This window comes from Lupinus angustifolius, chromosome LG19 (genome assembly GCF_001865875.1).
Source record: "Lupinus angustifolius cultivar Tanjil chromosome LG19, LupAngTanjil_v1.0, whole genome shotgun sequence".
NCBI lineage: Eukaryota > Viridiplantae > Streptophyta > Magnoliopsida > Fabales > Fabaceae > Lupinus > Lupinus angustifolius.
The window spans coordinates 1,095,579-1,164,541 of record NC_032027.1 but is presented as its reverse complement, the minus strand read 5'-3'; the positions used below and the strand labels follow the sequence as shown (position 1 = coordinate 1,164,541).

Below are 68,963 nucleotides of genomic sequence, written 5' to 3'. Positions count from 1 at the left end.
AGAGTTCTAGCTCAATTCTTATTAATCATGTTCCTAATCAAAGTTTTAAGCAAATATTTAAGCACACGAGAAGAGCTCAACTCAAAAGATTAGTCTATTAAGTAAAAAATCATAACATAAATATCATATTGAATTTGTTATTCTACTATACGAGACAATTGGTTGTAATCTAGGAATGATGGCCCACTTTTATAGTAAATTTGTTTATGTACAACATAATTGATGAAGTTACTATCTTATCTGACATAAGGGCATAACATTATTGATACAAGTTCCAACACAAACCTCATTATGATCACTGTACAAGCAATGAGTTTTGTATAAGATAGTTTTTCATTTGTTTGACTAGCCTCTTCACCATAATAGGCACTTGGAAAACGATGTGGGAAATTTAGAACAATCACCAAACTTGCCATTCATAATATCTCTTTGCTTTTGCTGATTCAATCTATCAATGACACTTTGCACGGAGGCACATACACATAATTAGTCTTCACAAAATCATGCTACCTTTATTTAACTTTATTCTTTTTATCACACTTTGTGCCATTTCTTTATCATCAACTTGTGTACATTTAATATTAATATCAAAATTAATACGTTGCTTTTATGTAAAGAAAAATGGAAATAATATATAGGATCAGTAATATTGGAAAGGGTTAGAAAGAAACAAAAAGCTGCAAGTTATGAATATGAATGATCAATAATATCTATCTACCTTCAGAATAATATCTCACAGAGAGCCAAACAAAGATGTCATTTCAATAAAAATGTTGCATGATTTTGGAACCCTAATTTGATGGCATCGAGTACTCTTTCTATAGCCAACACAAACGTGGCCATGTGAGCTCCCAAATCTTCACTTCTCATTACCTATTGATAAAGACATTTAGTTTCACTACTTTGCCATCTAGTCCGAGAGTGTAATATACATGTACTGTTATTGTAAAGATTTATACATAGTCACTATATCATCTACCATTTATTTGAATTATTTTTTTTTGAAAAGTCGATGATAATTAAATATAAGTGTTGGATGATACAATAATAGAGTATAAAACCCATACAATATCAAGGGATTATGGGAACCTAATTTGCCTAACCAAAGAGTTTCTCGCCTATGACCTTCTTGGGTGAGTAATGAAAAGAGACTTTGTCATTACTATTTATAAGTAGAATGAGAATACATGTCATCTTGATCCTTATGTATGACTTCACCTATTTATACTCTAGGGTGAAGTATGGTTTGTACTCCAATGGGAGGTCTATCATCATTACGGATGACATGACATTCTCCTTTTCAGCCTACCAGGCTGATAGTGTTGTGGAGTTTGACTATCTCTGTCGTGTGGGCAACGTGAATCTGTCATCTGCTCAAGCGGCGCGCCCATGCCATTGACATGAAGGAAAGTATTCCTGCATAACAATGCTAACTTGAACATGTCTTATCTAGGGATGATAACAAGTGCGAGTGGGCACGGGTAGTGTTTTCATGTTCTCAAACCCACAATACTTACGGGTACTCAACGATTTTTTAATTTTAATTATATATTTATATACTTTTTAATGATCAATATATAAAAATAATTATGGCATGACCAATATGATATTTATATTGTAAATTTATGATCACAGTCAAACAAGTGTAATTTATTATGAAATAATAATAAAGTATGTGATATATAATCTTAAAATAATAATAAAAAACTATAATATATATATATATATAAATTTAATTAAAAACTACACTTATAAATTTATAATACCCACGAGGCGAGTATCAAAAAACTCGTTTTCACCCATAAGTTATTATTGCGGTTACCCATTGCAGATATTTTCATGTGTACCCATGGGTCGGATTTTTTGTTATACCTTTTCACTCTTATCGCTATCACTTTCCCGTAGCTAGCTAGGTCGACCCTTTGAACATGATCGATAATTGTATAGATTCAATCTTGTCTGTTCGGTCACTCACCTCACTCGTAGTGGCTAGGTCTTAGCCAATTTAATGGAAAAATGTTTAATATATTATTTTTAACATGTAAGTCATTGTCATGTGAAATTACGGGCACTTGCTATAGAAAGAGGATCATATTTTAAGGAAAATGTTTCCTTAACCTTCAATATAGCAAAACATTTACTTTCCTTCCCATTTCCCAAATGTAATAACAAAATTAGAGGTTTTTAATGAACACTAGATGTGATAAAATTTGAATTCAATGTGTAGTAATGAGGTGAAGATTGTTTTGTAAAGATGTTAGTGTCCTTGAGTTCAGGCCAATCTGAAAATAGCTTGTAGTCTCATAGTTATCTGTAATACTTTGAAATGATGAAGACATAAAATTCCATTTAAGGAAATGCCATCATAACCATTTGAAACCCAGACATTGTCGGGAACATGTAAATAATCAACTTTGAGGAAAAAAACATCCTTCTCTAGGCCCCACTAGGAAACATATTTATTTACTTATAGAAAAAATTGAAATGCCAAACCATGTTAATTCTCACATGAATTGATAGAGATTGCTTACGTTCTATCATCTCTATCCCATGTCACTTATTTTTTATATTTTAATTTCTCCTTTTCCCAAAATAATATAATATATCATGGGAAGACAAAACTTGGAAGATGTTATAGTAACCATATAAGATGATAACTGATAAGTAGTGGAATTAATGAATCAATTCTATGTGAAGAAGATTATATTGCTGCCTAAAAATCTAGGCTAATAGATGCATGATGCATCAGTGAAGACAATGAATCTGCATACTGCATGATATATACTTCTTACAACCGGGGCCATACTCTTTTGACAACAACCTACTAAAATGTAGGTAAAAGTATAGTAAGCTACCTTCATTTATTGTTTAAGAAATGTAAGGAATACTTCATGTAGGTGCAACAAAGTTTAACAATTTAAGTACTTCAGTAAATATAGTTAAAACATAGTGGGGTTGTGCCATCCCTTCATCTTAAATATGGGTTAGTTTATTTTTTTCCTTTAACTTTTTTGACACAAAAAACTAGAGCTTATAGTATATTCAAGATTAAGTTATCTTGTATAGTAAATGAACTTTAATAATTTAGAATTTATATTGAAAATGCTCTATTATCTTTTCTTTCATATATAAGATTTGATACTTGTAAAGATATGAAATGATATCCATTATTGTGTTGTTGGTGCGTTTCAGTGCAAGACCACTTTCACTGATTTCTTGTGTTTCACTTGTGAGAGTGCAGTAGTTAATGTCAACTATTTTCATGTCTATTTTTACATCATTGTGATGGGGCTTGTATCTATTGTCTTGGAGTTTGGCGTTTCCAAGATGATTACTGAAAGGGTCATCATGCAAATATATGTGGTAAATGATCTTCATAAAAATGGTCAACAATCTTATCTCATCCAAATTATGTTCTATTGCCAATAGTAATTGGTAGTTGCACCCTTCTTTCTCTATTAGTACCATAAGAAATAAGGAAATGAAAATAAACCTCTTGCCACATTTTACAACTTGTTCTCTGCCCATAGTTAATAATGTCTTTGGTTTGATTAGAATAAGGTTGTAGAACACACTAACATGTTCGTTAAAGTCAAACAATTGAAAGAGAATAACACAAGAAATTTGTTAACGACTTTTGATTAATTTGTACTTATGTCCTTGAAAGCATTGATAGACTACTACTAAAATATGAGTCATTTGCACAACAAAACATTTATTTTGAACTCTTCCACCATGGGTTTTGATTTCAAGTTTGCTTGAACATAACAATCTTCTTTTGGTTATCAACTGAAATGAATTAAAGACATGGCTAAAAAATTATTTTATTGTAGGTCATATTTGTTGACATCTTAACAATATATTAACTGTTTATATGTGGACTGTGAACATCTAATGATGAGGCCAACTACCATAACTGTATTTCATGAGGGCAATTTTCCATTTGCACATGTACTTACTATTTCAACTTGAGGGTCGGTTTGTGAGTTGTTTTTAGAGGGGAATAAAGAAAAAATGAAAACTTGAAAACTATCTACATATGTATTTTATGACTCATAAATCTTTCATTTCCCTCCATTATCCTTCAAAAATCAACTCGTAAACAAACCAGAAAAGTCGAAATACTTTTAATGTTGTGTGCATTACTATTTTTTTTTAAAGGCAAGGGTGAAACACACCCACGAATAGATTAAAAAAACGGATTACAAGGAGCCATTACAAATCCCTAAACCTATAGTTAGGAAGTAACAACCTATTTCTATGAAAATCAGGCAAAATAAAATTAGGTGGGCTAGTCCACCAGGAATCACGCCGAGAGGTGACACCATAATTGGCTAACTTGTTGGCACAAAGATTGCATTTCCTATAAATATGAGATATCTTGATTTGCATAGCCAACATGGTGTTCCTACACTTTAGCATAAGGTTACTTAGCTTCCAAGGAACCGCCATGCTACCCCTGAAGATCTCCACCACCCAAGAAGAGTCACACTCAAGCCACACAAGATGCCAACCTTTAGAGAAAGCAGTTTGGATAGCCAAGATTGCAGCAAGGACTTCAGCATAGAGAGAATCCTGAATATTGAAGTAGGAAGCAAAGCAACCTAAGCAACTACCAATGTTGTCTCTGAAGATAGCACCTCCTCCTGCGTGACCAGGGAAGCCCTTAGCAGCCCCATCAGAGTTAATTTTAACCCAACCAAGAGCAGGGAGGATCCAGATTACCTCCAAGATTGAAGGAGCCTTGTTGTAGTGGCAAGTCACATTGAAAGCCTTCAGGATTGAGAACTCGGTCATGGACGACCTAACACAAAGTTTGGAAACATAGGTAAAGTTGGCATAATGTTGAGAAATATAATTAACCACCACCAGCTATAAATAATAAATTAAACACATAGGGAAGAGAATCAAGAGATAATATTGAAACATAGGTAAAGTTGGCATAATGTCGAGAAATATAATTAACCACCACCAGCTATGCTAGTGCACATTTATTTTTCTCTTTACATTTTCATTTGATTTGAATTAACCGGATTGGTGAAAAATATTGTTAGTATATTCATTGAATTAATGTCACAAATTGCTAAAATATAAAATTCATATAAAAATGTAGTGTCTAACCATATTATTTCTTCCCCTAAACAGGTGCCATATATTGTGCTATAGTATATAAGTTTGTCACTGAGAAGCATACATAATATGGCTGAAGAGAAGGAACCAGAAGATGCAGCTAAGGCAGTGAGTGACAAATTTGATTAAGATATGAAATTCACACCACATCGGTTGTCTCACTCTTTTGTGTCATTCCACGTGTCAGGAGATATGATTAGCCAAAAAATTATTTAATAATTACAATTTTAACTTAAACAATAATACATAGAGTGAGACAAAAAATGAGACAGAAGATATGTTGCCGATCGGCATGGTGGCCCTCACATTTTGATGCTGTTATCAAACTCTTCCAAGAAGGCACAACCAATATGAGAGTTCAAAAGGCATGCAATTTTAATATACGTGTCTTGTTCACACTGTACTGCTTTTAAATTCAAATGGTCCTTGTTTTAGATACTGGGCTTATTTTGAAGGACCTTTCTAAGGCCATGCATTTGGGTGAAGATATGCATAATTTATGAATTGCAAATCCAATATTTTTTGTTGTATTGTTAATCCAACGTTAGAATATTTTGTTATGATTGAAATAAGAGAATAAAAATTAAAAATAACTTAATTAAGTAAGAGTTAGAATTCACTTACTTCACTCGTCATCCTAGCCATCAATTCTAAGGAAATCCAATTATTTAAATTAATAAGTATGTCTAAATCATTAGATTTCCTTAAAATTAATAGCTAATATGAAGTGTAAGTTTAAAAAACTTACTCTTCGATTAAGTGAATCCCTCCTCATAAAGTAACTTATAAAAATAGGTGGTGGAATCACTTATAAAAAGAGAATGACTTATAAAAATAACGTTTTCATAAACATAAGGAAAACCTTATATTAGAGTAGGAGTGAACCTTATATTAGAGTAGGAGTGAGCATGAGTTAGATTGGGCTATTAGGTAAGGTTTATCTCTTACTCAATCATAAATATTGTCGAGTTACCTGTTTGAACCTGATTCTAGATACGAGGCTAATCTGACCTCAAATGTCCATATGACCAACTTTTAAACTCGAACTTAGATTTGGTTAAATATAATGCATACGTTTTTTAGATGAAATTTTATCAATATTACTATGATATGTGATTTTTTGATATATAAAATAATAGATATGTAAATATTTTGTTGATCATTTACATATATGAATATATAATAGAAAAGTTAGAAATTAATGACATTTGGGTCAAAGAGATATCATTACTCTATAGTCTATACACGATTAAATATGTTCATACAAACATGACGAGTGAGTGACTCTGAATTAGGCTGAGTCATATTTGTCACTTATGTTACCCTAAATTTTGAACTCAAACTCAATCATAAATATAACGAAACTCAACTATATTCGAGACTAATCATGATCGAGTCAAACCAGGTAAATGGATAGGATCTAATCCTACTCTTCCCTATTATAAGTCTTTTGCTTCAAATAAGTTTCTTAAATTTCACAACATTCAACAAATAATTTTCTGTGTCACACGTTAAAAATTAAAAGAAAAACTTCATGTGTATCTTCATGTGGCATGCATGTGTGACACGTTAAAAAGATGGCCAATGTTGTTACTCCATGATTACCATCTTCCTATGTTAAATATGATAGGTTGTGTAGAAGCTGTAGCATAACATAACATGGCAAACAAAGACAAGTATAGATCATTCTTGCATGATGAACCAGATAACATTCAATGGAGACATGGTGGCCCTCCCACCTATGATGATGTTAACAAGCTTTATGAACAAGGAAGAACCAAGGTATGTGTAGCACTATATATATATATATATATATATATACTCTCTTATCCTTTATATCTAGATTAATTCTATATATTTATTTCTCACTTCAATTATATATTTTGCATATTTACAGGAATGGCCAGAAGGATCACTAGAAGAGACAGTGCAAAATGCTATCAAATCATGGGAGATGGAACTCTCACACAAGACCCGTTTGCAGGATTTCAAGACCATAAACCCTCATAAGTTCAAGTTCTTTGTTAATGGTAATTAATCAATGCTTAAATATATGTCACTTTTTTTTTCTAACCCTTCTTTTTCTAAGAACAATAATTAGAGGTTTGATATTAAAGCTATTTTTATTTTCTTGGACTATCTGATTGATATATGGTATTGACATAGTTAAGGATATGAATGAATCAAAATTTCAAATGTTTTATAGTATCTTGTAGCATATATTTCTTATCATAACCAAATTTGGCTTTTTTCACTGTTATTTAAGTTCATTGAGAACTTCGTTTAAGTGTCAATCAAAGAGAGAGAATCTTCATAAGACACCATCATATGTAACCCTTCAATAGTTAATTTCTTCTCATAAGTATTAATCATAGTTGAAAATACAGTTTCAATTAAATATAGTAAATAATTAAGTTGAGAAACCAAATTGTACATAAATTAAGTTGATGGACCAAAATAACAATTTTGCATAGAACATAATAATATCTTAACATCTTCTACAGGTAGGGAAGGATTATCTGCAGAAGAAACTCTAAGATTGGGAAGTTATAATGCTTTGTTAGGAAGTTCTCTTCCTGAAGAATTGAAGCCATACAAAGCAGATAAAGAAACCTTTGAATCATCTCATGAAACCTTTAAATCAGCTTTTCCTAGAGGATTTGCATGGGAAGTGATCAAAGTTTATACTGGACCACCTGAAATTGCTTTCAAATTCAGGCATTGGGGCTTCTTTGAAGGTCCTTTCAAGGGACATGTTCCTACTGGGAACATGGTCCAATTCTATGGCTTAGGAACTCTCAAGGTATTACTTTAGTTAACTATGTATGTTTTACATTATGTCAAATCAAATGTTTCAAATAAAATAGGCAACAAAAACATCCACCCAAACATTTAATATAAAAACTTAATAGTTTTCCAATGATTCAATTAGTAATATTCACCGTTTTATACTATGCTCCATAACAACAATTACGACCATAATATTACAGTTTTAAGAGTTTTCATAATCATAATTATAGTCGCATCGACTAAGTATTTTCATCAATTTTGTTGCGACCCAAGATGAGCATGATGGTAATTTAAAACCATGGTAATATGATTTTGTTGCTAGTGATGCCATTAATATTTTATTTGTGAGGCTTTATCACAGTCATGACCTTTAATTTCCCTTCAAAGGTTGATGACTCTTTGAAAGTTGAAGAGGTGGAGATATATTATGACCCAGCAGAGTTACTAGGAGGCCTTCTATCAGGAAAACATGCAAACTACCCCATAGAGGATGATAGCACCAAAGTTTCAGAAGATTCTCAATGTCCCTTCTCCAAATAATAACTATAAAGTTTCAGTAAATAATGTCCTATGATCTCTAATAAAGGTCATTGACTCATTGTTATTTCTGTGATAAGTGTGGTCCAGTTATTTGTATTTTTACTTTTTGTTTAAAAAATGACAAAATAACTTCCCTTTCATGGAACAAAATGGGAAATAATACATGTGTTATGTCTGTTTCATGCATGGTGTGTTATTGGAAAGCACTTTATGCATGTGCTTGTTTGGCTATGATGTTGGATATCATATAAGTGATTTATTTTGTCTATGGTGAAGCTTTCTGGTATGTTTCATAATCTTGTGGCTGCAAAATCCATTATATTGTTGAATAATAGCATTTCAAGCTTTTTTCTCAATACTCCTAACTCTCAAATCAATCATATTTGAGTGTGAACATTCAAATTATGGTTGGGCTAGTTCGTCAATAGTTAGTTTCTTCATTTGCAAGACTCAAACTCGGGTTTACTTAAGGAAAGGTAGTCTTATACTCATAGAAGAAGAATGAAATATTCATTAATAGTGAATTCTCTTTCTCTTTGAAAAGAATTGGAACAGAAGAAAGAAAAATAATTTCATATTTATTTCATAATTGATATCCATTCTTAAAAGGTGAAAGTATATAATTGAGTTTACATAGAAAAACAGAAAGCCTGAAAAGGAAAAGGTGGGAAGATGAGTTTCCCTAGAGATACTAGAAGCCACAAAAAATAAATAGAAGTGGTGGCACTTTGTGTTTAAATGTAATGAAAATTGCTTCACATCACATCACTAGACCCCATCAAGGCTCAAATCATTCTCTAAAAATCTTGATAAGCTTTTCCACTCAAAGATGCTTAGAATCCAACCTCCAAGATAACTTAGGAGGGAAGATATCCACTAGGGGACACCTAGTATGTCATGAGTAAGTATGTTTGATCGATTAGATATACGAGTGTTCTGGACCAATCAAAATGTTCAAGTAGAGTAAGGTAAGCTCATTCTAAACAATATAAATAAAGGTACTAAGTGAAGTATATTTGTTTCACAATTGGTCAATTTTCCACAAAGTTGTTGAATAATGATGAATAATGATCTATTGACATCAAAATTGATGATTATTCCTACAGATTGTTGGTCAATATCATTGCCTATTCAGATCATCAATTGAGTTTATGATTGATGAATCATATTATAGTATGACTGCACCAAATGCACAAAATAAGAACATTAACACAACCTCAAAGCATGGCTTTTCGACCTGAAAATTAATTTTATTAACTACAAGCATTAATCATTCCTTCTCCTAACTTATAACTCTAAAATTTTGCATAAAATAGAAGTGACACCATTACATTCAATTAATTCCAAGCTTGAACCTTTGTAAGTGAAAACATATAAAAAAACAATAGCAATAACACTACAATAAGATTAGGCCGCTTAACAATCAATTTGCATTCTCCAGCAGCTCCTATTGAAACATAAAACATGGTATTTAAAGTTACACAGCAAGTCTCTAACATGCTATGAAAAATTAAATTGTTCTTTTCGTCTAGTTCGGCCGAGTTTTTTCGTCTAGTTCGCATCTCTCTGGGAATATTACACGTACACCAGAACTAGGCGACCACTCGATGTTATGTTTTCTGATCTTAGCTTGAGCAGCAACCAACTCTCTTCAAGGCAGATACGTCGTTCTTAATATCTATTTTCTCTCCTTTGGCTGGCACGGACGCATTTCCATTCTCAGCCGCCTCTACTGCTTTCCTGCTAACGATGTGGTAGATTTGAGTCAGAACTTCCGCGAATGCATTTTCTACATTAGTTGACTCCAGGGCAGAGGTTTCCATGAAGTAAAGTGATTCTTTCTCAGCATAAGACTTGCCATCTTCAGTTGATACGGCCACAAGGTGGCGAAGATCTGATTTATTACCTACAAGCATCACAACAATGTTGGCATCTGTGTGGTTTCGTAATTCTTTCAACCATCTGTCAACATTCTCAAATGTTGCATGGCGAGTAACATCGTACACAAGAAGTGCACCTACTGCCCCACGATAGTAAGCACTGGTGATGGCTCGATACCTGCAAAGAGTACCAATGTAAATCAATACCATTAATTTAGAAGGAAGTTGATTTACTACTTTGGCTAGTTATCACAAACAATGGAATGTTAAGCAACATAGCAAAATTGTTTCAGCAAGGGAATCACATGGTAAAATAATAGAAATCGATAATAGGCATAGTTGGTTACACAACATGAATAAGACTAAATCTCGACAACATTATTTGGAAGTTTGATAACCACTTTAAACAAAGATTGGAGTCAACACGAAGTCATTGGAGCATAGCAAGCAAACTGAAAAGTGCATAACTTAGATTTCTCCTACTAATATTTGCACATCATAATTCAAACCAGTATCTCAATAAACAACTCCTGCACAAGCATAGCAGTTGGAATGTGGAAATAAAAGCAGTGTTCTTTTTCTTCTGTAATGTGTTGTAAAAGAGGAAGAGTGTAACCTAAACTTAGTCAGAAAATTACATAACTTCATCAATATACATTACATAGTATATATTCATAATTTAACTGATATGGGAAAATATTGGGATTTTACAGTCTCATTGGTAAGAATAATAACAACCAAATAGATTTACCCATACGTACACAGTAGTGTTAATATCTGCCAAACATGTTTACAGATACATGATTTTAGCCTTCCAAATTTAATTACAAGGTTTCCAGCAGAGACACTTCCGGCCAAATACAACCTCTCCAATGCTGCCTCTAGTCAAATTCAACAATTGTTTATTCTCACCGGACACAATTTCCCCGAGGATACATGCAACTTGTTTCATTCTATAAGGTGCATGAAGTTTAACTCAATCCATGTAGAATACAATGAAGTCACAAGGAGTAAGACATTCTGATTAGGTGGCCAAAGAGACAGGTTCCCCCCCACCCAAAAAACAGAGGTAGTTCGTAATAGATGTTCTATCGGCATATACTTAACGAAGGCTGATGCTTCACTTTTTTTGCAATTGGCAGTCCTAAATGCGTTACTTAGTACTTACACTATCGTTCAACTGAGATTTCAAATGATCAAAGCCAGAGACACTAATATCAATATGCTAATCCTTCCAAGGCTACAAGTGAGAGAAGCAAAACCTAACGTTCGACATAAGGCTCTTCCTAGGACTTAAGCTCATAAACCACCAAGTAATTTATGTAATTAACCCAAAGGTAACTTTATTAAGAAAATAATATTACAGTGAATAAACTAAATGAAAATCAAGCCTAATGCCAACTGAGAGATTCATTTACAGATACCTACATTATAAGGAGTAAATAATTTTCATTAAAGACACAACAAACTAGTAATTAACGCATGTTAGATGCAACCAATGAGATATTCAACCAAATTGCAAAAGGGGAAATTTCTAATTGAGAATAATAAAGCGAAAGCTTCCTCTTTACCAAACTTTTGCAGACTCTTTAAGTTTATCATTTTCTAAAGAAGGAAAGTCAGTGCAAAGAAGCATGCCTCATAAATGCATCACGATAAACAGGCAAATGTAGGACAAACTAGTCCAATATTGATTAGGGATGGGCCAAGTTCAACTGTGCAAGGTTTTACTTTTTGCTTCTTAAAATACAATGATTGAATTTGTTGTCCGACCTATTCAAGATCGCATCTCTAACACTACAAATATTGATTATGATCCACCAAGATGCCAAAATTAGTGTTGTACTACTTCCTATATTTGTAAGAACTCAGACCCTCAAGGTTACATTCAAATAAAAAACAAAATAATTTAAGCAAATATACTTTTTTTGGTAAGAAATAACATAAGACAAGAATATCAGACTCCAATAATGTTCCCAATTCCACTTCTCATCTCTATAACTCAAACACTTAACTGATTTCAAGTCAATAAATTGAAACTAAGTTAACTACAAGAGGTAACACATCAAACTAGGTAACCGTAACAATACAGAAAAAAAATCTGAAACATTTACTGATTCACAGTTGTTTAAACTGGACATGATTCAACCTTGATGAAAAAAATGCACATAATTCATTTTTTTTTCATGTATAACTTTTACACAAGATCATGATCCACCCCATAATAAGAGAAAAACAAGTAACCCAACAAAAATCAAGTCAAGTATAATCAGTAACTTGATATCACAGAAACAAAGTTAGATCCACTCAATTAAAAAAAACCCTTTTTTTCCATTTTTCTTGAAACTTTACTTAACTTCTAAAATTAACCAAACAAGAATACCCATGATCAAAGTTGAAAACTTGAAAGCAAAAAAGAGAGACCCAGATGAGAAAAAACCTTTCTTGGCCAGCAGTGTCCCAGATCTGAGCCTTGATGACTTTAGAATCAACGTTCAAAGTGCGAGTTGCGAACTCAACGCCAATGGTGGACTTGGACTCAAGGTTGAACTCGTTCTTGGTGAACCTAGAGAGAAGGTTCGATTTTCCAACACCTGAATCACCGATTAGAACCACCTTGAAGAGGTAGTCATAGTCATCTTCGGCTCTGTAACCCGCCATTGTTGTGAATTTTGTGTTCTAGAGAGAGAAACAAGAGAGAGAGATAAGGAAGGAAAGAAAGAAAGTTGAATAGGAGAATCGAGAAAACGCTTGAAAAGCACCACGAGTCAAAATCAAATGGAGAAAAAATTGGAGTTTTTCAAACTTTTAAATTTGTTTTTATTAAATTGTGTTACTTCCAAGGGTTAGGTTAAAATAAATTATTACTAAATCAATACTATATATAAAGTCAAAACTTAAAATAACTTCCCTCATGGTGTAATTTTCATTTCCTATATTGCCCTTAACATTATTTAATTTTTACAAAAAAAAACTATATAATCCTAAGTAACTACCACATATACATTAATTAACCACATATCTCACCTTAAATTAAACATTATCATAAACAAAAAAGTATAATATATAAAAATTGAATATGTAGTATCACAAAATATTCGTCGGCAGGCACGAAGTGCCTGTACACACTAGTGTTAATAAAAGGTTAGTGGTTAATGAAATAACAATCTTCCAAAAAAATGATGACATTATCATATTTAAAAAAGTTACAATTATATATATGAATGGAGTATCTCCTGGTGTAAGGAGATAAGTTATCTCCTCCTGCCAGTGAAATCATGACATGTGTCATGTTTCATCATTTTCTATAAAAATATTTTTAAAAATAAACAAAATAGCACACCTGTCACATTTTTACTGGTTAGAGGAGATAAGTTATCTCCTGATATAAGGAGATACATTATTCTCTATATATTTGGGAGAAATCTACTAACATCTTTAATATCTTAGAATTGAGGGTTAAGATATATATATATATACTTTTTAGTATGACCAATGGTATTATATAGAATTAATTTTATTTGACGTATATAACGATTTCTCCCAACAAATATCACTTTTAGGACTCGAATTCTTGACATTTTATTATATTGGGATTCTAGTGAGATATTAGATTACTACAAACTTGTTGGTATATGTATAATATAATTTGAAATTTAGTTTGAAAAGCTTGAGGCTTTACTCCTTAGATATGGTCAAAAGCTATGAAAACTAGTCACCGGCTGAAAAGCCAAGGATTGCACTCATAGTCATAGTTAATGAGATGATGTATTTGGTAAAATTAGTTATTGAACTAACTTAAAATGGTAAAATGGTGGGAGAAAATAAATATTGGGTTCAAACCAAAGAAATAATTTTAAACATTGAACGAGGATATCAAAATCAATACTATTTTATATAAGAATGCATTTGAACATTCATATTAAATAATTACCAAATAAAAAATCTTTATATTTTATCCCCTCCTAAATCAATTCCTACTTTTTAATTAATCTATTGGTACATATAAATTTACATTTCAATAGCACAATTCAATTCATTTCTAGGATAGTAATCACATGCCTCTTCCCCTTTTGATTGAGTGATCAATTAAAAAATGATTTGATTTCTATTTAATTATACTTTTTTTTCTTTTATTTTGGTAATTACCTCCTTTAATTGCTTTCATTATTTTTTTCATTTTAGTTTGGTATCCCCATCTATGAATTTGGAACTAATCTCCTTTTAAGTACATGTTTGTTATTCTTAACAAGTCTTTATTCCTAATAATCAAGCATTTGATATTTATTCTAATACAATATTTCAAGATTCAATAAGACCCTATAGCACAAATATCTAGTTGGTTTTTAATTTTAGGGAGTGATTATGAATGAAGAAAATAATGGAAGTTTGTATGGTATGAATAAGAATGAGGATAAATCTCATTTGTCAAACATATGGGAAGCCCATGATTCAATTGATAGACCATAAAAGGCATTAACATGAGTGGTAATAGGTAAGATCTCAAACATAAAGTCCATGCTTTTCACACCAACTATTTTATATGGAAGCATATCTATTATTTCAAAATGTGTGTTACTTCATGTGATTAGCTGAAAATATATATTTAAATTAACAATATAGTAATTAAATTATTTTTTGACCAAGCATAAGGAAGCGGTACATGGAGTGATACATTTTGTGTGACAGAAGATGTGGTCCCATGTTAAATTAAATCATACCTTCGTCATATATATATAGAAGGACCCTAATAGTAAGTTTTTTAAACTTACTCCTCATCGTAGGCATCAATTATAGAAAAATTCAATGGTTTGAATTAATTAGTAAATATAAACTATTAGATATTCCTAGGCTATGATGATGAGTAAGTTTAGAGTAAGTAGATCTCCACTCATATATATATATATATATATATATATATATATATATATTGATACACTTGTCTACAAAAAAAAGTTAAATTAGTGAAATAGGGGAATGTTAAAAGCAATCACCTCATCATTAATAAACTCTTCTCTTTCTTTCTTATAGTTTGGGAATGGTTGGATTCTAAGAATGGTGACTACTTTATATGACACGTGTTATTTTCTTTTCTTAATATAGGAGAATTTGTAATAAGATATATCATTTTCTTTATAAATATTGATATGTCATTGATGAGAAAAGCTTATAAGAAGATATGTACCTAAAGAATCATATCCTCCATTGTGGGACAATAAAGGTTTTGCAAAATATTGTCTTCACATGCCCCTTTCATCACCTACCTTATTCAATAAAGTTGGCATCATGTGGGACCCATCTACATTTTAATACACTCATAAACCCAATGTGCATATACCTCAATGCAATCCTATAATAAAATTAGGTAGGTCCATTAAATAATCTTCATCCACAAGGGCAAAATTGGCATTTACCAAAATATTATATTAAGGTTCAACGACAATGGGCACCATTCCATAAGAGGAAACAAGAATACTCTAATAGTACCTAACATAAATTTAGAGGCATCCAAGACAACTAAGATTATAAAAATTTATACACAGTCACTAATCATCAGTCAAGTCAAGAATAATTAAATGTAAATAATGGATAATATGATGATAATGTATAAAACTCATACAATGTCGATGTATAGAATTTTTCGCATAAAATTAATGTAGGTGGTCAAAAAGAGAGTAATAGGGGGCAGAACAAAGATTATAAAATAGAAGAAGAAAACATTATTATAGTATTCCCACCTATACATGATTATGTTACATATTAATATCATGCAATGTTTGGTATAGATGCATAACAGCTAGACAATTTCTGTCACTGGCCTAGTATGAACAAAATTTGAGGGCATGTTTTTGATAAATATGCATAAATAAACTAAAGAAAAGATTCTAAAGAAAAAGGGTTGTTCTCAATGCAACATTCCACGCGTTTTTCTTATCAAAAAGACCAAATTATAAATGGACAAAAGTACCTCATTGAACCAAACCATACATTAGTCCCCACCATAACACATTTAGCCATGCATACCAATGGTTATGTCCTTTCTCTCCAATCCAAAGTTGAATAAAGAAAAGAAAGATCCCTTGTGTTGTGGGGTCAGTGCCTAACTAGCTACAGCTACTAATATCGGATTTCGATTTAATGACTTTGAAAATATGACTTTAACAAATCCGAGTCGTTGAATGGAAATCGAACGGCTTGAATAATAAACTAGAAACAATATGCAATTTGGAATTTAAGCTATCGGGTCTTCATCCGATGGCTAAGATTTGCGTTGAAGTTACCAAAGTCGACATTTTTCGAAGTCATCGAATACAAATCTGGTACTACCTTAGCTTTGAGGAAGTGAACTTTTTTACCTTGGTTTGGTGTTGTGAGAGGTAAACTTGGCACTGTAAAACAGTTTTACCAATCCTAAAACCTGGAACCACAGTGAAAGCAACATGTGGTTCTAATTCTACTGTCTGGTCTGAGTTGAGGAACATTTCATCATTCACACTTTCCATGTAGACATCGGAGAATCTACACCCCTTCTCGACTTGAAAGATTGAAGCATGAGGGTCGAAAGAGAAGGCTAAGCAATGTAAGAGCCATACCCTCTTAGCCATCTCAGCAAATGATGTGAAGAAAGCGGTTTCCGGAAACCCTCCAGCATTCAAAAGGCTCCTTTGGCTCAGGTTTCCAAAGAATGATGACTCCATCTTGGGATGAACAAGTTTCAAGTACTTGACCCTGCAGAATTTCGCAAATGATGATCTCGGCTTCTCGGCAAGAAACTCCTTTGCTTTCATTGATTTCATCTCATTGAACCTCGCGAAGAACATTTGCTGTTGCTTGTTTTTATCCGGAATAGACTCATTTGGAAGAGAGAAATTAGGGAAATGGAAAGAATCAAACATTTCCTTGCAAACAAAGGATTCAATTGCATAACACTTGTGATCTTCAATCCAGTAAACCACGTCATTTTCTATAGCACCAACTGCAGCATCAATATCCCAACTAGAAGACCTCATCTCATCCACAACCAACCTCACAAAGTTTCGAACCGACCTAACGGCGTGACGAAGAACAGTAATAAAATGGCTAGGACTTAATCCTGTTATGTGAACATTATTAAGCATGGATAATTGCCCACTTTGATTCAATCTCTTCTCGATCAACTTGTTTTGCCTAATAGCTTCCTCTAACTTCTCTCTAAGAAACATAGTCTCCGATTCCTTGAGTCGCGCCTGCGACTCAAGCTTCTTCCCCATGATCTCATAGGTCTTTATAACACTTTGCAGCTCCTTTGATTCAGCTGCAAGAATCGCTGTCTCTGGTGAAGGATCAAATTGCTTCTTTAAGTAACATTGCTTTAGCTCAGACAAGTGCTTCAACTCCGAGACCACGACTTGATCAGCGGATTGAATTCCATCAGGGTCATATGGGGACTGAGCAAGTTGTAGCTGAGCATATGCAGCTTTCACAGTTGAAGTGCTAGCAAAAATCTTTGCAAGGAGAGCTTCCGTGGCAATTTTTTCCTGAAGCTCTTCATCTTCTGTGCTGAGAGTCCAATTCATTGTAGTCTTGTCCATGTTTCCATCATCCTTGAGATTTTCAGCATTCTTTAAACTATCAACTTGTGCAATTCCAATCAGTGCTCTAAGATGAAGAACCTTGGCAAAACCGCGAGCTAATTTCTTGCTTGGAGTCACTTCTAATGGCTTCACTGATTCCATCTGCATCAATATTTGCAAATGAATATGAGAATTATGAAACTGAAATGCATTCAAGTGCATATATTTTAAAAGGATTCAAAAGGACAATAATGTTATAAAGATTATGGTGATCATGATGAGCAAGTTCAGGTAAGAACTATTAAAGAAATAAAAGCACAATGCTTTAACACATATCGAGGCCTTTGATAGAAGAGGATATTTTCCTTTTTGTTCTTCTCTATAAAACATGCTTACTTTCAAATGTGTCAAAAAAAGTCTTTTGTAACAACACAGCATATAGGAGGCAAAAGAATAGAAACTTAAGGGCAAGATCTAAAGATGCATGAAAAAGTTCAAAGTTATAGTTTATACATGCAATATTAGTCATATTATCCAAATTAGCAACTTGGACCACCAATTTTAATGGAAGACAAATTTGCTACATAAAAAGTAAAGGCAAAAAAGAAAATTTAACAACTAATAACAAAAAGAATACTGTTTTATAATAGGAAAAGGCAAAACTTTAAGCCTTGATTTAGCACCACCTCCAAGCAAAAAACCAAACTCATCATTTCTACTTAATGTATTATGCTTTGACAAGTTGATCATGCCTTGTTAGTTTTACTTTTAAGAGTGTACAAGTAACAAGCCTATCAGTCATTTGGTTTCTTTGGCCGAAATTATTATGCAAGTAATAATGATTAAAGACAATCAACACAAAAACTAATCTCATTTAGCATGAAGCCTTGATACCAGTTCAGGCCTTATTATCCCGGTATCCACCCTAATCATTCGAACCGTAGTTCTCCACTCGGACCGTCTCTACCACCGTGTCAACACGGTTGTAAGATTATCACCTATAAAATTAATTCACATTTGACCACATACAAAATTTGAACTTAAATCCTCCTCTGATGAAATCAAAATTGCTTTTAGAAGGGTAGGCTTTAAAAGGTGGCAAGTCATATTTGAATTTAGACACTCATTTAACCACACAAAAAATGACATTAGATTACTTTTTCTAATTCAAAAAACTTATTTGTACCTTTGGATTCCCTGAGTCATGCACATTAGATATGTAAAAGTTTTGGCTTTGCAGTAAGATAGTACTTGTCCAATAGTGTATGAAATAGGACCCATATCAAAGTGGTATATCTAACATTGAACTTGTCACTTTACTAAAATGACACTAGGAAATTTTACCTATATTTGATTGTGTTCAAAGTTCAAACAATATCCCAAAAGTTGTGGCTCATAAAAATAAACATCATTCTTGTTCTGTCTAACAAATATAGACAATGGTTTAGGCAAAGAGACATTGTGATGATTTTACATAATAGAGACAATTTATACTTCAAAACATTAGTGTGAGATAATGTTTCCCGTGACCCAAAATCATAGCCTCTGAGTACTTATGCTGCATCAGAATGGTAAAAAACAACATCATATTTTCACCTTCATGGACTTTTATACCCCTGAATTAACATAAAGTAATTTTCATAGGAGTAACATCTTTCCACAAGTATTGTCATTTCAATATCCATTATGACACACATTCACATGGCTATTATCTAAAAGTCAAAGACATATAAGATGAGATTTTTGCTTTAATGCTTTCAAAATCAACATGTTACCTTAAAAAGGTCATGGCAAGCTTCAAATAATTCACCCCAAAACATATATATTGCAATTTTATTATAATAATTTAATGACTAAAATAATAATGATTACCACTAAATTATGGGAAAATAGTATGTTTGAAACTTTGAGAAAGGTAGTATTTTTAATTTTCCAATAAGAACTGCACACTAAATCATTAACCTGTGGTATAGGAATTAATTTAACCAAAAAGTTACTTATTTCAGAAGCATATAAAAAAACATGAACTAAATTGTGTAAAAAACCTACAAATGAAATGCTACAAGGATTTAACTCACCTTAAGAAATGTGAGGAAAAATTATGGCCAAGGAAGGTGTCAAATTGACATAGTGAAAACTGAAACGTATATCTGAAGAAAACAGTCAAAGTAATTAAATGTGCTATTATATGTTGTTGTAGCTTTTCTTCAACTGTGACCTTCAAACACCAAAGAACTGAAAGAAGGAAGAATAATCATCAAATACACAAAGAAATTAAATTAAGTAAAACATTGGAAGAAAAAAATGACTTTTCTCAACACAAAAAACAATACAAGCAACACCAAACACCACATAGAAACCAACATGGAAAAAACTGTAAAAGAAGGATCATCAAAACATGTCTCTACTCTTTAAGAATATTAACAAACACCAGAGACAAAACGCGTTTAAAATGGAAACTTTTTTCCATAGAAGATACTAAAAACACGACTTTTACCTTCAAACAAAAGCAACAAAAAAAAACAACAAAATAGTTACTGATTAAGTTTAACACAGATTGTAACAGTGAAAAAGTGATGGGAAAATAAAAAATGGGGTAGTGAAGTTTGAAGAGTTAACCTTTATATGAACCAAATGGGTATGTTTCTAAGCTCTTTAATGGTACAAAAAAATATACTTTTTGTGCTTTGATACTTGTTACTCAACTTCTATGGTTTCTCAGGGGTTGAAAAAAGTGCAATGTGAAGAAGAAAGTAGTGGAAAGAGAGAGAAATGTAGAGAGGGAAAGTTTTCATGGAAATGGAAAGAGATACAGTGAATGTATGAGAGAAGAAAAGAGAGAAATAAATTGAAATGAAGAAAAAAGGACACTGAATTGAAAACTGTCCGAACCAGATACAACATTGGGAGTTTAAAAACACCACATAGCTCTACTCTATTTTCATTCATTTCCTGTTTTACCCTTTTTCTTTTCTTTTTTTTCTCTTTCGGAATGTGTAAAAATTTTATATTATTATTGCATCATTAATCATCCTATTTAATTATAGTTTCTATTATTTTTTTGGATAAGAAACGAAACTAATCTCTTTCGGAATGTGTGAATATATCTACCTTATGGTTCAAACATTTAATAAAAAAATGAAGAAGCAAGGAAGGTAGCAAATTCATAGTGTAAGTTGGAGCAAAGACAAAATAATTATAAAGTGAATATCTAACTAACATATATTTTAGGGCAACTTGTACAAGTATGTGAATTGCATTTGAACGGATAGCTCAGCATAGGGGAAAATTAATTAAATAATCACTTCCTCCAACCATCATTATTCTAAAGAATAAGGAGGGGGTCTGCTGTCCCCAACGATGTCATCAACTATGTCTCTGACTAATTAAAATTGATAAAATTATAAATATTTAATTTTTTAACTAATGTGATATAATATGATTGGTCTGAGATAGGATTTGAGACAAAGTTTGAGACAGCAGATATTTATTAAAAGATTAAAAATCATCAACGTTGTCCTAAAAAATTTGTTACTAATTAAAACCCTAAGATAAAATGGACACTACATTAATACTCCTATAAATAACCTATTTCTTCTTTGGAGAACTACGATAGTGGTAACTCAATCTTTCCATATCAATCACAAATTAGTCTAGTAGTATAATGTTCAGCTAGACATCTTGGATAATTAAAAGATTAGAGTTTAATTCATGTGAATAATACTTATTGGGAGAATCAACTACATATTTTAAAAGGATTCATTACCCATAACGTGAAGGTATATTTTTTATAGTACAAAAAAATCTTGCATGACCTATTCATAACATAACTAATGTGAAATAATGAAAATACATTGATTTATATATTATTTGGATTTGTCTCAACAATATATTATGTTTTGTTTAACTTAATTGCATTTATCCTTCTTGTAATTTCACTAAAACTCATGGTGTTAATACAATTTGCTCTATATTTTATTATAAAATACTCCTATAAAACTTTATAAGTAGGTGAATATATATGGAGTAAACCTCTTGGAAAGGAATGTGAAAAAGTAAAGAAAAAGTAATACATCGATATGAATATCTTTTTTATTTAAAATGAAATTTTTTTTTTACCCTAAAAAGATAAAGAATTCTTTTTTCTAATGATGTAAAAACCGTATCGTACCGGCCGATTCAACCGTAAAACTGACGAACCAGACCCATAACCGGTACGGTACAGATGTTGAATCGGTCAAGTATCAAAACCGGTGAAAATCGGTGAACCGATCGATATTTGATTAAGCCGGTCGGTTTTTATACACATATTTTTTTTTAAAAAAAAACTTACAAACTTAAAAATTCATTACAAGGTGACCCATTTTTCTAACCCTTATTCAACACTTCAAAACACATGTTTCCGAGACATACTTAGATTATACTTTTTAAGTTCATAACATTCGTGTTTAATCTAAGTGACATTTGTGTAATTTTGTAGTACTGTTTGTTTGAAGATAGGATTTGGTGCAAAAATATAATATCGATATGAGACAACTTTAACTCATTGGTTGTTAAATGTTAAAACTCCAAATTTATTTGTTCTGTAGAATGCGTTGTGAACTTGTGTCATTTATTTATATTTTTGCGGTTGTTAAGTTATACTTTTGGATTCATATATGTTTTGTAATTTAGACTTTAAATTTGTTAAAGACTTTAAATTCTTTGTTTAGATGAATTTTTTTGTTATAAATTTATATATATATATAAGAAGATATGTCCAGTTTAGACGAGATACAATTTAATTAAAGAACTACACTGATTGAACCTGTATCAGTACCCTATAATAATACTTCTTTCAGAAGTCTCCCTTGGAATATATGAGGATAAAGGTGATGTAAAATAATGAAAATAAGTGATTGAGAGTGAAAAGTAGGAAATGACAAGTTGTGAATGCACGTTTCAATTTCATTACCTTTCTTCAAACTTCAAAATACTCTCAGAGTAACACACAACATTGCTATGAAAAACCATATTCTTTTCTATGCTCTCACTTTCTCTCTCTTCTTTCAATCTCACGCTGCTCCTCCAGGTTTCAATTATTTTTCATTCCCGCTCTTTTTCTTCAACACCTTCAATTTCCATTTTTTATTTCATTTTTAAATAATGGGTATGATTACTTTTTTGTTAATTTAATGGTTTGTTTACAAAGTTGTTATCTTTCATTTTAGTTACTTTAATTTAAACAAATGTTGATGAATTATGAATTAATCAGGTCCATTGATTAAGCATCTATCTTCACTTATCAAATGGACAAGGTCTACTACCTCCAAGTTGCCACACTCAGGTAATTTCCTCATTCTTAATTATAATTTTCTCATTAGCTGATTGAACTACATTGTTCGATAACAATGCAAGATTAACCGATAAAGGGCGGCCCAATGCACGAGTCTGCCACGTAATTAGATCTAAATTAACTAATAAGGTAGCTAATAAATATAAAATGAAAGTATGAAACATGACTCTAGCTTAAAAAGTAAAAGCTGATCAAGTAAAAGCTTATAAGCTTGTAGCTTATTGGGATAAGCTTTTACTAGCGTATAAGCTCCTTATGGTGTTATCAAACACATACTTAACATTCTTATGGTTCAAGTGGGATGTGTAAATTTAACTTATTATTGTTATTTTGATTTCAGATGGGAATTTTCTTCAATTCGAGGATGGTTATGTAGTTGAGACTATTGTGGAAGGAAACGCGATTGGGTCCATCCCTTATAGGATCCGTGTTTCTGAGGAGGATGGTGATCTCTTTGCTGTTGATGCAATTAATAGCAACATTGTTCGTATTACACCGCCATTGTCCCAATGTATGGTGGTTACTCTTGACCTCTTCAGTTTTCGTTAACTATTATTAACAAATTTGATTTGTTAGGATATAACAATTTTGACATGCCTTCAAACTGGTTCTGTATTTTGCTGTAGAATTGTAAGAACGGTTATAATTATGATAAGAGGGTTTACGATATCTTTGGTTTATGAGTCTCCCATGACAGCATTACCAAATGAAAAATATATCATATATAGCAAGTGAAGAAGTTTTTACATTAGTTGAAATTAGAATGATCTGATTTGGATTCATTGGACTTGCATTTTCTTCTTAGTTAGCTTTGTTATTTCTATTTCTCTGCAGATAGTAGAGGGAGATTAGTGGCTGGGTCATTTAAAGGCTCCATTGGTCATGTAGATGGAAAACCAAGTGATGCTCGTTTTAATCATCCCAAAGGCGTAACCATGGATGATAAAGGGAATGTTTATGTTGCAGATACTCAGAATATGGCCATTAGAAAGATTGGAGATGCTGGTATGTGTTAATTTAGTTGTAAGGTTTCAGGATCTAGCCTGGACAAGCATGATTTATTTGTATCTGGCAATAATACAATGGTGTTTAAACATAAAATGTAATAGAAGTTCAATATAGAAGTGTTACTATTACCCGATGATGCAATTCTGAAATTCTTTTTACTGGAAGTTTTAAATCCTGCTAGAGATGTTTGGCATGGGAACCCCCCCAGTCCAATACTTGGCGTCATGGTTAATCCCTTCACTGAAACACCAAGGCCAGTAGGTTATGGACATGCCCTGTATGGATAATACAGGGCCAATAATACCTTATCATTTCTTAAACTTGTGACTTCTGCTTCTGTGCAGATATTGACAGATCTAATATCGTAATGGTAATTTATTGGAAGAATGATTAGTGAGAATGGTGATAAAGGATGTTGTTGCTGATCTTTGTAAGTATTTTTAGGCGTGACAACCATTGCTGGAGGGAAGTCAAATGCTGCAGGCTACAGGGATGGGCCAAGTGAGGATGCCAAGTTCTCAAATGATTTTGATGTGGTATATATTCGGCCCACCTGTTCTTTGTTGGTCATTGATAGAGGAAATGCTGCTCTTCGGCAAATCTCTCTCGGCCAGGAGGATTGTGATTATCAATATAGTTCAATTTCCAGTACAGGTTTAAATTCTTCCGTTTGATATGTTTTGTTATTTAAAATAATCATCTCTGGTAATAATCTGTTTTTTTAAACTTTACCTTCCAATTGTGTCTTTGCTCAGTCTTGATTTTAACTCCCTTGGATGTGGTCCATTAGTGAAACGGAAAGTGCAATATAATTTCACTTGTTTTTAGTGGATTTGATTTATTCTTTATCTGAAGTTACTTAAATGTGCTCAGTACTTGTATTTACCCGTGAGGATATTAGCTGGAAAATATGATTTTGCTGTATTCAGCAAAGTGGCGAAACAATGGGGAATATAAATATTTGAGAGGTGTTTGTGACGGCATCTTGTATTTAGTCCACGAGGTCTGATTTCAGTCAATTAATGGGTTATCTGCAGATATCCTTACTGTTGTTGGTGCTATCATAGTAGGATATGCTACATGTATGGTTCAGCAGGGATTTGGATCCTCTTTCTTCTCAAAAATGGTATGTCTATTTTGCTTTAATAGGATTTGCAACTATTATTTTGGAAGGTTAGGGTAACACCTAATGTAGAAAGATGGTTGAATCTTGCCTTATAGGTGAATTGGTTTTTGGAGGAGAAGGGAGGGAGAGAGAAGGTTTGAGAACCAACTTACAAGTATATTTCATGGTTTTCATGTCTCCCCTTTCAAAAATCAATTTGCAAATGCACCCTTAGATGATTTGGGCTTGTGTGGAGAAAATCTATAGAAGTCTCGTGAAGAAAAGTAAATTAGATGAAGGGTAGCCCAATCGTTAGAGGCAGGGGGGAAAACTATTGGTCAAAACATTGAAGGAATAGTTTGTCTATAGACATGATTTACAATAGAACATTATAACGTTTTTTGGTACATGTGGCGTGTGGCCGACCCCACCATGTGGGAAAGGCTTGGTTCATGTTGTATATAAATTTAATCCTTTCTTAGTAAAATTCTATTTTTCTCCGTGCCTTAGTATGTCAAAACCTGATACTTTAACTGTTATGTCATGCTCAATTTTTAGAAAGTGTTTCACCCTTGCTTTTTGGCCCACTAATCACACATAAGTGCTGCAGCAACCATCGGAAAGATATTTTAAAGGGCAAGGAAGCAATGAGAGACCTGTACCAATCCAGGAAAGCAGTAAAGAGGAGCCAGGATGGCCATCTTTTGGACAGCTTATTGTTGATCTTTTTAAGATCTCTTTTGAAGCATCGGCGAATGCATTCAGTCAGTTAATACCACCACGTTTCAGATCTGACGGTCTGAAGAGAGGCCTAACGCCACTGAAAGATCGTCTCCAGATGCCCGGAGATGAAGTGAATGGACCCAAGAGAGACCCACCACCACCGAAAGATTGTCTCCGGAGGCCTGAAGATGAAGTGCAGCCTCCATTGGCCAACATGCAAAGTTCTCAAATTCCCCCTCTTACTGAAAATAGGAAACAGTTCCGTACTCCAAGCACAGCCGACAAATATACAGAACTAAAGCCCCCGAAGATAAGATCAACCAGTTTCAAGGACCCTTCTTTGTCAAGTAAGCAACGTCCATCAAGACGACCAGAGTATGCCGAATTCTATGGATCAACTGAGTCGCCAACATACACTAAATCTAAGAGCCAGAAAGAAAGGCCAAGACACCGGTCCCGTGAAAAGAGTGGAGAAGCTGTTTTTGGAGCAACTGGAGCTGATGCGAAACCTGTTGACACAAGGGCAGTTGATTATAACAATCCCAAGTTTGACCATTACAGCATGAGGACTAAGTATGTATCTGGGGGGTCCTTTCGGTTCAACTCTCAGTAAAAAGTTTTGCGTAGTTTTATTTTTACCAACTAGTACTATGTCATTCACTACATTAAACATGTGCATCTACATCCTTTTGAAGTTAGTCTGTAATTGAATCTGTATTAGAAAGCAAAGATTATGTACTTGGTAGGTTGAAGAGTTAATTTTTTACCCCATGTGCTGAAAAATCTTGTGATGAAATTAGCATCACTTACACCAGCATGCATAGCTCTTTAGTTTAAATTGATCCCTCTTCTGAACTACTTATCCCCTCTTTAGTTGAATCCAAAAACACATTGAAGTCTGAATGTTTGAGATGATTCAAGCAACAGTTTCTGTTTGGTATTTATTTGCAAAAAAATTATTTAGTTAATCTCATGCTTGAGTAGGAATTCATCTCATTTTGTGAGAAACTGATTCATCTGCATTTTCTATTAATGATGGCGTATGTAGTTTTCATACAAATATTTAATTGCAGCACTTTTTATCGGAAAACTTATTATCACCTTGTTGGTAATCTTAACTTTGAGTTCACAATTATAATACCCACAATATTATATTTGAGTGAAGGTAAAATATCACTAAGACGAATGTAGGATAGCATAAAAGGAGAATGTTGCATTAAGAAAATTGACATAGTTCATATTGTTTAAAAAAATAGAGTCGTGTCTTAGGTGGTTATGCATGTATGAAGAAAATTTAACAAAGACCGTTAGGTGGTTATGCATATGGATGAATTATGAAATATTTAGAACAAATGTTTTGTCTGAATAAAAATTTAGAAAACAATTTTTAATAAAAATAGTTGTTTGATAAGAAGTGTACAATATTTCTATGGTGAATTTAACAAATTCAACCTATTTGATGAAAATTAAGTGAATTAAAGTGAATATCAATTATAATTTCAATGTAAGTATTTTTTTTTTGTATTATTAAGGGTATTCTATCACCTTTTTAGCTAATGAAGTGGTCTCTCGGGTTTCGTAATTGTCCATTTCAATAAGTATCATTCTCAATAACCTTGAGATTCAATAAAACCTTACCCTAGTCGACCATCAGTTTGTTATTTTTCATATAAGTGTATGATCACTTATTCACTAACTTGAAAAATATAATATGAGAATAATAGTATAAAGTAATTAAATCAACCCTCAGATTATTATTAAATATATTCTTCTTCTTCTCTATAGAGATCCCTTCGGACTTGAGAGTGAAAATTCCTTTTCCAATTTTGTTGTTCCTTTTCTTGAATCATGAAACTTTCTTTCTCTATACCTTCCAAATCCTCTTCCAAACCTAACCCTATCAAAACCTTCAACGATTCTTCTATAGATTCTTCAACCCCTTCCAAAACCCTAATCACCCAATTCGACCCTTCCAAACCCCCAATCAACCCCGACGCCAAGGTCACCGTCATCGCTCCGATCCAGGACCAATGGAGGAGACCCAGGATGGTGAATCTCGAACTCCCCATCACCGATCCCAATTCCGACGCACAATCCCTCCAATTCGAATCGGAAACCCTTTCCACCGAACCCGCCTCCGACATCTCCTACGGCCTAACCCTAAGGGCACCAGCTAAGAGGGACGGAGGGGGTGCGGAAGACGCTAATGATGATGATAGGGTTCGGCGTCGAGATCCGGTGGAGAATGTGTTGCTGCAGAAGTTTAAGGACGATTTGAAGAGTTTACCTGAGGATCAGGGGTTTGAGGAGTTTAAGGATGTTCCTGTCGAGGGATTCGGGGCGGCGTTGCTGGCTGGGTATGGATGGACAGAGGGGATGGGAATTGGGAAGAATGCGAAGGAGGATGTTAAGATTGTGCAGTTTGATAGGAGGGCTGGGAAAGAAGGGCTAGGGTTTGTTAGTGTTGATCGAAGTTCGGTTTCGAAGAAGAAGGATGAGAGGGATGATAGGAATAAAAGGAAAAATGAGAGTGGGAGAGATAGAGACGTGGTGGATGCTAGTAATGAAAAGTTGGGTTCGGGAGAAGAAGAGAGGTATTCGAGAAAATCCAAGGAGTCGAGGATTCGGGGCGATGATAATGATAAGGGCTTGAGGAAAAAGCATGGTAGAGACCATGGTAAGGTTGAAGAGATGAGAGTTGATGTTAATGGGAGGAAAAAGCGCGATAGAGACCGTGGTGAGGTGGAAGAAATGAGAGTTGAAGTTAATGGGGAACGTCGTAAGGAAAAACGGGTGAAGAACCAGGTTTCTTGGCTTACAAGTCATATCCGGGTTAGGGTTATTAGCAAAGATTTGAAACGAGGCCGATTGTATTTGAAGAAGGGAAAGGTTTTGGATGTTGTTGGACCTACTACCTGTGATATATCTATGGATGAGAGCAAGGAGATCATTCAAGGGGTATCACAGGATTTTCTTGAGACAGCTATCCCACGACGTGGGGGACCAGTTCTTGTCTTGTATGGTAAACATAAGGGTGCTTATGGGAGCCTTGTTGAGAGGGATGTGGACCGAGAAATTGGTGTTGTTAAAGATGCTGATACCCATGAGTTTCTCAATGTGAAGCTTGAACAGATTGCAGAGTATACTGGGGACCCGAGCTTATTAGGATATTGATTGTATTTTATCCATTGCAGTCTAGGACTAACATTTCGAGATACAAGTCTATGGGTATGAGTCTTTGGAATCCCTTATGTATTTTTTTTCCATACACCCTGAGATAATTAAGAAATGATTAAGGATGAAACTGTATGTCTTTGCTTTCACAATAGAGCTTTTATTGTGGAGTAGTGGCTTTTATATAACGATTGAACAAGTACCAGATAGTTTACTAGTTGTTTTCTTTTTTAGTTATCACATGTTTGAGTAACTCTATAAATGAAGAGTAAAAAGTTGAGATAGAGTGTGATGTATGTTAAGTAATTTTGCATGATGTAGGAGCCTCCTCACTGTTATTATGTGCTTGATTAGCAATTGGTTTGAGTTTTCGAATTTGTATGTTAGTCAAAACCATATCCCATATATGCATGACTCACTAGCAATCACATCTGACAGGATTTACAAAAGCATTTATCTTCACTTACTTTAACATGCACATGAATACAGGGATGGAAAACATTCGTAGTGGGTTCTGATATTAAAATATAATTCCCAATGATAAGTAAATAAAGAAACTTTGATGTATGAATAATATGACTTTTCTCCCTTTTTATCTATTGAAATACTTTTCCACCATTCAAATAAATATTTCAAGGTCTTGACTGCTTTTCTCTTTATATGAACGTGTTTCTATTTATCTCATCTCATCCTGGGACAATATCCTAAGCGATGAGGTATAGTTCCTTGGATTTGAGGGGGAGAACCAAATGGGAGCAGCAACCATGAATTGGTTGCTGTTAAGCTTGAGAAGGATTGTTGGGCTTATGTGGTTTTTTAAACTTGTTTTGGGTACTCTGCAATATATTTAATGTTAAGAGTGTTATGATGTGGAGGTCTTTTTTTCTTTTTGCTCATGCAGTAGTAGGTTGATAAGTAGGAAGGTAGTAGCTTTGTGTTTGGGGTTTGGGTAATATTGTGTCTGCACTTTTTCTGATGATTAAGTATTTGGTGCTTTGGAAGGATTGTTGTTTAAGATTATAGTTCTCATCCTTAAGATTCAAGTGTTGTTTAGTTGCCTTCCTTTGTATATAAAGTCACATTGTAACAAAATAATGTTTTTAACAGAATATCCAATTTGCAGGATTGATTTCTTTCCTTAATGATGTTAATTTCAATTAAAGCTCTAATTGTTATTTCAGAATAATTAAACATGTTGGTTATATTGATTGGGCTGATGTAAATGTGCTACTAGAATCATGCCCCTTTATTTATTTTCATATGTTGGACATTGGTAGTTCCTTCAAATGTTTAGTAATTGGTTCATGTAACTCGTATTTGTTTGTACTTCAAATAGGTGTTTGCATGGTTCTTACAGTAGCTTCATTTAATCAGATAAATTACTTTAGACAGCTTAATAGTTTTTTAAGTAGCAGACTTTTGGTATAAAAATACTGGGTAGTGTAAAAGACTATCCATACTATGATCAACATTGCTCAGTTTAATTATATATGGTACAATAGAAATGTTGCATTGCTGGAAGCAACATTTCACAGGAGGAAGAAATGAAACTAGGTACAATAGAAATGGGATGGTTGTATGAAGAAAAGAAAATTGCTTTATATATTTGGTACTACTAAGGGTATCCCCACCTTTTGGAAAAGAAAATTGCTTTATATATTTGGTACTACTAAAGGAATCGAACCCTTGACCTTTTGATTATCCTGAAAATGGAGTGGAGCCTTATACCACTACACTATGGATGGTGGTTGTTCTGTTTATTTGTTTGCTTGTCTGTTTGTAATTGTGACAGTAGTAGTCTACTTTTTGATTAATTATTCACTTTCTCTTAAATGTTAGGTCCAACTATCCTATAACATGCACGAGCATCTTGGTACAAGTTAAAGCAGCTAAACAAACACGAAAAAGCTTATGTTTAATAAATAGGATGATAAAAGGTAGTGCTTATATCTTGAATGTGCTTTAACTTGTACCAACAAAAATAATTAATTTATATCATAATACATTTCCCCCCTCTAAAGTTAATAGTCTAGTAAAGTTGATATGATGTGCAAATTAAAAAGAGATATGTGATTGAGTAATGGAGAATAGGTGAAGGGAGAAGAATTTGAAGTATTACAAAGTTACTTTTTAAGTAATTTTTTTGGTTTCCTATTATTGTACCGGAGACAATCCTATTAAAGTTGGGAACATCCACAGGTATGTGGGGTTAACTTTCTCAGAGGATATTTTTTCCATCCACAAGACTCGTACCCGATGTCTTACTTAAGGGGAATTAAACATGTACCACTTGAATTAATATAAACATGTTGGTATTTATATTAACATATCATTTGTCAATATAAATTTCTATCTAAAATTCTTTAACCAATGCTCTAATACATTCCTTAACATTTTCTTAGCCTTAACATGACAAGATTATAAAAGAAAAAAGTTGATTCTCCACAAATTGCTTCACTGAATAGAAAAAATAACAGTCCCCACAAGGAACATTGATAGCCAACCACCATTCTCCATATATTTCTCTTCTTTTATACTTAAAAAGTAGTGATAGTAAATAAAGTAGTACTTATTATTGAGTCATTATGATTCCCCCTTCTAACAATCAATTAAAAATGTGAGGATTTCCCTTTTAATTAAATATTGCTACACATAAAGGAAATAAAGGTGCAACAAACTTCAGCTCACAAATCACAATGGAGTGATGATGATTCCATGTCACCTTTTTTATAACATGTACTAGATGGTTTTAATGTAGCATTTATTTGTGATGGGTCTTTATGTTATTTTAGTTTTTTTATATGTGAATAATGTTAGTTTATTTAGTAGATAGACAAGAATAATTTTGATTTGATTTTTATATTATTGAGATAAATCAATAAAGTTCTTAATTTTAGAATAATCTTAAGGAGATGCTCCACTTTAGATTAACGTGGTTGTTAATAATAGTATAACAATGATGACAACACAAAAAAGTAGACACCAAAATAATTGTAGTGACATAATTCATCTCCACTTCAATATGCTAATGTAATTGTTACATGTTTAGTTGTGGAAAAACATTTTGTTTTTGTGGAATTATTGTATAATATGAAATTGAAAACAATTTTCTAATTTGGTTTACATATGTGCACTATTTTTTTTTTTACAAAAAAAGTATTAAATTTTCTTTACAACAAATTTATGGTAAAAATATTGAAATTGATAATTTCTTATAATGTTATAAGATAATATCAGAAATATCATAGAAAGGAGAAAAAGATGTAATTGAGTGAATGTCAATATAATGTTATCAATAATAATATAGATTTCTTAATGTGATAATATATTATCAATAATAACAAGTTGGATTAAGGTTCAATGAAGAAAGTAGTGTACAAGTTATTGATATATATTTTCATGAAGCTTTATGGCATGATTTTTTTTTTACCACTCCACTCATTATTTTGTTGGGATAAGTTGAATTAATTTTTGAGTTAGAAATCATTTTGATCATAATCATGTTTAACAGATAAAAGAGATTCAAATAACAATCAATTAATATTTGAATAATATCACAAAATAATTAGATATCAATAACATCTTTAGCTAGCTCGCTAAATCACATCATTAATAAAATGTTAAAGATTTAATTTTTGTGAGTAATATTTGTTGAAAAAAACAATCCTAAATCAGTAACCCTAGCAAAGAATAAAGTGTTAGATTAATATTATATATTCAATATAAATTTTTCCTTGTATAATAGAGTGTGCCCATTACTCACTCTCGCTGGTAACGTTTCAACCTTCATAGCTTACGTCATTAACTTGCCATATCACTAAGCTTTTTTCACCTCTCTCTCTCTCTCTCTCTCTCTCTCTCTCTCTTCAATCCAAGCTCTTTGGATTTTACTGCAATGGGTTGTGTTGGATCATCACAATCCAAGGTTGATGGTGAGTTTCATCTACCCACTCTCTCTCATCAAAGTTCTTATTTTTACATTTGATTTTGGTAAAGCTTCACAAAATTTATATTGGGTTGTGTTCAAAATTTGTTCTTTTATGTGTTTTTTGCTTTTTTGGGATAGTGTTCATGCTGGTGATTATGAAACTCCATATCTTATCTAGTCAAATAGTGACTCTGGCTTAAATATAACTTTTTTTTTAAGATTATGAACTTAATTAATTGCTTAGGGCAAAGGTCAAAATTTCAACTTGTCATATGTTATTATTCTTTTAATTGCTTGATTGTTGCTAATGGTGCCAAAGTTGGAAACTTTACATAGTGCTGAGATTTTCTTTATGCTCAAGTGATTTGCTTGGACTATCTTTCTTATTTGTACTTTTGAAAATTTAATCACTAATGGGGAAAATTGTAGTTAGCTTTTAGGTATTGAATCTAGAAGGGAATTTGGTTCCTAATGTAGCACCAATACTTAATCGGTGTTACCATACCGGTATCCGATGTATCATATCGGAATACTTATTAGATACTTTGTATCTATATGTTTTTCGATTTGTTTCATGTTTTTTCCGGATCAATGCGTGAATGTCTTGCCTTATCCGTTTCTCGCTGTGTCGGTGCTTCCTTTTCTTATTTGTATTTTTGAAAATTTATTCAGTATTGGGGACAATTGTAGTTAGCTTTTAATGATTGAATTGAGAATGGAAATTGTTTCCAATTGATTCACATGTGAACCGGGAACTGAAAATTAGATTTGTGTTGTTGGAAAGGGTCAAGAAAATAGTTAATAAATTTTGCTTTGGAATCTATTTTGTGTTTATGAGGAATACACCCTAGTTCTACCAGTGTTGTTTTGGATCTTTGAAATATTTGGTTGAATTGCAATAATTTGGTGGAAACTACTAGAACGAAGCAAGCCTGTTAACAGCTTTATGAACTTTATAGGCGTAAGAGAGCTAAATTCACGCAGTATATAGTTTCAACTAATCTGGTCTATTCTAAGTTCCATTAATGCTTTAGTTGTGGAAATTTCTTTTGCTACACTACCTTAATCAATTTCCAGCAATTAACCACTCCTCTTTCATGTTCATCAGGCTTCTGAGTTGTTGTGATTTGAGAAATGTGTGCAATGGCATAGCTAGAGAAACAGCACTTGATGTTTTATTGGTATGAAAAATGTCTTTTAAACGGACACAACTTTTTCAACCAAAGCAACACTTAAATGGACCCGGGAGTAGTTAATAAGCATGATTATATCATTATTCATTTTGTGATTCTGTTTCTAAGATTAAATTGTCAGTCAGATTCCTCCTTATTCATTATTGTTAATTCACTTATCAGATTTCTCATTCTTTAACAATCTTCTAAGTAGAATTATCATTTTAGTAGTTTGCTCCTGGTTATAAAGATCGGAACCAATATAAAATTGATGTATTTCAACAGGGGCACTAAAAAAGATCCGGAAGCCTAAACCTTGGAAGCATCCTCAGCCAATAACGAAGACTCAGCTTATGCAATTGCGTGATGAGTTTTGGGACACCTCTCCTCATTATGGTGGCCGGAAAGGTACTATCATGGTTTGGTAGATGACTATATAATGCGTTAGATACATAATGGTTGTTTCTAAGTTGGTACTCTACTCCTTCATATAGGAAAAGGCTTAGGTTTCACAAAGTATCTTGTATCTTATAATGATGATATTCACTATGTGGAGACTAAAGTTTACATTTCAATAGTAATAAACATGCTAGTGAATAGTGATGAAACTGGGCCATTAAAACATGAATGTGCAATGGCCTAAAGTTAGTTTTAGGTGGAAGGGATGATAAACTTACATATAGGGAAAACTCGAAAATGTGCTTTCATGATAGTCCTATTTGATGCTGGTGACTCATGCATATATCAGATATGTAACAGGCCTTAAGAACTATCTTGCTTCATGTATAGAATATTGGGCAGCCAAGAAACATGTGAATACAAATTGGCTATGATGTTTGATTGAATGTAGTTGTCAAAACTATCCACATAGAATCTACACTTAGCACGAAGGAAACAAGAAAATGTATCAAAATTATTTGGAATTTGTCAATTGCAAGACTGGTCATTGACTCATTGTGTACAGAATGACCTTGCCGTTGTTTTTTAGTTGTGGAAAATTGCATTGTCTAAGAACAAAATCTTCACATATATGATAAAGTGGCAAGGCTGAGAATGATAGTATGTTTTAGTCATCACATACATTTATAAGGCACTTTGTTGTGGTCAATCATTCTGTTTTATTTCATTTATGCCTTAAAAATGTGTTGTGTTAATGATTTTTACTTTTAGTTAATTTAAATGCACGTATGATTTTCTGCATGATAGAGATTTGGGACGCTCTTCGAGCTGCTGCAGAGGCTGATGATCTATCTTTAGCACAAGCAATTGTGGATAGTGCTGGGGTCATTGTGCAGAGTTCTGATTTGACAGTATGCTATGATGAAAGAGGTAATTCGTTCATGCTTCATTCCCTTATTCACTAATTTATATTTCAAAAATAAAATGGACCCGAAAACCACATGATATGTATGATATGATTTGTTTTCTATAATCTGAATTGGCCTTTAATCAAAAGTTAAAAACTCATTTGATTCACTTTCCTTCGATTTTGAAATCTTTATTCTGTTTATGAAATTTGAAGTTAAAATTAAAAGCATCCAAGTACTTTTATGACATAACCACCATGTGAGTTTCTAGCAGCACAACCATATTGTGTTCCATAATTATCCAACTGTGGTCCAGCCCTACTCATCATGTGATACTCGCCTTTATCGTGAAGATTATTGTGGAACCATTTCACTGTTCTAGAAAGCTTAGTTGCCACCTTTACCTTTCTTACTCCACCTGCCCTACCACATAAGCATGTCTTCTCACAATGAAAACTTTCTTTTTATGTTTTTCATTCTAAATATTATATCCCGGAAAAAAAATAACTAGGAGTGTGTTTGGTTTATGATTTTGTTTCCTTCATTTTTATTATATATTACAAGTATACCATATTGTTTTCATTATGTTTCCTTTTTTTTTCAAAGAGTAATACAGGAAACAATGAAAATACTATTTTTTGTTTGTTTTCGCTGTTTTTTGTACAAATGTTAGAAATCAGAAACACGGTAGACATACTCGCATTTGTTAACAAAATATAAAATGAAAGACAAAACTGTCTTCTCCTTTCTATGGAAATGCTGTTCGGGGTCTAAACTCTAAAGATCCATTTTCAAACTTCAGATGCTTGTGAAGGGTATAGTGCAATAAAAGAGGGAACAATAGCTTTGAGTGAGACACTGTATCAGTGAAAGTACAAGAACAAACTCTTGGAAATTAATAGAATACTAAACCTAGTCATGGGATTCAATGCTAAGAATTCTACCTCAGCACCCTATGTTCTTTGTTATGGTGATAGAATAGCATGTTCATTTCTTGCAATACTTATGTCCATCAATGTTTTTCGGATCTAATTCTTGTTGCTGCAATACTTGTTTTGCAGGAGCAAAGTATGAGCTACCTAAGTATGTTTTGAGTGAGCCAACTAACTTGATTGGGGACAATTAATAATAACATTAGAAATTGTAAATCATGTATATGTATATTATCTCATTGATTTGTCAACTTGCATAGGGTGGCAACACTTTTTCCTATGCATCTGTACTCACCTTTGACATCTACCTTTAATGTTTCCTCAATGAACTGAACAAAAAAATATATGTCCCTTATGTATCTGAGGACAAGTATCTTTCTACTTTGGTAAATACAAACTCTATTATGTAGGAGTATTTTCCACCCAAATGAGTGAAGTTTAATATGGCAATAACTCAGACATTGTTCTGTTAACTTACTACATCAGAAATTAGAAATCATAGCCTCTGAACACTTATTTGGATATATCATTTTTCAATGCAAGGTTACTATCTCAAATTCTTTTTATCAGTCCTAATGGATCTAGGTAACATTCTCCTTGTTTTTTTTGTGTCATTGCAAAACACTTGGAATAACTTTTCAAACTACTGCATTCTCTTTCCTAGTTTGCTTAAAAATTTGACTACAAAGTCACTTTGGATCAAAATTTCAACTTACATCTTCTACTCAGATCTTTGCTTATAAGTTTGACTACCAAGTCAGTTTAGATCTAAATTCTAACTTGCCCCTCAACATATGTTCCCCTAACAGTGTGCTTGGTTGGGTTAAAAGGAAAGGAAGAAAAAGAGGTGTAAGGGAAGAGAAAAGAAAAAAATGAGTTTTTTCCTTGTTATTGTTTGCCAAGTAAAAAAGGAAAACCAATAAAATTAGGGCAGAAAAAACCTGGTATCATTTTTCTAATAACATTAGTTGATTTTAGATCAGTTTCTTTGATCTATATTCCTTCAACAATGACCTTAAAACACTTGGTTAATTTTAGTTGACATTTTTTAGAGTTGTGATGCTGGTAGGATCAAAATGAAACAAAAAAAGTTACAAGATCGAATTGAAAATAATTTAGTAATTTTACCTTGTTTACCCCTCGCCATGCACCATATTTGCATGTTTTTAATCAACTAATCTATTTCCTTTATTAAAAAGATTTCAACTCAATCAGCAGCCTCAGTACGAAATTAGTAAATCAATAAACCGGTGATGAACTTAACCTTGCTGAGTAAGCTTTGTTGTTGGGGTTCTAAGACAGAGAGACATCACAAGCTTGTCATGGCCTATCTATGTTTTTCTGAATATTCATGTTTAGTTTAGGTGAAAATAATAGATCAAAAACTGAATGTAGTCAAACTTTATTATGCCAGATTATATATATGCATCACCTTATTTTTTCACCACCTCACCTCAAGGAACCTGAATTTAGAGTTATTCCATCATACCCTAATTCATAGTGCATTGGCTATATTAGGAAGAGTGTGTGCTCTACTATGTGTTTGTCTAAGTAAAAATCAAAAGGACTTCAGTTTGAAATTGAAATTATGTATGACAAAAAACATTGGAAATCATACATAGGGAAATCATACATATTAAAGTATTTCAACAATCCTACATTCAGATTCCAGTGAAACCACCAAGAGAACCAATCTACATAATGCAAAATCCTCACAATCATGAAAGGACTAGAATTGATGAATGATCCTGCTGAAAGTATGATTTCTTCAATAATATAATTCTTTCTAAAGATCTTAAACTTTCTTGAAAAATGAAAGAATATTGCCTTGTTTGGGATCCTTGGTCTTTCCAGCTTTCTTGTTTCCTCCTTTACCAGTAGGATTGGAAATTGTATTTGCTGACTTCTTACTCGCCGGAGCACTGGAATCACGTAACCAATGAATAAAGTTAGTCATGATGAACAAGCTTAAACCTTTTAATGAAGCATTAAGTTTCTGATCCAAAACAATGGCAATAAGTTTTGGAACTGAATTAAGACTTTAAACCACAATAACAGATTAAGTGTTAGGGCATCAATCTTAAGACAAACACAAAGCAGGCGCATATATAAAGTGCCTTCTCAAAAAGATTCCCTAATTTAAATAAAAACTTCCAAGCATAGCAATTTGTCTATTCTGATTTCTGAAAACACGGGATCAATAAACAAGCATAAATCATAAAACGGCTAAGTACCTTAGGTACACTAGTTTCAACTTTCAAAAGAAACTATCGGCAATATTTTGTATTAGTTCAACCAAACTAAATGCATATTTCAATGTCTCTATTTTCACATCAACGTTTTATTTTTTTGAATCAAAAGACATTGAAGCAAACTTCAGAAATAGCTTGAAAGTAGCAAAACAAACCTATTAGGCACCCTTCTCATGTTTCATGGGACAACTGACAAGGAGTCATTTGCCCTTCGAAGTTTGAAAGCTGTTTCCAGTCATTCAGTTCAAATCATTACGGGTAAGCAAGAATAACACTAACCTGTTGACAGCATTGGTAGTATTATTGTCAGATTTCTTTGTTGTAGCCTTATCAGTTTTTTTTGCTTCTGTCTCCTCACCCTCCCACACCACTTCAGTTACTGGAGAGAAGTAAAACATAAACAAGACAAAAACACAAACACAAACACATAATGTAGAATCACTTATGGTTAATGAGATTCACTAAACATCTTGATATGTATCACCCCAAAATCATGCTAGCACAAGTGTAAAATTGATGTTTTTATAAAAAACTAAGTTCAAAATGTAAGTTCCAAAGTAATCTTTATATTCACACGGTAAAAATATATGTTGGCTTGTCTTCTATATTAGGAAAAAAAGAAGCTTCTGAGTGAAAATGATGCATTTAGAACATAAGTACCTTCTCTCCCTCGTTCATCAATCTTGGTTTTCATCACTCTTCGCCTTTTAGGTGAACATGGTGCAGCATTATTTTGACTATCCTTATTTACCAAAATTTCAGGAGCACGACTCTCCACCTTCTCAGTAGAAGATTTTCCGGTACTTGTGCACTTGCTGATAACTGATAAATCTTCTCTCCTTGGTTGGTTAGCTTTTTGGTCACTTTCTGTCTCTTCCTTAACCCTTGATTTACTTTCTATCTGCTTGTCAAACTTCAAGGTGGCTTTCTCTGATGATTTTTTATCATTTTGTCTGGAATCTAGAGGTGATTGTTTTATTGGCTCGGGTGATGCTAAATTGACAGCATCTTCATCTTCATCTGAAAAATCAAAGATAACCCTTCTCCTATTGGTGGATCTTTTTACAGAAACATCTATATGATTATCATCATCACCACTGTCATCCTCTCCTGCTTCACAAGCACGAGTTTGGGCGCCATCTGTTGCTACTGAAATATTAACTTAGATGTCAGTAAATATAATAGAGAAGTATCATTTTATTTTCACAGAAAAATATTTAAATATAAAACAAACCCAATGGAATAAGCTGCAATGGGAACCAACCAGTAGGTTTAGAAGCTGTGTTATTGTTTTCTGCTGGCGGGGAGCAAGGCTTGGGTTTTGCAGATGCACGACCCCAAAGACTTGCCAATGAGCTTCCAGTAACAGAACTACTTTTATCAGCTTGTGCTTTTCTTTTGCCAGTAGGCAAGGGAAGAACCTTTTCTTTGTCCTCAGTAGGTTTGTTGATGTCATTATGAACTCCTGCAGTCCCAGTACTATCGCTTTCACTCTTGACATCTTTCATCACATTCTGTGGTTTGAGAACTTCGGGAATAGAATCATGTGATATATTTTTTGGAGGTTGGTAAACTATGTTATTCTTTGTTGATTCCATGCTTACTGCAGGTTTTGTGTGTGGAGCTGCAGAGACCACTGTTTGGCCATCTACAGTTCGAGAAACAAAGGAACTAGAGATCCCACAAAACCTGAGAAGTATGCTAGTTAGTCACCATGAAAACCCCAAACATATACCTAGAGAGTAATGAACAACATCATATCTCATTTCAGGACTACCATATGACTGTCATGCAAGTACATCTACTTAAAAGAAGGCTAAACACACCTAGCAGTAAAAGAAAATTGATATAAGCATTTCCTTTGACCAAATGCTTCACTAAATGAAGAGATTCTGGAAATTAAATCTTAAGTAAAAAATAAGTTGCACCAGTAAACAGAACCTGCTAGCCGATTGAGATCTGAGAATTGGACAACTATGCTCATAGAAACAATGAATTCGGTACAGAAAAATCAGTTCACCACATTTATCAGGTACGAAAAGCACCACATTTTATTTCAAAGATTCTTTAATTTCAAAGTCATATAAACCACTCCTAGTTGATCTAAAGAATAAAACCAACCAAAGCCTTTTAGAACTAATTCTAAAATCAACTTATTTTATCTTTTAAATGTTTCATGCTATTAGTTGTTGTGGACAGACACATCATATCATCATTGTGTTATATATCCTTTATAAAAACCAGCATGCCATTCTATTTTCTTTTATAAGAGAAGAAAATAACACAAGGGGAGGGCAAGTGGTCTGCCTACTAACTTGAAACATAAATATAAATAAAACAAGGGAAAGGCTTATTTCGAATCTCTCTTGGTGCTCTAGCATTCCCATTATAGAGATCAGATTCCGAAGCAAGCCGGAGCCAGAAAGGTGTCAGAATAATTGACATTCCATGTAGGAAATCACAACCTAAACCTTTTATAGAGTGCCCTGTTCTCCATTTTTGTGTTCTTTTTAGCAATAACACATTTTTCTTCACTAAGGAAGAAAAGAAATCAATGTGACTTGCTATAGCGATAAATGATCAGAATCATTGAGTTGCAAACTCAAATTGCCTTCCTATTATTTCACTTTAATAATCAAGCATATTAATCATCCAATATCATTGAACAGAAGGGATGCACCCTACATATTGACTAACTTCAAAGACAATAGCTAGGCAATGTATATCTAAACAAGAACGTGATTATTTGATTCAGTAAACAGATATATTAAGAGTTCTATATATTATTACTGTACATCATAGTGAGGATATCCAGTTCCTTCATTTGACCTAGAAACAAGATAAAAATGATTTCATGTTCATATGAATGTATATCAACTCTTCACACTTGGATTTCTATTGATTGTGTCCTCACATATCCAAATCATCGTAGATAACCTTAAGGCGTGGAACATACCTATTATCTCTCAAACAATTGTCAACTGAAAAGGGCTGCTTGGAGAGCTCCTCTGCTTGAATAAATTCTGCATTCCAAAGCATAGCTGGATCCTTCGGAATGCTAGCTTGCACACTGTATACATGAACTGAGCAATTCCCATCAAATTCTTGTTGTGCATCTGCATAAAAATGGGGAAACAGTTTCAAGCAATTCCCTACTTCCGAATGCTTCCGTAAGCCACTCCATATCAATGACAGGCAAAATTTTCTCAAAACCCATTCAATAACAATGTTTCTCTAAATGTAAACTGAACAGTTCAGTTGAGTAGCACACAACATACAACCAGTGGAAATTCTTGATGAGCATTTCTTCCAATATAAATAGAATGATCATACAAGACTCTTGATTAAATAACAAATGGATCCATCTCCTTGCAAATAAAACACTAAATGACAACCACCAGTTCAGACAAGAGAATAAAGGAAACATAAATTGATTCATGTTTTGTAAAATAAGATACTACAAAATGAAAACCATTGGTTATGACGAGCAATACAAATATACCATATGCTTATACAATTAAAATTTAATAAATGTTAGGCATAACATCAGTCATGAGAAGCATTAGGAATACCTAATTTTAATTTCATAAATCTTGATACCATAAAATTAAACAAAGAAGCATCAAGTAAACACTAATAAGACCATTAAATATACTAGGTTCATACAATTAGAGTTTAAAATCTAGAACAACAGGGATTATCCTATCAATAAAAATATCTTGTGACAGGAGCTCGGCAGTAAAAAACATTTACCATTATGGCAAAGTTAATTTGATTTTTCATCTTCAAATATTCTTGCAAATTCATAAATGTAAGTAAAATCCCCCAGAATACATGCCCTTAATTTTTTTGGAAAAAATGTTAGTTAGTACCTGCAAGCTTTGGAGCAGTAACAAGCTTTACATGGTAACTTGGTTGGCTGCTCTTTAACCAGCCAGACAAGGCATACACCACCTCCAAGCCAACATCGCGTTTTTCAACAAACTCTTGAAGCAACCTACATACAACAACTTTTAATACTACTACAAAATTCAAATCACTCTTTGAAAATGGTGACTTTGCCAAATCCAACCTATTGGATGAAAATCGGACGACATTCTGAAATGTGTTTTAACTCTAATTTGCTGAGATTGAAATCTAATCCAATCTTCTTCCAATGGCTCAAATTTGTCAAATACCAAATTTCAAAGTCACTAAATATATGGGTAATTAGTCAATTACATTGACCTCCCGTAAGTTCAATTTCCCAAAAAATTATTATTTTGATAAAAATTAACTACAAGGATAGAATAAACAGCAATTCTGAAATGACCTCTTTGCTTCATTGGATGAGATCATATAATTGCGACTGAGCCACTTATAAGAAACCTGAAATAGGAAGCAACACCATATGAACTAATATAATCGCAACCAAATGAAAAGAATTTGGGATAAAATGGAAATTTAACAAATCACTCCGAAATTCGAAGCCAGGGAGAAATAAAAATAAAAATAAAATGAGAGTGTATCAAAAGTTGATTATAAGAAAAACGACAACTGTTAAGAAAAGGGGAAAACGAAAGCGGCGAAGAGAGAGAGAGAGAGAGAGAGAGAGAGAGCGTGAGTGTGTTTACCACTTGAAGATTATCGGAGACGAGAGATTCGATCTCGTGAATCAAAGTTAGGGTTTTCGCCATAGGAAGAGGACAAAAACGACGACAAAAGAAGCGTTTCGCGGTTTATTTCTGATATTTTCTTTCCCTCTGGTTCCGAACCCAAGTTTTATCACAACGTTGTTTTCCCGCCAATATCTTTTTACTGTGTCACTTGAACATCACTGATATGAGTCATTTATACTTTTAGTTCTTTAAAATATTAATTTTGTTTTTTATTTAATATGATCTAATTTATTTCTTTAAATTGTAATTTGTTTTCATTACACAAAAAGTGTTAAAGAATAATTGGTTACACTAATCTACCCCGAAGCTTATTTTGACAAGTTCAAGTTATTAAAAAATAAATTCAATGTGCTTTTGAAACAAATTGGAGTTATTCTACAACTCATCTTAATTCATACTAATATCTCACTTTTGAAATGTATATTTTTTTTACTTTAACAGTTAGCCTTTTACAAATTCGAAAGTATACTTTAGTTTTAGTTTTAGTTTAATACTTACCCTATTTTTCGATTTAGGTATGTATCATCTTCAAATTTGATTTGGTTTCATTACAGACATCGTATGCAAGTATTTCTACATTTTACAAAAAAGGTGTTAGACAACAATGGGGGGATTTTCAGAAATATGCTTATTGCATGCTGAACCAAATCTTAGAAATTTGTGTTACACTTCCTAAACAAATATGGGAAAATATAGAGGAGATTCTCCATTTGGCAATCACAATTGCATGGATTGAACAAGTAATAGTTGATTATGTCCCAAGGGAATTGGTTCAGTGAATGAATTAGCAAATAGTTGATTATGTCATTAAGGCCTAAGCAACACAAATTTAAGAACAATAAATAATACAAGAATTGAAGAAAATCCACATTAAGCAGAGATTGAAGATTCATCATATGAATTTCACTAATCATACATTTCCCACTAGAAGCAAAGATAAATGTCACACAAGAATATAATCCTTTTTACATGGTGTAAGTCATCTTCAGCAGAAAATAATCTTAAACAATAAATCACTGTATCAATAAGTAATATCACTGTATCTTTTGCTTATAATATTGGAACTCTAGCAAAAGCAAAAGATATTCCTCTGGCATTTAGACTTGTGCAAATATATAAACTTCATCAAATCCTCCCCTACAAGCAGCATAAACACAAACATCAACATCAGTAACTTTATGTGCAAAACAAATTGTCACGGTCGTAAAGACATCTTCAGCTTACCCATACTTCCCGGCGTAAGTGGGACTATAATTGTAAATGAGATTGTCTAGGACTTCTTGAGCAACTGGTCTGTTGATGGATTTCCTAGCTTCACTGGAGCCAGATCAATGAAAGTGGAAAAAGGTTGAAGTTAACCATTGATATGTATGTGAAAACCATAGCAAATGAACCTCAACCATTTCATAGATAGCAAGAGTGTCTTAAAGATGGCTTTCTGAATCTTATTTAGTACTCACAAGTAAGTAGCAACTCGGGTGAGGATAGCATAAACTTCAATCCCATTAAAATAGGCTAGGTGCCTAGTAAATATACTTCACATTATTGTAAACAATAAACATAAATTTCACCATTTTTTACTTTCATTACATAGGCAATTACTCTAGATAATAGTCAACTATTCATATAGCCTGATGATTTATGAGAACAATGGACAAGTTATGCTGCATGAGTAGGATGAAATGGATCAAGATATTATAAAGTTCTGAGTCCTAACCCGACCAAAAAGTTCGCTACATGCTGAGTTATCTGAATGGCATCCTCTGTGTGTGGGATTCCTGGTACGCCCCATTCAAATGTGTTTTTCTAAGGCATCATTTATAAAGGGAGTTATATAGCTGAAATAATTATGAACTAAATTAAGTAGTATTTAGGAACAGAAATCATGATACAGCAAAAGATGGTCCACAGAAAACTTATTAATCACCTCTGGATGCCATTGGAAGGCAGTGACAGGATAGTTTCGTGAATATACTGTGGAAACATAAACCTAAAATAACAACTGTTGTTAGATTTCTTTTGAAGGAAGCTAGTGACAGGCAATGAATATATCAAAAAATGGAATTTCAAACCAGTGTGACATAACATTGAATACCTTATCATCTTCATCCTTACAAGTCGACAAGATCTCAAAAAAACTAGATAATTTCTCATTAGCCAGAAACTTTCCGGGGGATATGCCATACTGCCATGTCCAAAATCAGATGAAAATCATTATCAAATTTCAAACATATATATCTGATGAACTTCATTGAACAGTTTTTATGTTTAAGAATTATGAAAGAGTCAACAATGACAACTTAAAAACAATCATCCATATAACAAGAAAATGGCAGACAAACAATGAACTTATCATGCCCAATAAAATTTAAATGCTGCTTCAAAGCTCCCCCATCATTTTTTATTGGTTAATTGATATAGGTAGGTGATGGAGCCATAGCTGAACTTGCCTATGATGGTTGGTCCTCTCATATTTAACAAGTTATCACAACCATTTACTTGACCTGGTGGCTCGAATTCGGGGATACAATGGTGCACTGAAATTTTGGGGGAGTGCCATCATGGGCTTGGCCAAAATATACTAGTAAATGTATAAAACAAGACCAGTTTAAAAGGTAAGCTCATTATGTGACTAAACTACTTTAGTTGATGACAATTTTGTCCAGTCAAATTGTAAACTAAGTAAAAGCCTCACGCTGAAGAATAATTCATTGACAATAATATACTCACACGATGATTTTGCATGACAAGACATTCTGTGCTCATCTTCTTTAACAAGTCAGGAGGAAATCTGCAGGAAAGGGAGAAGTAATTTTAACTTGCATATAAGATTCTGGGACAAAAATGCTAAAGAGTCCAGAAATTCAATACTTCTGGATGATTAAAAGCTTCAGATATACAAAATTATGGTGGAGGAGGAGCAATTCTTGTATGACGGCGCAGATTTAAAATATCTGGGGGAAACCTCTCAGATAGAGAATTTCTTGTATCATGGCATTGTTTTCCTTCTGGCTTCTATTCCTGTATCTCTCACTCCCTCCTTTTCTCTATATGCTTTATCTTTCATTTATTTTATTTTTCCTATGTTCTTCAATTACCCGTGTGCCAAATGGAAGCCATTTCCTTTGTCAAGGTGAACTTCTCATGTGCTGTTGCTATTGAAAGAAGGGATCAAACAAAAAGGAAGCCAGTAATGCCTTGTGGGCAGAAACTGGCGGGGCTTTTCAGTAACATAAATAGACTTGATTAGAATTTGCACACCCCAAACCGCCTACTATAAGTATGCTAGTATCAGCCATTATCCTGACGGCTTTTACATTTGACAAAACAATTCTAGACTTGTATAGAAAGTAGCCTATCTTTCAAATTAGAACAAATTGATAGGGTACACAGCAAACAAGTTCGCTAGAATGCAACAAGTAGATTCCCACTCGCAAGTCACAACAAATACTGATTCACTCTCTTATCAATGCAAACCTGCCTCCATTATCATGAGTTTCCCTTTTGCTCCAGTGAAAGAGAATAGCAGTGAGTTCATGAGTTGGAGACGGATGACATACATATTTATATTTTTGTCAATACAAGAAACAATCTCTCATGGATGACTCCTGTGCCCTGAATGATGGTTGTATAATAAGACTAGGAGGTAACATTCTCTTTGCCTCTCTTTTTTGACAAAAGAAGAAATTCTTTTAGATTAAGAAACAAATTAACAAGAAATTTGGAGGATAGGTGGATAAAGGATTCTCTACAGAAAAAGGGGAAATTAAATGACAGAGAAATATAGAAAACATCAATGGAGGGAAGTTGCTCAATCCCTCTGAATCCCTTTTAAAAGGGAGAGAAATACAATTGAAGTTCAAAGTCCAGCCTCCAATCTCATATTATGTCCATTGTTAAAGTGAACTTCAGAAAAATACTATTCAAATAGATTGTTCACCTTTGAAATACAGTTCCTTCGATATTTGCATTCTCCACAAATTGAAGAGTACTTGCCTGATTTAATGCACTAAATTCTTCAAGAATATTATTGTCCTATTATGAAGAAAAAGAACGGCCAAACTTGTAAAGGCAGAAAATTCTCAATCTTTCATTAATATCATTCAAAATGTTCAACATGAACGTAAAGAATAAAATTTATGAAGACAATATAATGTCAAATTTTCTACTGGCATGTCGTGAACTTGAAATTTTAGAGATATTATGAACAGCGATGATCACAACACAAGGCAACATAAAATAACAGCTAAACTTTTTCATTTGGAACAAATCATGCAGAAAAGTACAATATGCTGGCTAAAACTATGAGTCTTTAATAGAAAATTAAGCGAAGTACACCCTGGCTACTAGGAAATAATCTGATTCGGACTTCTCAGACTTTTCCTCTTGGAAAATTACTTCAAAAATGAAGTTCACAGATGAAACCACAAGATAACTAACTTACCTTGCTTATGATCATTGTTAAAAGTTCGAAACCTAAGCAAGTCGCATATAATGGGAAATGGTCTCCGGCGTCATTTCTCTCTAAAATTTTCTGCACAGACAATTAGGCAAATAAGTTTGATAAGTTCAAAATTGCCTAATTACATATATCAACAAAGCTTAGTAACATCTGGGAAACATGCTTATCTAACAAAAGCACAAGTGAAAAAATTGATAGCCATTACCAAAGAAACTAACTACCAAGTCAATAATAATAAATCTTCTACCCACTATTCCAATTCCAAATTCTAGAAGCTTCTGTTCTACAAATGCACAAAGAGAATTTCCAACTCCTAAATCCTAATACAAGTCACTCTTAAAATGCATGATATATCAGTGTTAAAAAAGGATAAAGCGGATACCTTAAATATTCTTCTAACAGTTTCAAAATATAAACCACTTTTAGCCGATCCACCAGTGAAGAGAACCCCATTTACCAGATCGAGTTTCTGCAATGAGTACAAAAATCTAGTAAGTCATATAAAAAATATTTCTACACAACAAGGGAAATAATCTGGCCAATCTACATACAAAAGCTTTGATTTCCTTAATACTATGTAATATTGTTTTAAATTGTACTCCGCAAACGGTAGTTATGGTTTCAGAAGTCTCTGCAATGGTAACAGGACCACATCTGCTGCATTTTCCCACAATACAACCACAGTTGTGGTTTCGGAAGTCTCTACAATGGTATCGGGATCACATCTGCTGCATTTTCCCGCGGTAAAAGCAACTTAACCGCAACCACAACTTAAAACATTGTTATGCGTTTAATACTCGAAAGTAGTTGAACGCAATATAAGTGACTGTATTGCTTCCAAATAAACATTACCTACAAGTTTAGGAATTCAAATACTAAATTCTAACACCATCACTATCACATGTGTTACTAATTGCTGACATGATCAATTGTGAGTAATAACGGTTGATACCTTTTGAAGCTTCGAATGTGGCTCATTATAGATGAGAGGAATAACTCTGGCGCCAGCAGCTTCCACGAACTTCACGTACGACGCGGCTATGTAGGAAGTTCCGGTAGCATTGCTGATGCGGCCGGAGGCGCTGTCGCCGGGGTGACTGAGAATACCAATAATCGGGCGGTAGTAGAGGCTGGGATTAGGCGCCGGACAACTCGCCGGCGATGAGACCGGCGAGTTACGGTGACGTTGACTCGGTAGAAGGATCGCCGGGTGAGACTGAACGGAGAGAAGAAAATTGAAGATGGCGATGAGGAAGAGAGTGAAAACGGCGTCGTTTGGCATGTTGTTTTGATCAGTTACCACTGATTGGTGCCTTTTTGTGTGTCAGAAAACTCGGGGATACTTAATTTAATTCTGACCTTTATTCATTTTCTCGGAATGTAATATTTATATGATAATAATAATTAATTATTTGAATGATACTTAATTAATATTTATATAATAATAATAATTAATTACTTTTTTTTCTTTAATCTATACTTCTATATACTATTATTAATAAAGGGAAAACACAAAATAACCACCCATCATGGTGTAATTTGTGTTTTCTTATTTTGCCTTCAATATCTTTTTATTTTTACCAAAAAAACCATATAATATTATTTTCTTATTTTATTGATTATCTTCTTATTTTAAAAGTGTATTTAAAAAATTGAATATTAGACCAATTGAATAAATTCAACCATAAATTTAGCGCAAAAAAATATATTTGAATTTATAAAATACAAACTATACATTACAAACGATAGGAAAGCGGGTTGAAAGGCACGATAGTGTATATCAACACGCTAATAATTAATAAAGATTAAAGATAAATGATATGATAATAATGTGAAAAATTCATATAGTGTGTATACGTTTTTTCCTATTTAATTTTATAGTCTAACTCCTTGTTTTTATTGAAAGGAGCAATTATTTGAACCTTAAATATATTATCTTTAGGAATGGTGTTTGAGAATCCAATATTAAACATATATTATGACGTCATAATAGCGTCCGTCATAATTGAGGGGTATCCCTTGCATGTTGCAATACTTAAGAAATGAAGAGCATCTCATATATTAATTAAATGATTTTACATAAATATTGAAATATCTAGTCTACGTTCTCTTTTTTTGTAGTTAAATAATTTATATATGTTTACACACGTTTGAGAATAAATAGTCAATTGTCTAATATAACATTCACAATTTATTTAAGTTTAAGATAATATATATAGTACAGTTATTGTTGAGTAACAGACAAAACACAATAAATTTGGGATAGAAAATGTATATTATTGAATTGAAAACGTATGGCTTTAAAATAATCTTACACCACAGCTGCAACACAAAAACATGTACTGAAACCACTAAGTAAAAAAACAAAAAAGAAAGAAGGACTAATAGAAAATGGACACCAAAAAGTAATGATATGAGTACCAATTGAGTTTGGAGTTTTGTCAAGTGTGGCTTAAGATACAAACATTGAATTTATTAACTTAACCAAGTCCTATCCTTTCAATTCAAAAATTGTGGCAGCACGTCAAGTTCATCTCTAATACTTCTCTTCTTTTTGCTAAACTTATTGTGAGTATCAAGGTTTAAGTTAGGAAAACATTGCTAATGGCATAGCCTTCCAAGACTGTCTATGCTTTATTAGGAAATTATTCTGCTAGAGACAAATCCAGAAAGGGTGGATATCCTCTTTTCAGAAGAGAAAGTAAACTTAACTACATCAACCATGAACATGTACAGGCAACTATGGAAATAAAAAGCCTACATTCTTTATGTTTCAACTGTATAATAGCTTACAATCCTATGGTTGGTTTGCGAGTTGTTTTTTGGAGAGTAGTGGAAGGAAGGGAAAGACTTGAATCATGGAAATACACTTTTGAGATGACTTATAAGTTTTTTACTTTCCTTCTTTTCCCTCTAAAAACCAACTCAAAGTAGAACAACATCATACTGAGAATGAAGAGTTAGAAGAAGATGCAGCTGCTAGTTCCTTGAGAAATGAAACAACATCATCTGATGATCCGAGTGTGTAGCGAGCATTTGTCTGAGTTCTTCCAACGGCACAGGAGAAGTAATTCTCTTTCTTGAGGTCAAGGACATTCCAAGATGTCTTTTCATGAGTTGGTCGCCTCGGTGGTCGAGCGATATGATTGGTTTGTTTCTTCTCTGCATTTGCCTGAGGACGTTGCGCCTTATTTTGCAACGACTTTAGACCATTTTTATGTGTTGGTGTCTTCACAGATGATATCCTCTCAGCAGTGAACTTAGCTCCTTCTGTTACCTTATTACGAGGAAGACTCACACCAGCAGAAGGAAGCTCTGGTTCAAAAAAGGCATATATATCTTCATCCTGCTGCACACAATGATGTTAAATTCAACTGCTCCATAGTATTCATTATTCCGTTAAGGAACAACACATGTTCATTACAATTAGTGTAAAATAGATATAGGAGAAGAGAATAGAGGAATATAAACTGAACAAACTTAGTTTCTCGTTTCGATTAGAGCACCAGAGTTCAAGACATGATGTGAATGACAAAAATGTTGTAAAAACCACCCTGAATCTCAGCATCAACCTTTTAATAGATTCAACTAGAAATCAGATGCGGAAGATGAGCTAGTAGTGGATGGCATTAAACGTAAATATTCACATGCATCTTTACTAATAGAAGCAAATGAATAATTTTAACTTCAACACTTTGCTTTACATCTGTAAGATGGTAATGTTAACATTTTATCATCAAGTAGACAAATGTTAAAATAAAAAATGTGGCCAACCAGAAAACTAACCATAAGTATAAAATGCTATATGTCCATATCAAAAATTGAAAATTTAATTTACCTTTGTCAGAAAATGTCCTACGCACAGAACATAATCGATTGGTGTTGTCATGGATTTATTGTGGATTATCTCACCCAGGATACGGTCAATGCCTGCTCCCTGATTAAGTAAATAATTGGTGTAGACATTTGAATCATTAGAAAATCTTTAGTTGTAAACATAAACAAGAAAAGCGAATCATTAGAAACAAGAACTCACCTTGGTAACACCAGCAGCCCGCACCTCAACAGATCTGCTCCCTTGAACAACTTCAACAGGTGCATTAGAAATTGGACCCGTCCAGAGATGCTGCAGCATGTCCCTTGCTTGAAGTCTTCCAAACTCAACATCTATGATCATGGTGAGAGGATCAGTAATCGGAAATACTGCAGGAAGAACACAAAAAAAAGTCTCCCTAAGCACTAGTCATGCACCTGCATGTTTGTAATTCCACACAAGTGAAGCATCCCTTTCTTCAAAATGCGACCTAGGTGTTCTTTCTGTGAAATACTCAAAAACATGCTGAAAGAACATGATTACCAATGTAAGTCAATATCATGAAAGAGGGGCTATAAAAAAGAATATGAACATCAAAATGAGGACCTTCACACTGTCAACCCACTCCATATTTAGCTGCTCTGGCATTGTTGTCATCCATTCTCCTTTTGAAGGGTTTAAAAACATCCCATTCTCTGCTGCCAGCCACATGTCATATTCTTTGAAGTTCTGAAATAGCAATATGTTAATAAGTTTGTCAAGTAGTTCAAAAAGAATGCAGCAATGCACCGATAATTACTTCATCTAGAACCGTTCTGCCACTTCCACTAAGCACAACAACAGTGGTCTTTGGGTCATGGCAAAGTTCAATCAACGGCTGTTTGAGTTCTGGATGCACAGTGGGTTCCATTTCTTTATACTGGTCACCTTTTCTTTCAACAGGTTCAGTTAAAGTTCCATTGAATCCCTGTAGCACGTATCACCAGTGTCAAGAGATATTGTCAACAAAAAATATAGAAAATGAGATGGCAAGTACAGTGAAGGAGTCAGTTATGAAAAACTGTAACTGAATGTCCTTGGCAGCAAGAGATTGGAGAAAATGGTGCTAGAATCGTGGAAAGGGGCGTGAGTACTGAGTATGAAGGGAATTGAGGGTGGTGTGAGGGGTGTGTCATCATTTGGGTAGTTTAAGGAAGCCAGAGAAAGCATTGCTTCTCATATTTTTCCTGCCTTTCTTTTCTTCCTACAGCTGAAGCTATACATTTTCTGATATTTGTTTTTTAATCAGAGCTCTAGCTTCTGAATTTTCATATAATTTTTATAGTTTAGTATCTAACTATCTATAATACATGAAGTTTTAAAAGGCTTCCTGAAAGATCAGTATTCAAATAAGATAGAGATAAGTTTCATGGTAAGACAGCATACCAAAATAAGCAACCGATTAGTTGATTGCAGATAACGTTCAATTGCAGTCTTGGTTGGCAGGCGGGGTGGAACTTGTTTTGTCCTTAACTGTGCCTCAACAACAGTATCATTTAGCTCACTGCAAGTATTTAAAGATAAGGTTCATCATGGCATTTGGATCTAAAAAATTAAAGCAAGAGATCTATGTTTTGATAACATATTTTGGTTTAAATCAGGCATCTGGATGTGTTTCTACTATTTCTAAAAATGCATCAAACAAGTAACCAACGTATTTAAGTATAGTCTAGTATGTATACCTTACAAAAATTTCTGCCCATTCTTGAGCAGTGTGGGTTTTTACATGATGAAAGTTATGCCTATGTCGCTTCTCCCTTTCGGCAGATGGCATATTCAGGGCTTTGGCGATTGCAGCAGCAACTTCAGTGATGTTCCAGGGGTTGACCAGAATTGCACCAGCACCAAGAGACTGAGCAGCACCAGCAAACTACAAGAAGAATACTAAATGTCAGATATAAAACTACTTTAGATTGTAAAATTTTATGCAAAGAGCAGAGAGTTGCAACAAATGGTGCTGGGTAACGGGTGTCACATAGCACGGGTATTTTGGACAATACTTGTCAAACGTTGCAGGAAAAAGTAGTTACTGATTTAAAAACGAGTCATGTTGCAGGAAGGAAGAAAACAAAAGTATATGATAAAAAATGATGCCGTAATTCAAAAATGGCCTTCAAAAGGATGTGAAACAGACACAGCATAATAAAGTTTGAAGCCTTGAACTTTTTCATGGGTGTATGCATCATAATTATCCCTAGTTGAAATATTATTTCCAAAAGTCTAAAAAAATACTAAAAACAGCAGCACTTTCCCATTTTTTAGATAATTTTTTTCAGGAGGGGCCAATGGAAAGGGTGTTCATGAAACTTTTGTCAGTTTATCACATGTATGATAACCTGAAAAAGTAGAAATGTAGGAGGCTAGAGATTTCAACCCTTTAACTTCCAAACCTATATCTGCTAAACAATTATCGACATTAATTAGCATAGCCTGAATTGAGCAATTAAAAGAAAAGATAAACACACGAATAAGTTTCTGTAATTACTTCACTAAGAATGAGAACCCCTTTCTTCTTATCTTGACATGCCACAAATTCATAACTGACAAGATTCATGCCGTCCCTCAAGGATGTGACAAGTGCAATGTCTGGGTAAGAAACAAAGTATCAATACACCATTACCACAAAATTTACAATAAAAAACTAGAGATTAGCTATAAACAGACAATTAAAAATTCAGCGAAATACTGGACATACTTCCAGTCCTTTCCCAGAATATATGGTTCCAATATATATCTCAAAACCTGACTTTGTTTCACAAGAAATACATATTTACGTTGAAAACAACAATGGATAGATGATTAACATCTATAAAAATCAGTAAAAGAAATAATATTCAGAAAAATAGTATTATATGATAATTTTCCCATCTTTAATTGAATTCAATCAAAGTTTGCAGCCCATTCCAAGAAGAATGTGTACCACATTTTCAGTGAAGACCCTAAAAGGAAACAAGCATTTTCCGTTTTAGATATTATGCATTACAACTTTGCAAATGGCAAGTTTACATCAAAAATTATTCACAGGAAACCTCAGTCAAAGATAACAAAAATCTAAAAGCACTTAGGGTATAGATACCTGTGATAGCATATAAAGCACATAGAGCATGGAAATCAAGAGAGCGATCCTGTATACATAACATAATTCATTAAGTCATGTAGAATAGCAATCTGATAGATATCAAATAAAGCAAGTAGATCCTGCAGGCATAGCAAATTTGACTACATAATAGTTGTTCTTGCATGAAAGGAATATGAACACTCTTTCAATTCACATCAATTTGACTATTAAGTAACAAATACAGTTTGACAAGGCACGATAGTGTATATCAACACGCTAATAATTAATAAAGATTAAAGATAAATGATATGATAATAATGTGAAAAATTCATATAGTGTGTATACGTTTTTTCCTATTTAATTTTATAGTCTAACTCCTTGTTTTTATTGAAAGGAGCAATTATTTGAACCTTAAATATATTATCTTTAGGAATGGTGTTTGAGAATCCAATATTAAACATATATTATGACGTCATAATAGCGTCCGTCATAATTGAGGGGTATCCCTTGCATGTTGCAATACTTAAGAAATGAAGAGCATCTCATATATTAATTAAATGATTTTACATAAATATTGAAATATCTAGTCTACGTTCTCTTTTTTTGTAGTTAAATAATTTATATATGTTTACACACGTTTGAGAATAAATAGTCAATTGTCTAATATAACATTCACAATTTATTTAAGTTTAAGATAATATATATAGTACAGTTATTGTTGAGTAACAGACAAAACACAATAAATTTGGGATAGAAAATGTATATTATTGAATTGAAAACGTATGGCTTTAAAATAATCTTACACCACAGCTGCAACACAAAAACATGTACTGAAACCACTAAGTAAAAAAACAAAAAAGAAAGAAGGACTAATAGAAAATGGACACCAAAAAGTAATGATATGAGTACCAATTGAGTTTGGAGTTTTGTCAAGTGTGGCTTAAGATACAAACATTGAATTTATTAACTTAACCAAGTCCTATCCTTTCAATTCAAAAATTGTGGCAGCACGTCAAGTTCATCTCTAATACTTCTCTTCTTTTTGCTAAACTTATTGTGAGTATCAAGGTTTAAGTTAGGAAAACATTGCTAATGGCATAGCCTTCCAAGACTGTCTATGCTTTATTAGGAAATTATTCTGCTAGAGACAAATCCAGAAAGGGTGGATATCCTCTTTTCAGAAGAGAAAGTAAACTTAACTACATCAACCATGAACATGTACAGGCAACTATGGAAATAAAAAGCCTACATTCTTTATGTTTCAACTGTATAATAGCTTACAATCCTATGGTTGGTTTGCGAGTTGTTTTTTGGAGAGTAGTGGAAGGAAGGGAAAGACTTGAATCATGGAAATACACTTTTGAGATGACTTATAAGTTTTTTACTTTCCTTCTTTTCCCTCTAAAAACCAACTCAAAGTAGAACAACATCATACTGAGAATGAAGAGTTAGAAGAAGATGCAGCTGCTAGTTCCTTGAGAAATGAAACAACATCATCTGATGATCCGAGTGTGTAGCGAGCATTTGTCTGAGTTCTTCCAACGGCACAGGAGAAGTAATTCTCTTTCTTGAGGTCAAGGACATTCCAAGATGTCTTTTCATGAGTTGGTCGCCTCGGTGGTCGAGCGATATGATTGGTTTGTTTCTTCTCTGCATTTGCCTGAGGACGTTGCGCCTTATTTTGCAACGACTTTAGACCATTTTTATGTGTTGGTGTCTTCACAGATGATATCCTCTCAGCAGTGAACTTAGCTCCTTCTGTTACCTTATTACGAGGAAGACTCACACCAGCAGAAGGAAGCTCTGGTTCAAAAAAGGCATATATATCTTCATCCTGCTGCACACAATGATGTTAAATTCAACTGCTCCATAGTATTCATTATTCCGTTAAGGAACAACACATGTTCATTACAATTAGTGTAAAATAGATATAGGAGAAGAGAATAGAGGAATATAAACTGAACAAACTTAGTTTCTCGTTTCGATTAGAGCACCAGAGTTCAAGACATGATGTGAATGACAAAAATGTTGTAAAAACCACCCTGAATCTCAGCATCAACCTTTTAATAGATTCAACTAGAAATCAGATGCGGAAGATGAGCTAGTAGTGGATGGCATTAAACGTAAATATTCACATGCATCTTTACTAATAGAAGCAAATGAATAATTTTAACTTCAACACTTTGCTTTACATCTGTAAGATGGTAATGTTAACATTTTATCATCAAGTAGACAAATGTTAAAATAAAAAATGTGGCCAACCAGAAAACTAACCATAAGTATAAAATGCTATATGTCCATATCAAAAATTGAAAATTTAATTTACCTTTGTCAGAAAATGTCCTACGCACAGAACATAATCGATTGGTGTTGTCATGGATTTATTGTGGATTATCTCACCCAGGATACGGTCAATGCCTGCTCCCTGATTAAGTAAATAATTGGTGTAGACATTTGAATCATTAGAAAATCTTTAGTTGTAAACATAAACAAGAAAAGCGAATCATTAGAAACAAGAACTCACCTTGGTAACACCAGCAGCCCGCACCTCAACAGATCTGCTCCCTTGAACAACTTCAACAGGTGCATTAGAAATTGGACCCGTCCAGAGATGCTGCAGCATGTCCCTTGCTTGAAGTCTTCCAAACTCAACATCTATGATCATGGTGAGAGGATCAGTAATCGGAAATACTGCAGGAAGAACACAAAAAAAAGTCTCCCTAAGCACTAGTCATGCACCTGCATGTTTGTAATTCCACACAAGTGAAGCATCCCTTTCTTCAAAATGCGACCTAGGTGTTCTTTCTGTGAAATACTCAAAAACATGCTGAAAGAACATGATTACCAATGTAAGTCAATATCATGAAAGAGGGGCTATAAAAAAGAATATGAACATCAAAATGAGGACCTTCACACTGTCAACCCACTCCATATTTAGCTGCTCTGGCATTGTTGTCATCCATTCTCCTTTTGAAGGGTTTAAAAACATCCCATTCTCTGCTGCCAGCCACATGTCATATTCTTTGAAGTTCTGAAATAGCAATATGTTAATAAGTTTGTCAAGTAGTTCAAAAAGAATGCAGCAATGCACCGATAATTACTTCATCTAGAACCGTTCTGCCACTTCCACTAAGCACAACAACAGTGGTCTTTGGGTCATGGCAAAGTTCAATCAACGGCTGTTTGAGTTCTGGATGCACAGTGGGTTCCATTTCTTTATACTGGTCACCTTTTCTTTCAACAGGTTCAGTTAAAGTTCCATTGAATCCCTGTAGCACGTATCACCAGTGTCAAGAGATATTGTCAACAAAAAATATAGAAAATGAGATGGCAAGTACAGTGAAGGAGTCAGTTATGAAAAACTGTAACTGAATGTCCTTGGCAGCAAGAGATTGGAGAAAATGGTGCTAGAATCGTGGAAAGGGGCGTGAGTACTGAGTATGAAGGGAATTGAGGGTGGTGTGAGGGGTGTGTCATCATTTGGGTAGTTTAAGGAAGCCAGAGAAAGCATTGCTTCTCATATTTTTCCTGCCTTTCTTTTCTTCCTACAGCTGAAGCTATACATTTTCTGATATTTGTTTTTTAATCAGAGCTCTAGCTTCTGAATTTTCATATAATTTTTATAGTTTAGTATCTAACTATCTATAATACATGAAGTTTTAAAAGGCTTCCTGAAAGATCAGTATTCAAATAAGATAGAGATAAGTTTCATGGTAAGACAGCATACCAAAATAAGCAACCGATTAGTTGATTGCAGATAACGTTCAATTGCAGTCTTGGTTGGCAGGCGGGGTGGAACTTGTTTTGTCCTTAACTGTGCCTCAACAACAGTATCATTTAGCTCACTGCAAGTATTTAAAGATAAGGTTCATCATGGCATTTGGATCTAAAAAATTAAAGCAAGAGATCTATGTTTTGATAACATATTTTGGTTTAAATCAGGCATCTGGATGTGTTTCTACTATTTCTAAAAATGCATCAAACAAGTAACCAACGTATTTAAGTATAGTCTAGTATGTATACCTTACAAAAATTTCTGCCCATTCTTGAGCAGTGTGGGTTTTTACATGATGAAAGTTATGCCTATGTCGCTTCTCCCTTTCGGCAGATGGCATATTCAGGGCTTTGGCGATTGCAGCAGCAACTTCAGTGATGTTCCAGGGGTTGACCAGAATTGCACCAGCACCAAGAGACTGAGCAGCACCAGCAAACTACAAGAAGAATACTAAATGTCAGATATAAAACTACTTTAGATTGTAAAATTTTATGCAAAGAGCAGAGAGTTGCAACAAATGGTGCTGGGTAACGGGTGTCACATAGCACGGGTATTTTGGACAATACTTGTCAAACGTTGCAGGAAAAAGTAGTTACTGATTTAAAAACGAGTCATGTTGCAGGAAGGAAGAAAACAAAAGTATATGATAAAAAATGATGCCGTAATTCAAAAATGGCCTTCAAAAGGATGTGAAACAGACACAGCATAATAAAGTTTGAAGCCTTGAACTTTTTCATGGGTGTATGCATCATAATTATCCCTAGTTGAAATATTATTTCCAAAAGTCTAAAAAAATACTAAAAACAGCAGCACTTTCCCATTTTTTAGATAATTTTTTTCAGGAGGGGCCAATGGAAAGGGTGTTCATGAAACTTTTGTCAGTTTATCACATGTATGATAACCTGAAAAAGTAGAAATGTAGGAGGCTAGAGATTTCAACCCTTTAACTTCCAAACCTATATCTGCTAAACAATTATCGACATTAATTAGCATAGCCTGAATTGAGCAATTAAAAGAAAAGATAAACACACGAATAAGTTTCTGTAATTACTTCACTAAGAATGAGAACCCCTTTCTTCTTATCTTGACATGCCACAAATTCATAACTGACAAGATTCATGCCGTCCCTCAAGGATGTGACAAGTGCAATGTCTGGGTAAGAAACAAAGTATCAATACACCATTACCACAAAATTTACAATAAAAAACTAGAGATTAGCTATAAACAGACAATTAAAAATTCAGCGAAATACTGGACATACTTCCAGTCCTTTCCCAGAATATATGGTTCCAATATATATCTCAAAACCTGACTTTGTTTCACAAGAAATACATATTTACGTTGAAAACAACAATGGATAGATGATTAACATCTATAAAAATCAGTAAAAGAAATAATATTCAGAAAAATAGTATTATATGATAATTTTCCCATCTTTAATTGAATTCAATCAAAGTTTGCAGCCCATTCCAAGAAGAATGTGTACCACATTTTCAGTGAAGACCCTAAAAGGAAACAAGCATTTTCCGTTTTAGATATTATGCATTACAACTTTGCAAATGGCAAGTTTACATCAAAAATTATTCACAGGAAACCTCAGTCAAAGATAACAAAAATCTAAAAGCACTTAGGGTATAGATACCTGTGATAGCATATAAAGCACATAGAGCATGGAAATCAAGAGAGCGATCCTGTATACATAACATAATTCATTAAGTCATGTAGAATAGCAATCTGATAGATATCAAATAAAGCAAGTAGATCCTGCAGGCATAGCAAATTTGACTACATAATAGTTGTTCTTGCATGAAAGGAATATGAACACTCTTTCAATTCACATCAATTTGACTATTAAGTAACAAATACAGTTTGACAACAATTTAGCTTTCTCTCTTCATAGTTCATCTTCCTTGTCTTACAAAACCCTAATTTCTTACAACCCTAATTACTGCCTATCAATTAAGTTTAAAACACTTCCCCATTTCATTTCTCACATATTTTCCTTTGTTTCCCAAGTAAGTTACAATGTATCTTATATATATTAATTCCTTGCAAAAATCTATTTCACCATTTTCACCCATGCCAAAGAGCGTTAAGATAAATGCATAGCATGACAAAAGTTGGAAAAACTATATACAACCAATACTGCTAAATTAGATAATGAGATTTAACGTAAGTAACATTGACAGAAATAAATTGTGTATTGCATGAATGCATGTGATAGTGTATCAGCATTTATGTAATGTTCATTAAATAATTACTGTGTTAAGAACGCACTAGGTGATGTATAGGAACAGCAGTAAGTGATCCAAATCTGCCATTGATGCGACCAACAATTTCATGTACCTGACTTGTGAGCTTTTGATCTGTAAACATGAAGAAACAAATGAAAAAAATGACATTTTTCACATTCCAGTTGTTGAAGATATAAAGTTATTCCTGGGTTTCCATCTAAATAGGATAAGATTTTCATGTTAATGGGACAAGTTAAGCGAATTCCCAAAGATAAATTAATTATTTATAATTATTTGAGATGAAAAACCACTACGGAATAAAAAGCTGAAGTCTTAAGAAAAGTTGGTCACATATATACTACTACTTTATGAAATATGAACAAAGTAGTCAAGATTTTGATCCTTTCCATCTCATAATAACTTAAGTTGTTTAGGAGAGCTACAATTTTACACAGTAAATCAAAGGGGGAGCAATAGAATTAAAACTGCAACAAGAACAACATCACAGAGTAAATCAAATTCAAATTGTATGAAATGTTATACGAATACCGCTAAGAGCACGAATTCTAATGGTTTTTCAAAAAAAAATCATTACTGAAATTCTCTATACACGAATTTCAAATTGCAGTCAAATATTTCAGCCAACAGATCTTATAAATGATTTGTTTATATTCCTTTTCTTTTCTTTATAAGCATAAAAGGGCATTCTTTTTGCCCACACACTTTTGTAGAAAATAGTAGTAGTACAAACAACAATGAGACAAAATATTAGATCTTTACTTATTTAAGAGTAAATTTATTTTGCACTTCTAGAAACAACAAGAATAAGTTTAAAACAAGAAACCTATTGCCTGCTATATTGAGGAGTGAGGACAGTACAAGAAAAAATGAAATATAACATACACTCAGGAACGTCTGTTCTTGTTGGCACAGCAATCTGAAGCAGAACAACTTTATCACGCCAATAAGCATTCTCTTCCAAAAACTTTTCAAACGCTAGAATTTTTTGTGGGATTCCTTTAATCATATCAAGGCGATCAACACCTAACATTACCTGTCAAGACCAGGAACAAAAATTGTGATAGTCAAACCAAAGAAACAAATTAAAGTAGCCCTTTGCTCTAGGTAACAAAACACACACACAATGAATATCATGACATTGCTTACCAAACAAATAGTCACTTCTATGGTCAATGGCTCAATGCACATGCAATGGAAGAATATAACATAAAACAGTGAGCATAGTGTTCCATTGTAAATCATGTCTTCAGAATAATTATGAGTATTTGTGGCATGGCGTATTACTTTTATGGTGATAGAAAAAGGATTCAAAGTCATGTTAAATTTTGCCATTCTTTTATAAGGGGTGATATTCTTCGTGGTCAACAATTTGTTTCAGATGATACAAATTTACTCTAGTGGAAAGCATCACCTGAATATTATCCTAGAAGGTGGTTAGCATGTCCATAACTGTCATGGATCTAAAATCCTCAATTTATAGAACGGAAAAAAAGGTAAGAATTGTAAATCTGAAACAATCTCAAATTAATAGGTTCAGCATGCAGAATACATTATAAGACATAAACAGAAAATGCAGTTAATACAAAGTAAAAGATATACCTTTCTGCCTTTAAATCTTTCTTGTAATTCTTTGATGTGCTCCTGGACTTGAGGAAGGTAAAGTGCACGTATGAATCTTTCGGAGTCTATACCAATTGGAAACTGACATTCAAGGGTAGCAAAGTAAACCAGTAGTTCTAATTGTAAGTAATGGTAAATGTAAGTATGAAGCATGAGTGCGATCTTGTAGACAAATTTTGTGAGCACATACTGCAGCAACGCGAGTTAGCTTCCCTTGATCCTCAACCCCTTCAGGTGTGCCCTCAAGTCCAAGGATCCGAGTACATGCACTAACAAAATGCCGTGCATAATCATAGGTGTGAAAACTGCACAACAATAATTATAATCTTCCAAGTCAGAAGCAATGGTAATAACTAGAAAATTAAAATGATTTAATTGGAAAAGAGAAAAAAGAGAATGTCAAACTAATTTGACAAAAATGCAATGGTTTAAAACCAGATCAGCTTTTAAGTATATTGACTGATTGATGATAGATGAAATTGATTATGGAACAATGTTGTGGGACCCATTAGTATCACTTCGACACATTGAGGTTCATGTTTCAAATTTCATAACAACCACTGGAGAGAAAGTTGGAACTCAAGGACTGTAAGGAGTAAGCACAAACTGTTTCAAAACAACCCAGATACAAGAATCTACAAGTACATGGACCAAAGGCTTAATAATTCAAGTTACAGTACTTGATACTCTCGAACTATTAGTGGGGTGACAAAATTTCTAGTGAAGACAGTTGATTATTTGAAAATTAAAAGACTACATTGAAAGAAATAGTTATGAAACTGGATTAGCAAAAACAGATGTAAGGGAAGAGCAAATCACAATTTACCCAACTAAATCAGCTGCGAGAACAGCATGCAGGAGCTCGGAACGAGATGGCAGTGTTCTGTGAATTTCAGAAGATGGAAATGGGGTGTGGAGAAACCAGCCAACTTTCATTTTGCTGTTGTGATTTTTTAAGCATTGTGGCAGAAACATAAGATGGTAATCGTGGCACCAGACAACATCACCCTCTTCATAGTGCTCATTTACAACATCAGCAAACATTTGGTTTGCTTTCTGATATGCTGCAAACTGAGACTGGAAACTGCGCGTGGTAGCAAGGCGATCTTCTTGGGGTAGTCCAAGGTAATGAAAAAGGGGCCACAAAATGTTATTGCAATAGCCATTATAATATTGATGAACTATCTCTTCATCAAGAAATACTGGGATACATCTCTGTAACAAGCAAATAAAAAAAACTTTATAAAATCTACGGATGAAAAGGCACATTAATAAATGCAAAACTGCAAAAGTTATTTTGACATCGCGAGTTTGAAAGATATTACCTTTTCAGCCAATGCTTTCGTAAGTGCCTCTTGTCCAATCTCATCTGGCACATTCACACCTGCCCAACCTATCCACTTCGCCTCAAATTCCTTCACACCTTTGTTAAAGAACACATCCATGTCAAATAAGTAGACAACTCTTGGTAACATAAGGGACCAATTTCATTTCAAAATGTAACAAACTTAAACTTTGAAATCTACAATACCGTATAAACTTCAGAGAAGATACAGCATGCTCTTAAAAGAGTACTTTATATGTATACCAAGACATGACACTTTCATGTTACCTTTTAGGTTTATCATGTGTTATAAACCTTAATAAGTGTCACTAACATTTTCGCTTTAAAACATAATACACAAGAAAAAAAACTAAGACTTAAGAGCCTCATGATGACATACCTAAAAGAGCACTCACGAGGCCACCAGCGCTTATCTCCAAAGACCATGAATCCTCACCTTTCCTAACAGCTGAGACCGGCAGCCTATTAGCTACCACCAAAAGCCGTTGTCTAAAAGGCTTCCCATCTTCCCTTTCATATCCGTCAGTAAAAGCCCTTGCTGCTGCTGCACCTTCCAGGAACCGTTCAAAATGGGAAGTATGAGTTGTGCTATTAGCTTCTCTTAAGCGTAGGTCATGATCCAAAGATTCAGTAACCCCATTGATAATATTATTATTACTGTCATTATTGTTATTATCTGGAGATTCATTGGAAAGAGATGCCTTGCTGTTTTTTCTTAGCTTTCTTCCTCTCACAAGTCGTTCCACACGACCTGGAAAACTACTAGAATTGTTGCCGTTATACATGTTCCCATTCATATGCTCACCCTGGAATCCAACCATTGATGTTGTATATCAATGTTGACGGTAGCTCAATTTCCTTTCCTGCATTACAAAATATCTCAGATTTAGCTTCCAATAAAACAGAGTATAATAAAACAGAGTGAGAGGAAGAAATTTGATAGAGCCTACAGGGTGGGGCTAACTAATGAGTTGGAAATTTGACATTGTATAAACTTATACATAAATAGAATTATCAGCATTCCTGAATCTTGAACATGAATGCAATATAAAGAAAACAGAGCAATGTGGGCAGAGGAGGTTGTGGAAAATCATGCATTGAAAGTAGTTGTGAAGCAAAGGACTCCTAACTAATGCATTGATTTAATCATAGTAATGAAAATCATATGAAGACAATAGGTTCAAAGGGGAATACTGAGGGTGAGAAAAGAGTGGGAAATCTGCACAATCTAAATGGCAGAGAATTAAACATAGTGATGACTGACTAGTGAGAAAAGAAGAAAAACGAGGACGCAGTGGAATCCTCATGTATAAGCTTTACAAGGCACGTTTAACTCACTGCCATGCATGTGACACCCAAGATTTTTGTTGAAACCAGAAAGAAAATGTTTTACCCTATAAGGAAAAAAAAGATTATTTAAGTCCTATTTGTTTTTTGCAAACTTAATGTAAACATTTTTTAAAATTATCTATTCGCATAACTTATCAACCAAACATGACTTTATTATTTTTAATAAACTTATAGTTTGATTGTAACAAGTATAAATAGGCATCTAAGACAGCCAATAGGTTCACCAATCTTTCTCCTTACATGAAAATTGTTTTTATTTCATTAGTCTATACCTGTATTCTTATGAGAAGCAGCAGTTAATGGTAATTACCAAGGATTAAATGGTCTATTTTTTTAAATTAAATTCAAATTTTAATATCAATGTTGTGAGAACCGAACTGGACTGATCGATCCGATTGGTCTGACCTCTAATTAGATTTAAAAATAGTTCTACTTTGTAGTCTTAATTGAATAAGATGTTATGTGGCTTTAAATTGTTGAAATGATGTAATTACCAAAAAAAATAGAGATGTTTGTGTTATGTGGCAAAAAAAATAGTTCTAAGGGCCATTATCTTAAATTATTTTTTTATTAAAAAATTAAGAGTGGAAAGTCTAGTATGGAAGAGTTGGATATGAGTCAAGTGGAGTTCAACTCATCCTAGATAAACCAAATAAATGCATCATTTTAAAGTTGCTATATATGGATTGGATATATCCCAAAAAGCTATCCGATCCCATTTTTCGTAATCGATTAGTTAATATGTTGGTTAATCGTATTCTGAAACACGGAAAAAAAATCATTGGCTTATCAAATTATCTATCGAGCTATGAAAAAGATTCAACAAAAGACAGAAACAAATCCACTATCTGTTTTACGTTAAGCAATACGTGGAGTAACTCCCGATATAGCAGTAAAAGCAAGACGTGTAGGCGGATCGACTCTCAACGAATGATGATCAGCTATCTCACTTTTTTGTGTCCCATTATATCCCAATTCAATGAAAATTTGACACATACTTAAAAAGAAAATTAAGAAAAATATAAAATAACATTTTTATGTGATTTAGTGGGATATCATTGGCTTGAGACATGAGTACAAGAAGTTTTTGGGACCTAGGATCCTGGTTCCCTCAAAACACCCATGGCCACACTTCAACAAAAGAAAATCCGAAGAAATATATGCTTTTGGATGTGCATGTGTAAGAGACAGAATGTTGAATAGATGTGACCTAAAGCTTAAACGAAGTCTCTTGTCTCAATTTCAATTTTCAAACAATGTCCACAACTTCTAGTTGCATGTATCCAAATTATGGAAAGGGTTGTCAAGGCCGAACTGTGGGTACATAACTTTCTAATAAAACCAAATAGAAAAGTAGAGAACGTACTTATTTTTTAGATAAGGATAACCTTAACACTTCCCGAGATCAAAAAATGAGAAAGACGACTGAAATATATTAAGTTGATTTCTAAAGAGCAAAATATGCATAATAACTGATCCAAAGCACATAGGGAAGGGATCACCGACCTCTAATATTGTCTTATTTCTGTCTCAAGTCAATCATATATTAACACGTGGATAAAATAAAAAATTTAAAAACAAAAAATAATAAAATGCAACATTCTGATTAGTTTGGGACATGAAATGCGACACCCTTTAGTTAGGTGATCTCCATCAGGCACCAAGCATGTGACAGAACGTGACATTTTTTTAGCACTGAGTCATAGAAAAGGGAGAGTTCTTCCTTCATCTTGTAAGTTCATTACAACTTATTATTGACACCATTTAAAACCCTAAACCCTGACATTTTAGAATTTCAGTGGTTTCATTATTATTTTAGCTTTGGGGTGGTGCTTCTTTTTTAATTATTTTCTCCACCGTGTGAGTATTTCTCACCTCTCTAACGTGGAACCATATACCCTGTAATCCTGTACTGAGGTGTATGTGAAAACTGATAGAAAAGGATGTATTAAATCAGATTAGTGAGGGCAAAAGATAGGAATAATAAAGCTATGACCCGAAGCCTAAATCAGGAGATCTCATAAAATAGACTCCTGGCAGTGAAAAGAGGAATTCAGACTAATTGATGAAAAATTATTATATATTATAATATTAGTCTAATTTTTAATAATTCACTGATCTTTTGTTATAATGCTCCAAGGTGATAACTTGGAACATAAACCAAGACTAAGTAGAACCTTGAGAAAAACTGCTTCTAGCAAATCAATCTTGCACAAAAAGGTAGACACGTTGAGAAGAAATCTTTTCGGGTCCATCATTCCTAGCATTCACAACTCCGTCACATGGGTGCCTCTCAGTGAATCACATGCGCTGCTTGATCAACAGAAAGATGAGAACTATCTTTAACTGAAAAAGCCTATCTTTAAAAGTCATGGCCCCAATTCACTTCTACCGCTTACTTTCCTCATCATCTGAGTTTTAATTCGCTTGTCCAATAGACACTTTTGTGAAGGGAGCATATTAGTAACTAAGTGATTAAGTTTTGAGATGTAAGCTTAAGAATTATGAGTTAAAGCACTTCAGATTTTAAAAACCAATTTGACATACCAAACTTATAAACCTCAATCAACAATTCATTAAAACTAATTGTATTGAAGAGTCATTTAACTTATTTGTCAATAAAAAAAATTAAAAGGTAAAAAAAAGTTTTTCTTATATTTTAATATTAGACTCTTTAATATTGGAGAAAATTTCAACTCCATTGGAACTAAGAGAATTTCCATGAAGATGCTAAGAAACACAAGGGACCACAAGCACACAAAGTAACGTGACGTCACTAAGTATTCTGTCTATGTACACTGAAAATATCTATTAAAAAATTTCAACGCATTTTGACTTGTTTTATAATTTCTATCTTTACTTCACATAGCGTAAGATAAAACAGGGAATTTCAAACTGAAGAACGTAACGCATGCAAGAAACAGAGACATACGTTTTCATTTTTCTTTCAATTTCAATTAAATTTCCATTCGTTAATTCTTCTTCATATCCAAAATTCATCACAGATAAAACCAAAACAATTACATCAAACAGTTTCATCAGATCTAACTCTCTCCACTTTCCAATTTAAACAACTATTCAATTCAATCATCACTTCATCACATAGCAGATCCGTTACATCCGTACATACATAGATATTAATACAAATACTCTAATACTGTAAATATGCCTAATGAATGAGTGAAAACGCTAACCTGAATAACGCTAAATTAAGCGAAGCACGAGTTCATATTCTCCGTTGAAGTTAAGGTTCTGAAATTCAAAATCACAAGAAGCAAAACATCAATACATGCATATATATATATATATATATATGAACTAAGATAAAGATAATGAGTGAGTGAGTGAGAATAATAACTAAGAAAGAGAGAAAAACGTTCATACAGAGATACGTTAACAGAGAAAGTGAGTGAGTGAAAAAAGTAACGTGAACAACCAAAGATTCTACACGAAAATGGAAGTTCTGAAATTTGAAGAGAAAAAGAGAGAGGAAGTTAACTAATGTGAAAGAGAAACTGAATGAAGGGTTTAAATAGAGGGGATGGTGAATTCAGCATAGTTGCCTCTACTTTTCTTATGCCAATCACTTGGAGGGAATCTGTTCTTCTTTATATATATTTTTTTTAAAAGTTTTCATTTTATTTCTTAACCATGTTTACATTTATTAATTATTATTAGGCATAAAGTCACAAACACTGTGTTGTGGTTTTTAAAAGTATCTTCCTAGAAAGTTTATATTCTCTATACGTAATAGTCGG

At 33.4% G+C, this 68,963-nt stretch overlaps 10 protein-coding genes across 15 annotated transcripts; 4 read left to right on the top strand and 6 right to left on the bottom strand.

Moving 5' to 3' along the window:
* LOC109333769 (pathogen-related protein-like) lies at nucleotides 6,761–8,756 on the top strand. Its single transcript, XM_019569337.1, has 4 exons — nucleotides 6,761–6,912; nucleotides 7,028–7,160; nucleotides 7,635–7,933; nucleotides 8,308–8,756. The coding sequence occupies exons 1-4, from the start codon at nucleotides 6,790–6,792 to the stop codon at nucleotides 8,458–8,460; spliced, it is 708 nt and encodes a 235-aa protein (XP_019424882.1). The 5' UTR covers nucleotides 6,761–6,789; the 3' UTR covers nucleotides 8,461–8,756.
* LOC109334647 (ras-related protein RABA1b) lies at nucleotides 9,748–13,129 on the bottom strand. Its single transcript, XM_019570526.1, has 2 exons — nucleotides 12,781–13,129; nucleotides 9,748–10,518 (listed from the first exon to the last, which is right to left on the bottom strand). The coding sequence occupies exons 1-2, from the start codon at nucleotides 12,999–13,001 to the stop codon at nucleotides 10,086–10,088; spliced, it is 654 nt and encodes a 217-aa protein (XP_019426071.1). The 5' UTR covers nucleotides 13,002–13,129; the 3' UTR covers nucleotides 9,748–10,085.
* Nucleotides 15,483–20,725, bottom strand: LOC109334784 (IRK-interacting protein-like). 4 transcript variants are annotated; one of them, XM_019570728.1, is made up of 4 exons: nucleotides 20,513–20,724; nucleotides 19,972–20,043; nucleotides 16,697–18,055; nucleotides 15,483–15,690 (listed from the first exon to the last, which is right to left on the bottom strand). In XM_019570728.1, exons 3-4 carry the CDS (start codon nucleotides 18,053–18,055, stop codon nucleotides 15,640–15,642), a joined length of 1,410 nt encoding a protein of 469 aa, XP_019426273.1. In that variant the 5' UTR covers nucleotides 19,972–20,043; nucleotides 20,513–20,724; the 3' UTR covers nucleotides 15,483–15,639. The 4 variants fall into 4 exon arrangements, with proteins under 4 accessions (XP_019426273.1, XP_019426274.1, XP_019426270.1 ...); XM_019570729.1 differs by lacking the exon at nucleotides 19,972–20,043 and having other exon boundaries at nucleotides 20,513–20,725; XM_019570725.1 differs by lacking the exons at nucleotides 19,972–20,043; nucleotides 20,513–20,724 and adding an exon at nucleotides 18,290–18,627.
* Nucleotides 22,849–27,032, top strand: LOC109333571. The gene is made up of 7 exons (XM_019569072.1): nucleotides 22,849–22,964; nucleotides 23,148–23,219; nucleotides 23,569–23,739; nucleotides 24,063–24,233; nucleotides 24,681–24,890; nucleotides 25,274–25,362; nucleotides 25,952–27,032. Exons 1-7 carry the CDS (start codon nucleotides 22,895–22,897, stop codon nucleotides 26,675–26,677), a joined length of 1,509 nt encoding a protein of 502 aa, XP_019424617.1. The 5' UTR covers nucleotides 22,849–22,894; the 3' UTR covers nucleotides 26,678–27,032.
* LOC109334406 (protein MOS2-like) lies at nucleotides 27,842–29,522 on the top strand. The gene has a single exon (XM_019570165.1). The coding sequence runs from the start codon at nucleotides 27,913–27,915 to the stop codon at nucleotides 29,236–29,238; it is 1,326 nt and encodes a 441-aa protein (XP_019425710.1). The 5' UTR covers nucleotides 27,842–27,912; the 3' UTR covers nucleotides 29,239–29,522.
* Nucleotides 33,034–37,054, top strand: LOC109334407 (ubiquitin domain-containing protein 1-like). The gene is made up of 5 exons (XM_019570166.1): nucleotides 33,034–33,050; nucleotides 33,086–33,170; nucleotides 34,624–34,746; nucleotides 35,545–35,667; nucleotides 36,707–37,054. Exons 2-5 carry the CDS (start codon nucleotides 33,134–33,136, stop codon nucleotides 36,769–36,771), a joined length of 348 nt encoding a protein of 115 aa, XP_019425711.1. The 5' UTR covers nucleotides 33,034–33,050; nucleotides 33,086–33,133; the 3' UTR covers nucleotides 36,772–37,054.
* On the bottom strand, nucleotides 38,192–43,621 carry LOC109334404 (DNA polymerase delta subunit 3). The gene is made up of 8 exons (XM_019570164.1): nucleotides 43,443–43,621; nucleotides 43,142–43,197; nucleotides 42,702–42,826; nucleotides 41,786–41,945; nucleotides 40,094–40,518; nucleotides 39,490–39,978; nucleotides 39,109–39,208; nucleotides 38,192–38,499 (listed from the first exon to the last, which is right to left on the bottom strand). Exons 1-8 carry the CDS (start codon nucleotides 43,503–43,505, stop codon nucleotides 38,373–38,375), a joined length of 1,545 nt encoding a protein of 514 aa, XP_019425709.1. The 5' UTR covers nucleotides 43,506–43,621; the 3' UTR covers nucleotides 38,192–38,372.
* Nucleotides 44,380–49,276, bottom strand: LOC109334584 (gamma-glutamyl hydrolase 2-like). The gene is made up of 10 exons (XM_019570434.1): nucleotides 48,902–49,276; nucleotides 48,332–48,418; nucleotides 47,932–48,021; nucleotides 47,428–47,522; nucleotides 46,218–46,278; nucleotides 45,583–45,672; nucleotides 45,415–45,477; nucleotides 45,205–45,293; nucleotides 44,712–44,804; nucleotides 44,380–44,624 (listed from the first exon to the last, which is right to left on the bottom strand). The coding sequence occupies exons 1-10, from the start codon at nucleotides 49,229–49,231 to the stop codon at nucleotides 44,585–44,587; spliced, it is 1,038 nt and encodes a 345-aa protein (XP_019425979.1). The 5' UTR covers nucleotides 49,232–49,276; the 3' UTR covers nucleotides 44,380–44,584.
* On the bottom strand, nucleotides 50,604–54,992 carry LOC109334583 (alpha,alpha-trehalose-phosphate synthase [UDP-forming] 1-like). Of its 2 annotated transcripts, none has more exons than XM_019570432.1 (10): nucleotides 54,879–54,992; nucleotides 54,288–54,388; nucleotides 53,485–53,672; nucleotides 53,189–53,306; nucleotides 52,563–52,730; nucleotides 52,370–52,492; nucleotides 52,201–52,288; nucleotides 51,986–52,116; nucleotides 51,788–51,886; nucleotides 50,604–51,298 (listed from the first exon to the last, which is right to left on the bottom strand). In XM_019570432.1, the coding sequence occupies exons 1-10, from the start codon at nucleotides 54,940–54,942 to the stop codon at nucleotides 50,891–50,893; spliced, it is 1,488 nt and encodes a 495-aa protein (XP_019425977.1). In that variant the 5' UTR covers nucleotides 54,943–54,992; the 3' UTR covers nucleotides 50,604–50,890. The 2 variants fall into 2 exon arrangements, with proteins under 2 accessions (XP_019425977.1, XP_019425978.1); XM_019570433.1 differs by having other exon boundaries at nucleotides 50,604–51,295.
* On the bottom strand, nucleotides 56,003–68,697 carry LOC109334444 (alpha,alpha-trehalose-phosphate synthase [UDP-forming] 1-like). 2 transcript variants are annotated; one of them, XM_019570231.1, is made up of 19 exons: nucleotides 68,590–68,697; nucleotides 68,400–68,457; nucleotides 64,235–64,718; nucleotides 63,836–63,933; nucleotides 63,337–63,725; nucleotides 62,701–62,815; nucleotides 62,490–62,591; nucleotides 61,773–61,923; nucleotides 60,913–61,001; nucleotides 60,278–60,326; nucleotides 59,687–59,787; nucleotides 58,884–59,071; nucleotides 58,588–58,705; nucleotides 57,962–58,129; nucleotides 57,769–57,891; nucleotides 57,600–57,687; nucleotides 57,385–57,515; nucleotides 57,187–57,285; nucleotides 56,003–56,697 (listed from the first exon to the last, which is right to left on the bottom strand). In XM_019570231.1, the coding sequence occupies exons 3-19, from the start codon at nucleotides 64,674–64,676 to the stop codon at nucleotides 56,290–56,292; spliced, it is 2,859 nt and encodes a 952-aa protein (XP_019425776.1). In that variant the 5' UTR covers nucleotides 64,677–64,718; nucleotides 68,400–68,457; nucleotides 68,590–68,697; the 3' UTR covers nucleotides 56,003–56,289. The 2 variants fall into 2 exon arrangements, with proteins under 2 accessions (XP_019425776.1, XP_019425777.1); XM_019570232.1 differs by having other exon boundaries at nucleotides 56,003–56,694; nucleotides 68,590–68,696.

What these genes read in the sequence shown, in the direction of transcription:
- LOC109333769 (XM_019569337.1), top strand. Translation starts at nt 6,790, where the DNA reads ATGGCAAACAAAGACAAGTATAGATCATTCTTGCATGATGAACCAGAT. An exon ending in ATGAACAAGGAAGAACCAAG is followed by an intron (nt 6,913 to 7,027) that starts GTATGTGTAGCA and finishes GCATATTTACAG; the next exon opens with GAATGGCCAGAAGGATCACT. An exon ending in ATGGCTTAGGAACTCTCAAG is followed by an intron (nt 7,934 to 8,307) that starts GTATTACTTTAG and finishes TTCCCTTCAAAG; the next exon opens with GTTGATGACTCTTTGAAAGT.
- LOC109334647 (XM_019570526.1), bottom strand. Translation starts at nt 13,001, where the DNA reads ATGGCGGGTTACAGAGCCGAAGATGACTATGACTACCTCTTCAAGGTG. An exon ending in GACACTGCTGGCCAAGAAAG is followed by an intron (nt 10,519 to 12,780) that starts GTTTTTTCTCAT and finishes TACTCTTTGCAG; the next exon opens with GTATCGAGCCATCACCAGTG.
- LOC109334784 (XM_019570725.1), bottom strand. Translation starts at nt 18,331, where the DNA reads ATGCTGTGTTGTTACAAAAGACTTTTTTTGACACATTTGAAA. An exon ending in TTTTTTTGACACATTTGAAA is followed by an intron (nt 18,056 to 18,289) that starts GTAAGCATGTTT and finishes ATATTGATGCAG; the next exon opens with ATGGAATCAGTGAAGCCATT. An exon ending in TCTCACAACACCAAACCAAG is followed by an intron (nt 15,691 to 16,696) that starts GTAAAAAAGTTC and finishes ATTTTATTATAG; the next exon opens with GATTGCATTGAGGTATATGC.
- LOC109333571 (XM_019569072.1), top strand. Translation starts at nt 22,895, where the DNA reads ATGAAAAACCATATTCTTTTCTATGCTCTCACTTTCTCTCTCTTCTTT. An exon ending in TAGAAAGATTGGAGATGCTG is followed by an intron (nt 24,234 to 24,680) that starts GTATGTGTTAAT and finishes AAGTATTTTTAG; the next exon opens with GCGTGACAACCATTGCTGGA. An exon ending in CCTCTTTCTTCTCAAAAATG is followed by an intron (nt 25,363 to 25,951) that starts GTATGTCTATTT and finishes TAAGTGCTGCAG; the next exon opens with CAACCATCGGAAAGATATTT.
- LOC109334406 (XM_019570165.1), top strand. Translation starts at nt 27,913, where the DNA reads ATGAAACTTTCTTTCTCTATACCTTCCAAATCCTCTTCCAAACCTAAC.
- LOC109334407 (XM_019570166.1), top strand. Translation starts at nt 33,134, where the DNA reads ATGGGTTGTGTTGGATCATCACAATCCAAGGTTGATG. An exon ending in TCATTATGGTGGCCGGAAAG is followed by an intron (nt 34,747 to 35,544) that starts GTACTATCATGG and finishes TCTGCATGATAG; the next exon opens with AGATTTGGGACGCTCTTCGA. An exon ending in AGTATGCTATGATGAAAGAG is followed by an intron (nt 35,668 to 36,706) that starts GTAATTCGTTCA and finishes CTTGTTTTGCAG; the next exon opens with GAGCAAAGTATGAGCTACCT.
- LOC109334404 (XM_019570164.1), bottom strand. Translation starts at nt 43,505, where the DNA reads ATGGCGAAAACCCTAACTTTGATTCACGAGATCGAATCTCTCGTCTCC. An exon ending in AATTGTTTGAGAGATAATAG is followed by an intron (nt 40,519 to 41,785) that starts GTATGTTCCACG and finishes CATACTTCTCAG; the next exon opens with GTTTTGTGGGATCTCTAGTT. An exon ending in CACAGCTTCTAAACCTACTG is followed by an intron (nt 39,979 to 40,093) that starts GTTGGTTCCCAT and finishes TTAATATTTCAG; the next exon opens with TAGCAACAGATGGCGCCCAA.
- LOC109334584 (XM_019570434.1), bottom strand. Translation starts at nt 49,231, where the DNA reads ATGCCAAACGACGCCGTTTTCACTCTCTTCCTCATCGCCATCTTCAAT. An exon ending in CTGTTAGAAGAATATTTAAG is followed by an intron (nt 48,022 to 48,331) that starts GTATCCGCTTTA and finishes TTGTCTGTGCAG; the next exon opens with AAAATTTTAGAGAGAAATGA. An exon ending in CCTTCCAATGGCATCCAGAG is followed by an intron (nt 45,294 to 45,414) that starts GTGATTAATAAG and finishes ATGATGCCTTAG; the next exon opens with AAAAACACATTTGAATGGGG.
- LOC109334583 (XM_019570432.1), bottom strand. Translation starts at nt 54,942, where the DNA reads ATGTTATGTATACAGGATCGCTCTCTTGATTTCCATGCTCTATGTGCT. An exon ending in GTGGAATTACAAACATGCAG is followed by an intron (nt 52,117 to 52,200) that starts GTGCATGACTAG and finishes CCATGATCATAG; the next exon opens with ATGTTGAGTTTGGAAGACTT. An exon ending in TAGGACATTTTCTGACAAAG is followed by an intron (nt 51,299 to 51,787) that starts GTAAATTAAATT and finishes CATTGTGTGCAG; the next exon opens with CAGGATGAAGATATATATGC.
- LOC109334444 (XM_019570231.1), bottom strand. Translation starts at nt 64,676, where the DNA reads ATGGTTGGATTCCAGGGTGAGCATATGAATGGGAACATGTATAACGGC. An exon ending in AAAGATTTAAAGGCAGAAAG is followed by an intron (nt 61,924 to 62,489) that starts GTATATCTTTTA and finishes TGGTCTTGACAG; the next exon opens with GTAATGTTAGGTGTTGATCG. An exon ending in GTGGAATTACAAACATGCAG is followed by an intron (nt 57,516 to 57,599) that starts GTGCATGACTAG and finishes CCATGATCATAG; the next exon opens with ATGTTGAGTTTGGAAGACTT.